This window comes from Bactrocera tryoni, chromosome 3 (assembly GCF_016617805.1).
Source record: "Bactrocera tryoni isolate S06 chromosome 3, CSIRO_BtryS06_freeze2, whole genome shotgun sequence".
Lineage (NCBI taxonomy): Eukaryota > Metazoa > Arthropoda > Insecta > Diptera > Tephritidae > Bactrocera > Bactrocera tryoni.
This window is the reverse complement of record NC_052501.1, coordinates 41901367-41969178: the sequence shown is the minus strand read 5'-3', so window position 1 is coordinate 41969178 and position 67812 is coordinate 41901367. Positions and strand designations below refer to the sequence as shown.

The following is a 67812-nucleotide window of genomic DNA, read 5'->3' as shown; positions in this document are numbered from 1 at the left end:
AATAGAGGATCTACTCATCAGGACGCCCTTTTTTAAATATGATCCAGTAGTCATTCAGGCGGGTCAGTATATAAATAGCTTTTAAGAGAAGATTTATGAACGGTACCTCTTCCTGTAAGTTTGATCAAGTAGAAATGGTAACTCTCGATCCTTGTGTGATATATGAAGGGAAATCTTCTCCAAAGTCCAGATCCAAGCCATTAAATTGCTATTTCAACACGATGTTGGAATTCGTGAAGTTTGCTGATGGGTAGCCGATTAAGTTATTTAAAGAATGTGAAGGAAATCGAGAAAGAACTTGTTCCAAAAGTTTATTCTACGAGCTGAACTACCATAAAAGAGTTCGGTTACTAAATATCGCATGAAAAGCATCAATTATTTAAGAACACTATATGTTCAACATATCTTTCTTAAATCCCAAAGACTCACCAAACCCAACATATTTTGATAAAGTCCAATATACTGCTAAGCGCTAGTGAGGCGATGTGATCCCTACTTGGTAACATAGATCCCAGGGCCTTTATCCTGCGTCTGCAGACTGCTATGCAGTCAATTAGCAGATGTTCTGGAGTTTCAGGCTCTCTGTCGTATATTGTAGTATAGATAAGCGATAGTTGCGTTGGAGGTTTATCTCTACGCACCGACTTATGGCAAAGACTTCTGCCTGAAAAAATGCTCGAAAAACTTTCCATAGGTATGAAGAGTTTGGTGCGTGGTCCTGCAACTCCTGCCTCAATTCCATCCAACTTTTTCGAGCCGTCGGTGTACCACTTGATTGTAATATCCCTAAGCAGTAGCTTGATAGTGGAATCATTCTATTCAGCCTTGCTCCTAAGAATAACCTTGAACTGCTTGGTGAAGTTGACCCTTTTGGTAATGCTGTCCCTTTGGAGAAGAAATACACCACTTAATTCTTTCACCATGACTTTGATCGACCACAAATTGCAAGACGTTAGCCAATCAATTGTCACTTCTGACCACCATTTTTTCCGGTCGATAGAGAACGCTCTTACTTGAACACGATTTACAATAGAATATGGTATAACAATTGACTTGATTCAGTTGAGCAGTGGTTTGAATAATACTGTTGTCAATGTTTTTCTTCAAGAATACAGTTGTTGACTAGAAAGGAATAGAGATCTGAGAGGGGAAAGAAAGAAATCAAATCGAGAGTGTAGAGAAATAATAATACGAATTTGGCGTTTCTGTACAATTATATTATATATGGCTGGAATAATGTGCTTCAATCATGAAAATGATATAAAGAGAGCTGGTGAGGTGACAAGCATTTGAAGTATACCTACTTATTCTTTTGCCTGATGACATTATAAATAAACACCAATCGAACAACTTGACCGCTTTTCTCTAACAAATAAAACAAAAATTTCACACTTAAGTTCTTAATCACATTTTTACCTTTAATGTATTATACATATGTATGTATGTCACAAAGGCCACTTGAGCTATAGCTATGACGAATTCAACCACGTCCAGCTCATGTGCTTCAATGATATGCTCATAGAAATACATTGTGACAAAAAAGGACCCGGAAGTTGTAATTAAATATTTCAAAAAAATGTATTTCGCTAAGTTGGAAGAACTGTTCTTAATTAATACGCCAAATATGGGCGCGATCTGTCAACCAATTTGTTTCCAGCAGCTGCTTAAGTCGGTACACCTCAGTAGTGCGTTGCTATTTTTACAATGGAATATCGAACAAAGAATTTGTCTCAAATTTTGTATTTCTAACGAGATTTCGTGTGCAAAATCGTTGCGAATGTTGGAAAAGGCCTACGCTTCTTCAGTATTATCAAAAACACAAGCCTTCAACGACGTTGTAGAAACCGGTGAAGACATACCTCGTTCTGGACGACCTTCAATCTCTTCAACCGATGAAAATATTAAAACAGTAAAGAATATGGTGCTTGAAAATTGTCAGGCAAGTGTTAGAGAGATGGCAAGAGAGTTCAACATCTCTCGCGAATCCTTTCGAATGATTTTGGTGGATATTTTGGGTATGAAACGCGATCTTGGACATGCTTGATCGTGCGAATTCCGATACCACATTCATGGATAGCATTATAACTGGCGATAAGACAAAGGTTTATTAGTTTGACAGGCAAACAAGTCAACAATCATCGGAGTTCCATACTCGTATTCATCGATCGAAGAGATAAGATTCGCTGAAGCAGCTGAAGGCCATCCCAAAAGGTTGCTTTTGAAAAGAGTTTCGAGGACTGGAAAAATCGTTGGCATAAGTGTATTACATCTGGTGGGGATCACTTTGAAGGCGACAAAATAAATATTGATGAATAATTAAATATTTTGCGTTTTATTTGCAATTTCCGGGTACTTTTTTCTCACAACATATTCACACAAATCATTCGCCTTTGTCCAACGTATACACCCAATATAAAAGAAATTATGAATTAGAAATTGTGAAAAGTGAAAAAAACATCGCGAAACCTCTTCGTGCTGCTAAACAATTCAATGTGTAGTGAAACATTGTTATAACAAAAGCATTTATGCGCTCAAGAATTCAATAACGCGACTTAGAAGCACAACAAACATACGAGGCTGCCATCATAGAGCACCGCCGGCATCGATGCTGGGCCAAATTATGGACGCGCCTCAGTTGTTCGGCTTAAGCGAAACGGCACGGTCCACACAACATACGCGGAGAACTCCAAAGAATCGGGCGGAGAATATACAACATAAACACCTGTATACATGTAATAATTACACATACACATCGGTTTTGTTGTTGCAGGTAGATTGTGCGAAACATAGCGATTTGTTATTTATGATCACTGATGGTCAATTATGACGCTTCTTCGTCCAAAGTGTTACAACAAAGCATGAAGCGCGCATGCCCGTACGTTGACAGCCGTTAGAAGAGAACAACAACACGAAACAAGATAAAAAAGCGTACACAAAGGCGGCGCGCCAAACAAAAGCATTGCGCGATCTAATAGAAAATCTAACGGTCATAAGGTTATTTGAATAGAAAAAGTGGCACAGTGAACAATAAACAGAAAACAGAAGCAGACACAAATACATGTTTGTTTTTGTGGAATATACGTCTTAAACTCATACCATTTAACATTTACATATGTCCTCCTCACATACGCTTACAAAATACATAATATGTGTGAAGTTTTAAAAAACAAAAATTGCTATTTATTGCACATCCTCTTGTTCGTCACATACTGTGGCGAGGCACGGGCAGCGAACACAGCGGATTACCCACCGAGGAGCGCGCACAGTAGTTCCACGGACGCCGACACGGAGCACATGGCTATAGCTTTGCCAAAAGGCTTCCGGCCACAGGCGCCACCATTCAAACCAATGCTTCTACCCTTTGCGACGCCGGCGCCTAGTAGTCCCTTCGGCGGCTGGAAACCAATAGTTGGTGCTGCGAACGCACCAACTCACCGCATTACAATGCCACCGCCAACACCGCTGGCGCCACCGCCACTTGCCGTCCTGCAAGAACGTATGGATGCGGCGTCACAAGAGCAAAACATCGGCGGACCACTGCTGGAGTCGATTGTTTATGGTACTTGGAAGCCAGAACGGCCATTGGGACCTAACGAAACGCCAGCGCCCACCAGACGCGTCACTACTCCTGCGAAAGCAGCTCACAACCGTAAAGGACAACGTAAGTGGCACACAACACCAATTGCTTCCAAACTACAATTATATAATTTTACAGCACCTAACGCAATAGAGGAACTGGGTGTTCAACATCCGATCGTGAACGCGCAACCAGACGCTGATGATGTAATATTGTTTCTGAAAAATGGAAGTAGACGGGTTGCGGGAACCCGCGCACCTCACACCACCACAGTGCCGACAGAATTCATCAACGTCAATATATCCGATCCGCGTCTACTGGAAATGGCGAAACAGATAAATGATTCGTTTGGTGGAATTGCAGCATACACACACAAACCCAAAAAACCTACATTACACGAACAAAGCGAAGATACCACGCAGGATGTCGGCATTGAAAATGAGAGCGCCGCCGATGTGGAAACGGAAACGGAAAATTTGCCATTCGATGTTAGCAAAGTGTGGCCAACAGATTTCATTGTTTCGGTGGAAAAGAACAGCAATCAGAACTCTACACCTACTATAAGTAATAGGCTTTCAGCTGCCAAATCAGATGAAATGACAGAGTCGTTGAATGGTTTAAACCTACCAAATGCGCTGTTACCGCAGATTTCGCTCAACATAACGAAAGTTGGTGTACCGTACGAGAAACAGAGCTCTGCCGAGAACCCCACCATTTGTGTACCGCTTACCGTACTAGAGCAGTTAAACCAAGTGGAGGTACTGGAGGTGGAACGAGTATATTGCTTCCCGCTGCCACCTACACACACACGACATACAGGGACTCCTAAGCCGAAAGTTGCAATAGCGAAAGTAGAGAATTTTACAGAATATGAAGCCATAAATGCGTCAAATATGTTGAATTGGAATTCTGTAATGATAACATGTTTGTTAATATTTAATTTTATAAAGTTGAAGTATTCTTGAAAAAGACATAACTATATATGCATGTTTTTTTATAAATGGACTAAGTTATCTTATTATCTGTTAGGTTTATACATACATACTATATCAAGGTTAGGGCTTAAGTCATTCTGTACATGTATTTGGAATTAGGGAAAGGCTACAGAAAGAAAGATTAAATAACACAAATTATAGGAGAAACAAATTACTTGCAATCTGAGGTCGGGAAGTGGAAGTGGAGCGTCGTGGCTGAATATTTAAAGCTTAAAACGGGTTTTCTCAATTTCCGGCAAAACTACGAGTCTCTTAGATTCATTACAAAGTTGTAAGTAATGGAAAGATGTACAACTTTTTTATTAACACTATTTCACATAGCCTCGAAAAATGTTTGTTTCTTATTTTTATATTTTGCAAAATTTTTTTTTCATTAAATTTAAAACTGAACTTTTTTGTCCTAAAAAAGTAATTTTTTTATTTCAAAGATTTATATTTCCACCTTATTTCAACTTAATTTTCAATCAAAAATTGTGAGGTCAAAATACATGATTTTTTAAAACATCACAGCATTTATAATATAAGAAAATTTTATGGAGTTATGTACATATGTACATATATTTATTTTATTTATAACTTATCACTTCACATCAGTCATCGGATAAAAATTTTAAAATGTTTAAATTAGTTGTATTTAGTTGTGAAATCTTATGAAGTACAAAGTACTTTTCAAAAATGTTTATTTTCCCCAGCACTAAATGCTGCACAGCAACCCTACCCGACGCAGGTGTAAAACAGCTGATTTACAGCTGAGCTGGCACAACTTTTGGCACAAAAATTAGCGCTAGTCGCTACGGATTGGAATTTTTTCTGGCCTCGCACTTGAACTTGTCACACGCACGCAAACGTTGGCTAAACTTTTACATAACAATGAAAAGATGACAAAGTAGTTTCAATTAAAATTTTAAGCAAATTTACTTTCGGTGCTACCTAAATTTACTGTACTTTAACCATTGCGTGTGGCGCGTAATTATTGCAAAATTGTAGTGTAAGATGTTGAAAACGGTATGCGTGAATACGCGTTTAAAGTGTTGGTCTGAGTGTGAACAATTGCTCCTGGCACTACAGCCACAATGCCATTCACAAGTACGATATATAAGCCCTTTGTCTATTTATGATAGACGCGTTGCCAACAAGGAATTGTTACCGGATAAGGAGCAAAAGACAACAACGGAGCGTTTGGAAGCACTTTACAACAGTGTCCAGAATTATAAACCAATTAGTCGAAGTGGGGGTGGTAGTGGTGGTTTTTTCAGCACTCTATTTAAAGGTGACAAAAACAAAAATAGCGTTGAGCTAAATGTCGGTCCCGAAGTTCCACAAGGACTATATATTTTCGGCAGTGTTGGCGGCGGAAAAACTACTCTGATGGATATGTTTTTTGATGCTTGTACAGATGTATGTTCAAATTTTCTCAATTTCATTTGTATGTTGAGACGCGCTAATACACTTTTCGTTATTTTCCACAATAGATTCAACAAAAGCAGAGAGTCCATTTCAATTCATTCATGACGGACGTACACAAACGCATACACGCAACTAAACAGCAACGGGGTCCAAGTGATAGGGCATTTAACACTGAAAATCCAACACCATATGACCCAACACGTCCAGTAGCAGACCAAATATTATCTGAATCATGGCTTATTTGTTTCGATGAATTCCAAGTAACTGATATAGCAGACGCTATGATACTAAAACGCTTATTCACGCACCTTTTCAACGACGGTCTTGTAATGGTGGCGACAAGTAATCGTCATCCCCAAGAATTGTACAAAAATGGATTGCAACGTAGTAATTTTCTCCCCTTTATCGATATATTACAACTTCGTTGTAAAGTTAGCGAACTGAATAGTGGCATTGATTACCGCCGCATTGCACAATCGGGCGATACAAATTATTTCGTGTATGTACATATAAACAGTTTGGAGAATATTATACAAAATATAAATTCACTTCGGTTGAAGCTATTTACTTAATTTTTTAATACAATTTTGCATTACAGTAAGTCAAAGACAGATGCTAACGCCGAAATGGAACGTATGTTTAAAATTCTATGTACTCAGGAGAACGATATTGTGCGTCCGCGTACCATAACACATTTTGGACGAGATCTGACTTTCCAGAAAACTTGCGGTCGTGTTTTAGACAGTACTTTTGAAGAGCTTTGTGATCGTGTAAGTTCAAAAAAGCATAAAATATTTGAACTCTATTTCATATCATCATTTGTTTATTTTAGCCACTGGCGGGTAGTGATTATCTACAAATTGCACAACTTTTCCATACAGTGCTAATACGAGACGTGCCCAAAATGAATTTATTCATTAAATCTCAAATGCGACGATATATTACACTCATCGATACGCTTTACGATAATCGCGTAAGGGTGGTTATCTCTGCCGAAACACCACTTGACAGACTTTTTGACATCACAGACAAGCCCACCGGACTGGCGGACTCTGAGCGAACGTTGATGGATGACTTAAACATTAAACATGGTTCTGTGCGTAATTATTATTATTATTTGTCAACTAAATGTTTTTAATTAAATGTTTTTCCTTCGCACACATTTTAGAATGAAGCAGCGGCTAACTATTTCACTGGGGAAGAAGAAGCATTTGCTTTCGACCGAACAATTTCCCGATTATTTGAAATGCAAAAGAAGGAATATTGGGAACAATGGGCTAAGCACCGTTAAAATGTTTTGTTTTTAGTTCGCGAAACATGCAATTTGGTTAGTGTTCATTTGTACTTAATATAAATTTAATATAGAAAATCGAATGCATGTAAAAATATGTATACAAAATTTGTCGACCAGAAATTGTACGCAAGGCTTAAAATTATTCTTACAAAAAATAATTTATTAACTTAAATTAACTTTATGTGCATAAAGCTCCATATATATTATTATGCTTTTGAAAGGTGTTATACAAACATACATGAAATACTTTGAGTATTATCAAAGCTATTTTAGAGCTTAAAATTATTGTGCAAATTTTATTATTAGTAAAATGTTTAATAACTAGTTATAAACTAGACAGCGTATACTAATCATGGAAATCGTACCAATGTTGAATGTAATAAAAGCAATACGATAAGTAGTTTACAAACATCGAGCACAAAATATGTATATTTTTTATTTTAAAATGTGAATTGAAAGTTAAAAAATCGTCTATTATATCCACTTTACACGTTTCATCAATAAAAAGCTTCTACGACTAAAATATCAACATAGACATGGTGCAGCTTTACCACTCAACTTTTTAAACAATTTGTATCAAAATTAGTTCAAACATTTAAAAAAAAAACTGTTTACAGAATATCAGATTATTGTACATTGGGCTAACGTGATTACTGAACTGAGAATCATAGTTTTATTTATGATTACAACTGCATTATGGAGATCAACAATATTTTAATCGAATTTGTATTATTGCGCACTTTTCGTACCATACCGGAATTCTCACTCCTTTTAAAAATTCAAAAATTAATGCATATGTCAACAGCTAGATGGCGCCGCTGGTTACCTATAAATGGTTTATAGGAATTGAAAACTTTGTACAATTTTTTTTTTTTGTTTTAGCAAAACCTAATCAATTGCCTTTTAGTTTAATATTAAGACTTTTAAAAAAGTTGAAGTATCAATTACATTTAAATTTACGATGTTTTCGTGATTAGTACAAAATTATAATTATTTTATTGTAATCAGCAAAGACTTTTAATATTGACACGCAAATTGATACAATAATTTGTATTGTTAATAACCATTACAAATTCTATGCTCTGAGGCTCTTTATTACCCAATGTAGCATGCACAAATGACAGCTGACTTTTCACATATTCCAATAGGAATTGTTTATCATTTGTCATCACGAGCTACTGTTATCAATTCGTGTTTATACCCGAAAAAATTGAATATGAAAGTTAACAAAATTTTACCCTTCGGTATGTACAAAGTCTAAGTGTAAACTATTTCTAAAAATAAATAATTAACTAACAACTTTAGATAACTATCTTCTGGATTGTACAATTTCAAATCGCCAGTTGGAGCAAATCGCTGTAGAAATTTCCAAACGTGGCAGTGTAACTGGTCTTAATCAGGTAGTTTGGGCATTAAAAGCATTAACTTTAACGGACTCGACAACATTGGGAGGCGATGATACGGCAGCGAACGTGCGAAGTCTTTGCCAGCGTGCAGCATTTCCCATACCAGAGCATGTTTTATTAGAACTTGGAGTTGAACCGGCACTTTTGCCTCATATACACACTGCCGCAGTATGTGTATATCCAGCTCGTGTCGCGGATGCAGCAGCCAAATTGAAGCAATTAAATAAGTACAATGAAATACCAATAGCTTCCGTGGCAACAGGTTTTCCAGCTGGGCAGTATGGCTTGGACTCACGCTTAAACGAAATTCAATTTGCTATTGAGTCGGGAGCCACCGAAATTGACATCGTAATCAATCGTCAATTAGCACTTGTGGGTGATTGGAGAAGTGTTTACAGTGAAGTGTGCGAAATGCGAAAGGCTTGCGGCGAAAAAGCGCATCTGAAAACCATACTAGCTATCGGTGAACTAGGCAACATGGAGAATGTAAACACTACTGCTACCATATTACTCTAAGTAATTAATAATTTACTTTTATTTACACAGGTTTATAAGGCGTCCATGGCCTGTATGCTAGCTGGTGCTGATTTTATAAAAACATCTACCGGAAAGGAGACTGTTAATGCCACTCTACCAGCTGGTTTGGCTATGATATATGCTATACAGGAATTCGAACGGCGAAAAGGCATTCTAGTTGGACTAAAACCAGCTGGTGGTGTACGCACTGTACCTGATGCAATTGCATGGTTAACTCTCATAAAAGAAACCTTGGGTACACGTTGGTTGCAACCCAATCTTTTTCGCTTTGGTGCATCCGGTTTATTAGATAAAATAGTAGAAACTGTTAACGGGCATATCAACAATCCGCAAATTGGAAGTACTAAAAACGCCACCGCTGCCTCTTATTGAAAATAATGTACAATATGTTTCTGGGTGATTCCAACATTCCTATTAATAAACATTTTGATATTGAGCAATTTTATATTAAAATAAAATGACCAATTTTTTTCTGTAAGTTGGTAGTACTGTTGGTGACATCTATGATAAATTTCATTTCAAACAAGAAAACACGTTAACTTCGGCGGCATCGAAGCTAATATACCCTTCACAGGTGCATTTCTTTTCGTAACTATGTGTTCAGTTTATATGCTATAGTAATCCGATCTGAACATTTTTTTCGGATATTATATTATTACCTTTAGCAGTAATCCTTATCAAATTTCGTGAAGATACCACGTCAAATGCGAAAGTTTTCCATACAAGCCCTTGATTCCGATCGTTCGTTTTGTATTTCAGCTATATGCTACAGTTAACCGATCTGAACAATTTCTTCGGAGATTACATTGTTGCCTTAGAAAATAACCTGTGCCAACTTTTGTGATTCCGATCGTTCAGTTTGTATGTCAGCTATATGTTATAGTGATCCGATATCGGCAGTTCCGACAAATGAGCCGCTTCTTGAAGAGAAAATGACGTTTGTAAAATTTCAAAACGATATCTTAAAAAACTGAAGGACTAGTTCGTATATATACAGACAGACGGACAGACAGACAGACGGACAAGGCTAAATCGACTCAGCTTAATATACTGATTATTTATACATTTACTTTATAGGGTCTCCGACGCTTTCTTCCGGGTGTTCCAAACTTCGTGGCAAACTTAATATACCCTGTTCAGGGTATAAAAACATATTGTGTGCATACAGGTGTTTTATTATTTTGTAATAGATGAAATTTATTTTTAATTTGATTTATTCTTTTTTATATGAAGGAAAAATGACCAGAGCCTGACGAGCAAATATAATATACAAATATGTTTCAGGTACTTTCAAAATAGAGTGCCTCCCTTAAAGGTTTAACTCACACGTTGCCGATTTTACAGATTTTATTTGCTATAAGATTTCACAAACACTCTTAGGTAATATTTACAGCATATTTATATATGGATGCTTACATACATATGTACATAGAAAAAAATTTAACCAATAAATTATGACTAAATATTTACACTAGACATGTGTAACGGTGTGTTCTAGCTGCCCCGCTGCGGCTGCCATCAAATCATCTTCACCCCCATCTTCGCCCTGGTTAAGAAATTCTTCTTGTTGTCTTGCACCCGCACTGTGGGTGTGGTCTTCCTTGTGAGGCTGGTTATTCGGAATTTTAACTTGCATGTCAACGCCAAAGAAAGAGTCATCAAAATTAATACGGTTACGTTCATCATTGACCAAGTACACTGCTTTTGGCAACTGGCCGTTAACATCGGTTAGGGCTTCTTTTTCGAAAGTATTTAACCATTTTAGGTTCACTTGTTTAGTGCCCGCGTTAAATTTTTTAGGTAACTTTTTCGGTTTTGCGGCGTAATAATTAATTGGATCGGCCCCCTTACTGGGTGCAGGTGGTGGAACAATGTATTCCATTTGTTTACTTCTCATATCCAATTTGCCATGTTCATACTCGAATAGTGGCATGTAGAAGTTAAACGGCTGTACTGCAGGCGATTGGATTTGTTGATAGGGTGCCGACACGCTCGCAGGCGTAACGGCAGGCTTTGTTTCATGCTGCTGATATGACGATTTTGTTGTGGTATCATCTACGAGATACGCATTCGGTCGAAAGAGTTCACCGGCACGACGTAGCAATGACTCGAAATCTTCAAGTGTGATATAATGTGGTTGCATTAATTGCAAATCCTCCGCTGGATATTTGGGTGTAATTGTAGCCACACTTTTCCCTGCTTGCGATGACCTTGCTCGGTCAATATGTTTCGAAGGCGCTGCTGCGGCGATACTAACCACCGCTAACCATGAGAACTAAATGGAAATTTAAAAATACACTTGATGCACATATAATTCTAAGAAGATCACACTCACATAAAACGCACTTCTAGCCATTACCAACGCGTTTCTACCTTTTAAAGGAAATTAAGTATTATATCGGTCGTAATTTTTTTCTCGTTAACTAGTAATGCACGTTGACGTCAAAGCGTTAAATAAACCTCCAGTTGGTGTACAACGCCATTTATATCAAAGGAAAAGCTTCACAACAGAAAAGAAAGCAATTGGGGTAGTTAGCCACATGTGTGAATTTATGAATATGTGTGCCTAATGTTAGCCACAAGACCATAAACGGAAGCTCGGAAGTCGTCTACAGCGCGAGTAACTCAATTTCGTTTCAAACCCGTCCGCAAACAAACCGGGAAATCTAGTAAATAGCGCGTTCCTGTTGCCTCATGCCGAACTACCCACGTTAAAGTAGAGCTCCGCACCGTCGTTTGATTGCATAGCTTGGTTTAAATAGTTTTCAAAGTGTAATTTGAATCACATAACTATTGTGAGACAGAAAGTGTACAAACAACTTGCAAACATAGAAAAAAAAAACCAAAAACTATTCATTTTAAAAAGGTGGTACACCAAAAACTCCCAGGCAACATCAATTAATTTTGCAAGTAATCGTAATGATGTTAATGTAACACCAGCATAATTTGCCATCAAATACGACAAAAACAAGCAACGGAAAAGCTTGCGAAAACTGGACCTTATTGTTTGGAATCAAAGCTGCAATTGTTTAACTGACGCTAGTCGTTGCAGAAAAACAAGTCATACAACATTGTGTACATGCATATGTACACACTTAATTGGATATACATGGACATGCAATGCTATGACTAGACTAAAGCGTGTACATACATATGTATGATTGTTCACACACTCAAAAGCAAAAATAAGCTCTGCAACCGATTTAACAGTTATCATTTACAACAAAATGTGGTCAGTAATTTCAGTATAAAAATTGCTATTCAAAAAATTTCCTCACACCAGTTCGCATGAGTACGTTGACATGCTCACGAAGCTGTGTTTTTCTTTTGCCATAATAAACATCAGCTGTGTGACTCCATCTCACACCTGCAATCGACAACGCTGTAGCAATATTTTTGAACTTGTTCGCGTCTCTATGCAAGTTCAAAGTTATTTCAACCATCATTACAATCAAGGCGAGTTAGCCGCGCTGAAGCAGGAAATATTTAAATTAAAAAATAAAATAACTAATATCTATATTGATATGAGTATAGTTTACACGTTGCCGTTAACAAACAATTCTGATTACGAAAGAAGCGAATAAAATTGCTAATAACATCAGAAATAATTTATAAAAAGCTTTAGAAATTTTACCACCATAACTGAATTTCATCAAGCTGCGCAGTTTTTACTTACTATTCCAACATTTTCTACCGCATAACTAGTTTTCGATTTCATTAACGGAAAATTCAACAAACATTTTCAGATTTAATTTTACTTACATCAAATATATTTAGTAAAAATCCTTTATTTTACATAATGCACTATTAAACACGTACCAACTCTGGCATACCTTCTATTATGATTTTTAATGATTTCAAGTCCTTTGTCACGGTGTCGGTCAGCACCTCCATCGCTTTCTGCTGCATGGCTAAAAATGATTTCATTTCCTCCTCACTATCTTTATCTATAGCATATTCACTTCCACCGGTGAACGCATACTGATTACGCTGCATACGCATCTGTGATAATAATTCACTGAGACGTCCCTTTAGAATTAAAATTATAAAAATTAATATTGTAATATATAAAGAGACAATCTAAAAGCAAACAACATGCCTTGAATTGTGTTGGCGCTGAAACTAAGGCTTGCATATTCTCCAACTTAGTTCGTAGCGCTTCCTCCTCTGGCGTCAATGCCAATCCGATTTTGCGTGTACACTCTTGTTTCACAATAATCTGGAAATGAGATAAAAAAAAGAACATAAAATAAGTAAAAATAATAAAATAAAATACAAAATAAATATTACTTTTAATATGTTGTGGCTTAATTCTGCCAACTTTCGTTTGTGTTCCATTATCTTTGCTGTTGCCGCAACGTGACGTTGTCTCAACTCAGCTAAGTCCTTCTCCACTTTTTTTAAATACAGTGCATGTGTTTCAGTTTCACTCTCTTGACACTTTGTGCGCCACTTCAGATCATTGAAACCAATCATTGGTACAGGTATAAATTTCGTCGTATCGGGATTATCTAATTTCGCTTGTCGCCACATACGTGGATCAACTCCCTTTGGTGGATTCTCAAGATACTCCTTAAGTTGATCCTCATCGGGTAATACCAATGCCAGTACCTCGCTAATACCTAGATTTCCTAATTGTGCTTTGACGTTCGCCTGATTCAGATAATTCGAAACATCGGTGGCAAGTATACGCTTAATATCGTTGGGCGACATTTGTGAACGTTCTTCAACATATATCACTATTTGACACTTTTTCTCTTCGTGCTCTTTACTAGATTCAATACTTATAGCAAGATTTGGTTTATTGCCAAATACACCATTTAAAGAGGAGACTATTTGCTGCTGTTGAGCCCTATAAAAATATGAATATAAAAACATACATTGATAATTCACGATGCATTTGCAGCTTATAGATTTTCTTACTTAACATCAGCCAGCGGTTTGTTAAAATTCAATGCGACTAATCCCATTTTATTATCTTTTCCAGGCAGTCGACTATAACCCATTGCTTTTAAACGACAGAGATAGTTTTGTGAAGTAATTTCCACGGGTACGGCATTTTGAGAATAAAAGGATTTCCCAGTTCCCCACATTGCTTGTAAATAATTCCATTTTGCTATAATTGTGTCACGCTCATCACCGTAAATGGATACATTAAAAATGGACTGAGCGAAAGCTTCATCTGGCGATAGTTGGGGAACTTGCTGCTGCGGCTGTCCTAACATGAAATTAGTGGCCCCACTAAAACCTCCAAATCCAGGTGTAACAGTTGTAGCAGCGGGTTTTCCGAATGCTAGAAAAAAATGTTACAAAGTCAATTTCAAATTAACTGTAATAGTGTAATATATTTTATATAATTTTACTTGAACCAAACGCACTACCACCAGTACCGAAACCTCCAAAAGCATTAGTTTGTGTACCAAATCCTCCAAAAGCTGGCGCTGTTGAAGTTGTCGATGTTGCACCGAATCCTCCGAAACCGGGAGCACTAGTGGCAGCAGTAGTTCCGAAGCCACCAAAAGAAGGTGCTGTAGATGTGGCGGCGCCAAAACCGCCAAAGCCGGTCGCATTGGTAGAAGTTGCTGTACCGCCGAAAAGCGATGGCGTAGATGAAGTAGCCGCAGTTCCAAACCCTACACTTCATATTTTTAATTTTTAATCTGTTTATTAAATTAGTGAAAATTACCGGTGGCACCAAAAGCTGATGTTCCAAAAGTTGGGGCGGCTGTTGATGTCGCAGTGCTGCCGAAAGCTGGCGCTGCTGTCGCAGAACCAGTACCAAATGTAGAAAATAAACCAGCTGTTAAGAAATAGTTGAGATTAGTAAAAGGCAAGGCATGTACAGATCAAGCTATGATTACGAAATAGAATAGAAATAGACTTCAGCTGTTATCATCAAGCTTCTTATCAGTTGAAATTACAGAGCCAGCATTTACAGCACATTTAGTACATTATTAAGCTTTGAACGAATTGTATACGACCAAGTTCATGATAATGTTCGCTGTTGTTTTACTAGTACTGCTATTGCTGGCTATTTACGTGGGTTTTATACTACACACTAAGAGGTATTATTAGTTGATTTTGCTCATAAGGTATAAGTAAAGAAGTTATTTATTTTAAGGATCGCATTAAAAGATGTGCGCATTAACAGCTTGGACGACGCGAAACGATTGCTGCAGCCCACATTAAAGAGTCAGACACTAAAGCATCTGCGAAAGGCTGCTTAACCTCAATAATAGAATTTTTATATATAATTTCACATTATTATGTTTAATACTTGGAAAACTTACGTTTAGCCGGCGTGCTTGTAGCACCCAACGAAGTGTTTCCGCTGAAGAACGACATTTCGTCACAATTTTTTAATTTTTATGTGTTTATATTTGAAATAAAAAAATCAATGCAGTATATATCAGGAATTACGAAATTATTTACGAAAATTTAGTTATAGCAAATATTCCATGCTTAATTGTTTATTTTTGTGCAAAAAAATGTTGGCGGTAGAGAAACGATAGACAAAATTTGACAACTGTCATTAATTTCGCCACAAATAACATTCAATTCCAATATCTTTTAATGGCATTGCCAACGTTGCCCTTTAATTTCTGTGGTCGTGTGGAAAACGATAACATTTTTCTCTTTGTTGAATTGGGTGGCAAAATTTCCTGAGAGTATTAAATGAAAAGCATGAAAATAATAAATTAAGTTAAAGATTTGCTGTTAATTGAGAATTTCAAGCAACGAGCTAGGCTAGTTAGCTAGCCCTAGTTGGCAATATTTCGATAAAATAACCAAAATGCAAAAGAAGCTAAGAACGAATAATTACGAATTAATGATATAATTTGTTATGTACAAATACATATCTGTATTAGTATTAGTTTTATTTGAATAAATTTCGGATTCTTATGCAAATAACATTAATTTTTATTTGTATATATTTCTATAAAATAAAAATGTGGCAACTCTATTTATAATTGACACTTGAAAGCCATCAAAATAATTTTTATAATTAAAGCGAATTCATTCTTGTTTTTGATTCGGGGTCTTAAATTTTTTTATTTATTCCACAGACGTTGTCCAGAAAGTTAATTTAAGAGTGTTTTATCTAAGTTTAATATTTTCAAAACTTAAAATATAGAGGACAACTAACAATGTCTTTCGATACAATACCAAAGGATTTACGAGGGCTGCGCGCTTGCTTAGTGTGTTCACTTGTTAAAGTAAGTTTTTGCAAGATAATTTAGTCTAGGGTATTACTTTAAATTCTATTAATTATATAAATTTATAGAGTTTCGACCAATTCGAATGTGATGGATGTGATAATTGTGACGAATTTCTTCGCATGAAGAACAACAAAGACAATGTATATGATCACACGAGCAACAACTTCGACGGCATTATTGCATTGATGAGTCCAGAAGATTCTTGGGTAGCGAAATGGCAACGAATCGGTATGTTCATATTTCAACACATTACCTAAGCAGATTTGTTTTTTGATTTTTAAATTAATAAATTGTGTAATTTACTGAATACAAATATGTTAATACATTAATTTGCAGGTCGTTTCACCCGCGGTGTTTATGCCATATCTGTATCGGGTAATCTTCCTCAAGCAACTCTGCGCGAAATGAAAAGCCGTGGCATACCCTACAGATCAAGAGATACAAGCCAACGTTAACTCCTAATTTATTCTACAATAAATTATCGACTTTTTATATTTATTAGCATTTTAATAAACAAAGTTTGGTGCAGAATCCAGCATAAAAACATATATTTGTGCAATTTATAATTTAGCTTAATAATATTAAAACCAGAAAAATAAGTTTATTTGATCCTATTCTATATTATTACATCGTTAACATCATTTTAAGTAATCGGTTTTAACTGGAAAATCATTCACAAGAACATGTTTAACCTGACAACTGACAAGATTAATTTATGCGTGGTCAAAGTTATGAAAAAACTAATCCTCCAAGTCATTAATACGTAATCCTTCGCCTCCAGCTGTAGTAGATTGCACTCCAAAACCCGCGGACTCTAATTCTTCTTTCAACTTCCAATAAACTTCATTACTCTCATAATTTTCAGGCAATAGCACAACAGCGAAACCACCCGCTCCTGCACCCGTTATCTTACTAAAGAAACCACGTTTAAAAGCGATGGCGAATATTTGCTCCAATTTTGGATGTGTCACACCGATAGCTTTAAGCAGATCATTGTTTATTTGGAATAAACGTTCAAGTTTTTCAAACTTTACACTATCATCCTTAGCATTACCAAAGCTTTCATACAATGGTATGGCATCTGCTACTATCTCTTCACAAGCGTCCCATATGGAATCGATTACCTTCGGAAATGTTTCCCACAGGTGCCGTACCTTAGCCACTATATCTGCGGTACTGCGATTAACGCGACTATCTACCAACATGATATTGAGTGGTCGCTGAATGTTAAGTGACTGAAAGCCTTGGCCCTTAACAAATCTTAGCATTCCGCCGTAGGTGACTACAGTATTATCAACACCAGATGGCGTGCCATGCATAATGCGCTCTGATTCAAAAGCCCACTGAGAGATGAGTGCTCGATTTTCCAATTTAAGGTATGATTTTTCATCGAAGTGTCCGGTAATAAGAAGAAATGCCGCTGCTAATGTGGCGCCGAATGATGCAGAACTGCCCAAACCAGATCCTATATTTAATTCGGTATCAATATGAATTTTGAACCCGGATTTTAACGTAAGTTCACTCGGGGCGGCCAGAACTGCTCCAGCCAGTAGATAGTATATAGCTAAAAATGTTTTCTGTGATTGCTGGTATTTTGGGGAATTAATGGTGCTGCCATCGAATTGCTTTGCAATAACAGCGCGTACATCCTCAAGTAGTTTTGCGGTACAATCAAGTTTATTCTCTGGGTATTTTTCGCGAATATCTTTAATGAAGTCATTAAATTGCTTTAATTGAATTTCAAAGGTGCAATTCAGCGTTTCCAAATTAAAAATAGCGACATCACTTTCGGGTTGAGGATAGAACAGTAATTTCGTTGAAAGTCCGACAGCGGCAGCTATAGCTGGTTTTTTATAGACGACTGCATGCTCACCGTGGAGAATTACTTTACCCGGCGCAATAATTTGAAACTTGTTCATGATTCGCCGGCTATTGTTTGAATCGATTTTTAATTTATGTACGCTGTTTACTTGCTCCGTCAATATAGAAAAGTCTAAATAGAAATTGAAAACGATCAGCTATCTTGTTTACGCACACGAATGCATAAGGAGTTGAACTCGCCACGTCTCGAACAAATTGAAATTGTGTTGAGTAATATTTTGTAGTCGTATTTATGCAAATGAGGTCGCTTGACTTTTGGTTTGTAGATCGGTTATCAATGCATTTCGGCTTTAAACGAACTACAGTTGCTGTCTTTTGCAGATTTTACTTTTATTTTTAAGAGTTTTAGTTGAAATTACACAACTCTCGAATTATGTGCGCATGCGCTGTCTTTTACTTTTAATTGGTATATATAGATATTTGGATGTAGTTGTTTAATATACTTTCACTTTCTGCGCAGCACAAATGAGTATAGAGGATTTCCGGTTTTTAGCTTTTTTCAATATTCGCTTTTCTTTTTCCAAAAATCTGAATTCAATAAAATTGCTTGCTTTTCACTGATATTTCTGGCGGAGTAGTTATTATAATATAATTTATTCAAAAGACAAATACAGCGCTAAAAGAATACTACATTCCTATTAACACTCCAAAGTCTATTGCACTTTTTCCCACTCTTCGGGTGTGTATGACTTTTGAGAGAATGCGTGTATTTCCTTAAGTTCCTCTGCTAGAGCACTATTCACTAAGCGATGTTTCTGTAGCAATGTCTTACCACGGAATGCCTCCGAAACAATAGTCACACTGAATTTACCACCACAGCCGTCCGATTCGTCGATCGCATTTACGTATAACGCTCCCAATTTATCCGCTAGTTTGTCTTCCAAATACTTTGACGTATATTTGCTCATTTTAATTTCTGTTCAAGCTACAAATTGGCTTCAACTTCTCGCAACTGTTATGAGTTGGATTCGGTAGTTACCTGAAAGACTAACCAAACGAGTGTATTTTATTATTTCTCATATTATTATGTTATTAAATAACAAGTTGGAGTGAACAATTACAATTGTACGGTATACAAACATGCCGTACGTCGGTATGTAAATATGGCATACATATGTACATGTATATATAAGTAATAATTAATGCAGCGGTTCCATGTGTAGAATATAAATTAGCTACACTTTTTGCTGTGGTACATATTAATGCAAGAATTTGTTCTGGTATATACGTACCAACGTTTACATTTGTCTACCATGAACAAACGAAACTAATATTTCAGGTTATTTGAGTTTTTATCACATTTACCTTCTGTTTATCGCGCGCCGTGGATAGGAACTTTTTTTGCCGACGAATTGTCAGACAGCTGTGCATCGAGACTCGAAACCGGTTAGTTTTATTGAAAATTTGAATATTAAATCATCAATCAAAAAATGGACAAAAGTTTCTTGGACGATTATGTTTTAACTTTAAAAATGTTATTTTGATTAAGATTACGTGTATAATATAGATATATTTGCTTTTGAAGAAAACTTGAAATCGCCAAACATTGAATTGTTTCAATAGTAGACATATTTTTAAACAACACCCTGTGTTATCAGCTGATTCGCAGATGTATTCATTTAACACAACAGAGCGCTATTAAATTAAGTTTATATAAATATAAATTTTTAGTTGGATTAATAATATGTCGCAACTTCGACGAGAAGTAAGTGAATATATTTTAGAAAACGATGCTAAAAGTAACAAAATTTTACGCTGTCAATAGGCGTTAAGAGCGTTTAAGAAATTACATCGCACAAGGCAATTCGTGTTCCAAGGCGACGAGCTTACATTAAAAGCCGGGCGTAAAGAAATAAATGAGCAGTTTCGGAAAAACCAAAGTGAAAAAAATGAAGACGAAATAAAAAAGGTATAAAAACGCAATTTTATTTTATCACTAAGTGTACATTTCTATACCTTAGATGATACAACTGGCCCATGACGTTGACAATGAACTGCGCACAAGCGTTATACAAGCCGTTCAGGAGGAAGAAGGAGTATATAGTAAGATTGCACATTAAGTATAAAAAAAAGTGCTAATAATCGTACATTTTTAGAATTACGTATTACGGAAGAAACGACACGATTGGACAACGTTGTTTTTAATCCAGATGCTATAATTGAGAAGCCAACATCCCGAAATCGTAAAGGAAATTCTATGGGAGGCTGTTGTGGAGGACAAAACGCTACAAAAAACTAAATCAATAAATCCCAAGTACTGAAATCTTGTCATTTTTAAAATCGATGTGAAAACAATAACACAATTTATAATAATAATAAACAACTTTATTATTTCCTATGTCTGCTTTTACTTTTGTGTGCCTTGCTCTTTGATTTCTTCTTTTTAACTATTTTATATTTTCGTGTTTGCCGTTTTCTGTCATCAGATGTGTCACTAGAAATATCGCTGCTACTTCCAGTAGTCGTACTAGATGATTCACTACTTGAGCTTTCGCTGTCGGAACTTGAGGATGTGCTATCTTTTTTTCTCCGCTCTGATTTTCCTTTTGGTTTCTGAGTTCCATTTTCATTCTTTTCATTTTGTCGCTTTCTGTCTAACTGCTTTCCGCTACTTCTGTGATCTGGATACTCTCGCAGCTTGGATTTTTCGTTATGATGTCTATAGTTATTTGATTCATTATATCTATCGCGTCGTTCTCTAACAGGAGAATATTTTTTATATCGTCCCCCACTATGGCTACGTGATCGCCTGTAACGATCGCGCGACGATCCTTGTTCACGTTCTACATTTTCATTATACCGACTTCTTCTTCGATGTGAACAATTGTCTCGCTCATATCTGTGGCTATTTTCTCGTCTTTCATCCTTTTCCCGTTGCTCACGATGGCGCTCTTCTCGAGCCAATCTTCGCTCTATTGAATTCTTTCTTTTTGAACGGTCCCGATCAACGTCTTTTCGATCACGATCATCTATTCTATGTATTTTGTTGGGTTCCCGTAAATTGTCGAATTCACCTCTTTTTAATGTACCCTCCACTCCGCGGCCCTTTCCACGCCATTTCACTTTTGCAACAGATTGTGAAAAGTCAACATGAATTCGACGGTCATCAATTAGAACATTGTCCATTTTAAAATAAGCTGCTTCACACGATTTCTGATCTTCGAACTCAACAAATGCGTATTGAAGTGAGTCGCCTGTTTTTTTATCTCGAATTACTTCACAATTTTTTACTTTACCAAAACGGCTGAAAATAATTTCTAAATCGTCGTCAGTAGTGACTGGATTTAATTTGCAAACGAAAAGCACATTCTCAGGTGGTGCCATTTCTGCATCGGGTAAATCTCCAACTATCTCAAGGATAGTTGCTCGCGCTTTTGCTTCTCGCTCCGCAAGCATCTCTTGCAACTCTTCGACAGTTTTTCCATCTGTATCGTCAATGTCTTCATCCGCAGCGATACGACCATTCTGCAAACGTTGAGGTGTGGGAGATGGAGAACGACTTGGTAATAAAAAGTTACTTGGATCGGGGAAAGGATCTTCTAATATAACTGTATGAGTTATGCGAATGTCTTGGTAAGGTCGAAAGTTATCATCGACAATGGCCTCATTTATTTTTCGAAGTGTTTCATGTCCTGAAATAGGATAAATATTGTATGTAAGTAAGGTAAATTGTTCATTCATTCATTTTATTTGCTCCTATCTTTATGTTAACAAGAAGTTATTTTATCTGCTACTTTAAACATTTTTACTATCTATTTCTTACCTTCTACCACTTCGCCAATAACACAATGAATTCCATCTAATGAAGATAAATTTGGCGCCAAAGTGAAAAAGAATTGCGATCCGATTAAATTTTTCCCTGCAGAAACAAGTGACAAGAGACCGGCTGAAGAGTGATAAATCTTTGGTATAGTTTCAGCTTCGAAAAACCTTTTATCTGATCCGTCCACTTCACCCCATATAGAATTGCCGCCATTGCCTACACCAGTAGGATCGCCGGTCTGTGCAATAAACCCACGTTCAATTGTGTGGAAAAGATTATAATTGTAGTACTTAAATTTACACAGCTTAATGAAGTTAAGACACGAAATGGGGCGCTCATCTACAAATAGATCAACAGTTATATCGCCTACTGTGGTTTCAATTACAACAGACATTTTTCACTAATTTTACGTTTTTGAGCAATCAACAATAAAATAAATTTAATATCTACGTTGATAATTTGTAAGATAGTGTGAGAAACGAAACACAAGGTGTACGAAATTTTTAAAATTTATTTATAATTTTTTGTAATTTATATTTAATTTTATTCTTGTTTATAATTAAACCATGATATATGCAGTCTAAAAATACTGCAAATACGAATATATAACGTCCAATTTTAATTTTTTGAGTATGGCTTGAGGTGACAATAAAACCATAATGAAAGAGTGTACTTTAAAAACAGGGCAATCAATAAACCAAATTTTTCATAATGAAAACAACATACATAGCTGTCATAATAACAATACATTTAAATTTCATTTGTTTATTAGAAAAATAAAAATAAGACATATAGAAGCTTCTAAATGGAAAAGGATAATACATCTGAAAATTCACCTACACATTCGGAAAAAATAAAAGTTCAAGATGATTTAGTGAATCAACTTGAAAACGATGATAATTCAATTAATGGTGAGACCTGCAATCTGTCCGTACATCCTGATGGTACTGACCATGTTGAAGAGGACTTAGCGCTTATACGTGGCGATGCTATTGGTACCACATTGTATAGTGAACGTTTTGTGCTTTCCACGTTGCTGAAGCTGACTAAATTGGAGAAGGAGCTTTCTGAAAATGAGACTTTTGAAAATGACCTATGTACAATTTGGGATATGACAATTGAAGAGGATGTTGTGCAACTGCTTCTGGAGCATAACGTACTGGAACTCTTTGCCGATTGTATAATTGCGACAAATGATAAGCGTTTAGTTGAAATATTGGTGGGAATATTAGGAAACATGTGCAATTTCAAGGAATCTCGTGATGCACTCGTTAAGGATACTTCGCTGGTTCAAACACTTCTAGATTTAACTAATTGTTCCGATTCCCCGACACTTCTTCAACTCACCCGACTATTTTCAGTTGTGCTAATACATGCAGATCGTGGAACGGCATTGCAGTGGTATCAACATATATCCTTTTGCCCCGATTTCATTAAAAATATTATATTTATATTAAGTAATTCAATAAACGAACAACTTCTTCGCCAAACAATCGAAACTCTAAATGCGATATTAGCAAAATTTGCACTTATTGAACCTAATCAAAAAGTATCTGAAAATAATACAGAGATATTGCCAACATTTGAGCAGTTATTTGTCAATGAGTCTTTAATAAAAGCCACAACGGAAGCATTCCTAGCTTTACTACCGAGAAAAGATAACCCGGAGTTACAAGAAAATCATGATGATGATAACGATGATGTTGAAAGCACGATTGTGCTTACACAGAGTACGCACAATTTAATGCAGATTTTCCTCAACATACACTGTATATTAACGCAGTATGATAACCTGTCACAAAATAGTTATTTTCCACATATTGAGTCACTGATGGATTGCTTAGGTTGTATTCTTGAACCTCTATGCAATCCTAAGTATATTGAACACTTGTCCAATCAGGAGCAAGATCTTTTGGAAAGCATCAATGACATCTTAGAGGTTTGTTTAACGCACTTACATTTAATATCCGTAAAATACCTAATATACAAAAATGTTTAGTCCCTAGGAGACCCTTTCGATGAAAGATGCCTGCTATATGCAATCAGTATTTGGAATTTGTTAAGATTGGAAAATGAGCGACTTGCCCGAAAGACACCGCCAGGAAATGATTTTGAAGATAATGTATTTAAAGAGGATGAATTTAATTTTGAAACCAGTTACCTAACAATACTCGATATGATAGTTCGTGTGATTAATGCTGCTACTGATCTACAGTTGGAAAATGCTTTGAAAGAAAATCTTGATGACAATATGAGGAATTTGCAAAATACCCTTAGCATTGGTGAAGACGATCAACCATCAAAGCGATGCTATTTAAAAATACAAAATGTACTAGAAAATTTACAGCATTAATAATTATAACATTATTCTATCCAGAATTTATTAAGCCGGTGCTATGTCCTATGTATTTAATGAACAACATAAGTTACCTAATCACAAAGATTTGAGAGTATCATCATAAAGTTACTGTTTTCTACATAATTAGTTTCTGACTATTTCTGTCCTGATTTGTCTAGTTGCCCGCGTACGGACTCCATCCAAGATAGCTTGCCAAGTTTAACTTCGCCACTACTATTTACAGTCAAATTACTTAATGCATTTGTAGATTTTGAGTTTCGAAAAAGTGTATCATTGTTAATCACACAATCCCTTAAATGCGAAAGTGAACCATCCAGCACTACGGCACGAGATGTGACCTCAATGTTGGACTGTTCTTCAATGCAATCGGAAATGTTAATTATAGCTTGTTCAATTCCGTTTGCCTTAACAACGTTTTCTCCAGCCAGTTCGGAGAGCTGCAGATTTAATTTTCCACCGTTGGTTCTCACCTTAAGATTACCGTGAACTCCAGCTTGTAAAGCAATAACTAAATATTAGAATGCGCTTCTATAAGTAAATAGCATAACTTACTCATATTAAGTTCACCACTTTTTTGTACTTCCACTTCAGTTCTTTTGTGAACATTTTTTAAATGTAGAGAACCGGTATTGGTTACAAATTTTGACTCTTCTACATAGCAGGAGTTTGTAGAGATGCTACCAGCATCTGTCTTACAGCTTAGCTGATCACCTTGCAACTTCTCTAGTGAAATATTCTAAAACAAAATAATGTATATATAAATTATTATTAATTTTTTGTTATTCGGTTCACCTACACCTAACTCCTTTGTCTCCACCGTAGTAACTTTGCCCAATAGCATACCTTTGCAAGATATATTTCCACCAGCACTGTCTAGAGTTATATTATCCGCGCGTAACTCTTTGGTTTCTATATTTTTTTGCGCTCGAATAGTAATTTCTGAACTGAAGATGTTCCGTACTGTAACGCTATCAAGAGCCTCAATGTGCAAATCCGCACGAATTGGTATTTCCAGATTGCAATGGAAATCGAGGGCGTTAGCAGTTTTATTAATTGCAATATTTACGAGTCTTTCATCTTCACTCACATCAACGAGCATGTTAACAGGACAATTACGAGCGTGTCCACCATGCAGTTCAGCGATTAGCACATTTGCATCCGGGTACTCATGTACGTCGGCAGCCTTAACTTGTAAATAAATGTCAGAGCGTATAATAATTCGCGCAAATGGATAAATGTAGCGCATAGTTTCCTGATGCACTTGTTTACTGGGTGGATTTCCTGCCAACATATTATTCATCTTATTTGGTTTTATATATTTTTTACCATACAATCGGACTTTAGGGAATCGCAATAGCGGCGACAGCCGATGAATCAACAGCATTTCCTATTCAATGGGCTAAGAAATCTATTTAAATAGTTAAAATTACTAACTTCTCATCAGCTGCTATTCAATAAAAGAAAACGTTTGTTTATCGAATAAAGCGAAAAAGAAAGTGGAAACTAGAATTTGGTTATCAAAACAAAACGATAACTTTGACAAGTGGATGCTAATCCAATAAAATTCTCATGAACCACTGTTTTTTGTTTGTATTTGCCTTAAATTAACTATTTGCTACATTTTTAAATGAGAAAATAATATTGTTTAAGTCCATAACAATTCATTCGAAAGATATAGAACTTGTGTTTTAAATTTCCATATTTTTCGAATAAAATGCGAATGGCGTAAGAACCATTCAAGTTTTACCAATTTTTGGACAAATTTAAAAATTAAATGTTTATTTCCTTCAATAATCCCGCCTACAAACACTTCTACTGCAGATATTATTTGTTTTACTACTGAAAGTATTCTTGAAAATTATATACTTAGAGGAATTAATAAAAAAAAGTATTCATTATGTAGAAAATCTCATTTTTTATTGTATATCAATCTCCATAAATCCATCAGCATTTGTTAAATGTTGATTTTCTCTCTTCGTACCCTCTTCTACTGCGTAACTTGGTCCAATTAAGCAATTTTTCAGTACGCAGCCTCGTTTAATTACAGCTCTGCTTCCAACGATGCTATTCTCAATATTACAACTACATAATAAAAAATAATAAATATGTGTTAATATACATATATAAAAGTATATGGCATTCGTTTCTTGAATTGGCATCTCACCCTTCCTCAATAATAGCGCTTGTCATTATAATAGATTTGTTTATAATATTTTTTGGATTAATTGTGCAATTAGCACCAAAAACGCTGAAATTAAGTGATGTTTTCTCTGATAATTTTGCACTATCTCCGACCGCGACTTCCTTCATTTGAGTTGAGTTTATGACGGCACTTGATGAAATAAGTAAGTGTTCCTGTTCGTTGAACAATTGTTGCCAAATATTGGAAATCTAAAAATAAATCAGAGTTTGTGGAAGTTAACAGATAAATGTGATTTTCATATTAAATTGTTTTGTTGTGCTAGTTGCAAAAACCATCTTAACATCAGATATAAATGCATATGCTCTCGAAAGAACAGTCTAATTAATATTCGAATTATCCATTATTATTTACCTTTTGATTAATTGCGAAAAAGCTTAGAGTAGTATTCACACGCACACCAATACTCTCTTTGGGTGCCACAACAGCATAGCAGCGAATTAAATCTCCATTGTATGGTTCCTTGATTCGAGAATCGTTAAAGAGGGTAGCTTTCTGTATACGTTGTTCTAGATGTGTGTTCGAAGCGTACTAAACGAAATAAAAATGCTTTTGCAATTAAAATATGCGGTTTGTAATTAAAATAGCATACTTACATGAAATATATCATTTTCTGGTTTTATCGTCACTCCCACTTCTGATTGCATATCTGGTGCGGCAGCTGAACTCCCTGTTTTTTTAGACATTTGCTTTTTAATAATATACGGTAAGAATTCCCCTTTAAGTGTTGAAAAGTTTTCTTTCTACATATATTTGAATTTAAATTTAATTTGTTTATAATAATTATATATTACCATTATGGATCTTACCTTAAGAAGAAAATCAATTGTCCATTTTTTCATTACATAGATATGAGAATCTACCAACCTAGAGAATACCGTCATTTTTCCATTCTTACGCAACAAATGAGCATTAACACTCATTACTTCTTCAAAATCGCTTGCTGAAGCAAGAAATAGTAATCGATTAGAATCGGGATGAATTCCGATTAGATCACGTTCAGGCTTATGTTTTGTTTTCGGTCCGGGCAAAGTAACATCTGACTCAAATCCGCTTTTGAATAACAAGGCTGTTAAGGCAGCATCGTGTTGACGAAATTTGTTTATTAGTGGATACAAACTTACGTTCGATACAATATCACAGGATAACACCAAAAAGTCAGATTTAATTCTGCAATAAAGTTAATATTTTATATGCGCAAGATGTCTGACGCTGTAATCAATTATTACCCATATTTTACTTACTTATCATGTATTATTCGCAAGCTATCGGCCGTGCCAAAATCGCTATCACTATCAATAGCCACAAAGTCAATTTTAATCTTTAGTGGAGTTCGTTCTAGTGCTTGTTGTATCTCCGAACGCTCATTTTCCAAAACCACAACAATTACATCTTTTTTAAAGAAAGAGTAATAATTATAATAGTTAAATAAAAGACAACATTCCCATATATTTTACCTTGAAAGTTATGCTGTTGGAGCATGTTTAATGGGTACCATAATAATGGATACGGACCGATCGGCAACAGGCATTTCGGCGAATCAGTCAATACTTCCGGCAAACGTGTACCTCGGCCAGCCCCTAGAACCACAGCTTGAAATTCTTGAGTTACCATTGCAATTTAATTCTTTTTCTTTCACTGAATTAATAACTCGATTTAATGACCGCTTTTAGAAATCCACGCAGTATGCCAAATAACCAAAATATCAAACTGTCAAAAGCATCTGTTATCAGTTGACATTTCCAATGTTGTTAGGGTGGTTTGACATTTTTGGAATATTTTAAGCATATATTATTGAAGGTAAAAAAATATTTCTCATTCAACAAGTTATTTTTATTATCCGACCCACTCTTAATAGGACAGTAAGTTGTATTTAATTAGGAAACAATTTGAAAATTAATTTTGCAAACGATTTGATAACCCCCCTTTTAATTCTTGTCAATTTTTTAGTTTTTACCTGGAAGCAGTATGGATAACTGCCGTCCGCTCAGGTAGTTCCTAGTCCACCTCTTCACAATCCTGTGTGGATTGTTCAATGACCTCAAGTAGCAATGTGTGTTTGAGTGTGGCAAAGGTGTTTTACAAGTCCAACGCTTCGAGGACCGTCCTCACATGAACTATCTAGGCCACAGCTAAGTCCTGTTGTGGTGATGTGCACTTTGAGGAAGCAATGCTGGTTCTGCTAGACTCAGGTGGTAAGCGAATGTCGAGAGTAACAAGGCTTCTTATCGGGCGATAAGACTCCTCCTTGTTGGCGGGTTTTCTAGGTTTCAGAAGTGGGACTACTCTTCCGAATGTATACACTTCAGATATTTGAAGAATGGTTGAGGATCTTGGTTAGAAAGCTTACTCCTGTCGAGCATAGATGCTTCAGCAACAGCATGTTACTCCATCTAGACCAATGGATTTGAAAGATTTTGTTTTGTTGGGGACGCTTCGAACCTTCCCATCGCTGAAAGTAAATGAAGCGGCTTGTCTTTTTGCGCAACCGTCGGGTAACATATCGTTTGGCTTTGTCTGTCGAAGGGTGCAATGTGAACTGCCTAAACAATCGCGCGCTTCTTCGTGTCCGAGGAGGCATCACCATTGAATTGAATTTTAGCTTGGTTATCATATCCCTTCGGTTTAGATAAGGCTTTGACTTGACTGTAGTCCAAAGTTTACTGCTCTATCCATTATCCGTTTATGCTGGTTTACCATTTGCCGAATTTCCAAATTGAGATCCCTTATACGGGAATCACAGGGATCGGCATTGCGTAAGGTGCGTAGGAAGCCGCGCTCAGTAGTTAAAACAGCTGCTTCAGCTGGGGAATTGGGGCGGAGTTCCTCCATTTATCCAGCCGGGATAAAGCGAGCGGTAGCAGCTGCGATCACATTGTAGAATTGACGGTCGTCAACGATTACGTCCGTAGAAATGGATAGAAGTTGCTCTCGGTAAATTCTGTGAAGCCGACATAGTTAGCTTTCTTGAAGTTAACGAAAGTACGGTTGTCGACAGAAATAAAGTCAGGAGGTTCCTCGTTCGAATCGATCGAATAATTTTGTGCTGAGGATCTGCTGCGAGGGTTAACTTAGGCCGTCAGGTTATGCTTATTATCAAATCACCATTAGCGTTGGTAATGCCAGGTGACCTATTACATGAGATCATAATTCTGGTGGGGCTTCGCCGTTCATTGTGCAGAATGTCTAATCGTCTATCTGTTCCACCAGCCCCATTCCACTACGATCGTTTAACAGGTAGGATTTCCAAATATCGGGAACCAAACGGTTTTCACCACCAAGTGGAGCACCTATGTTCCGGTGATAACCTGTTGGGCAACCTGTAACAGGGGGATTGTATTATTTCAAGCTCGACATCACCTGATCGACTAGCTAAACTCTGACATTAAAGGGTAGTATCCCTATGGTCGATGTCGCCATCGATGAGACGATATTGTACGCTGTTGTGCAGTATGTATGAAGGCTGGTACTATCTCGCTCGCAATCCTTACGTATAACTCAGGAGATCTCAACGTTTGTTTAACTTGGTTTCTTGAACCGCAGCTATCGATACGCGTTCCCGGATCTTGCATGCAACTATTTATTTATTTATTTATTTACTGCCTTTTTGGCCATTCAGTTGGAGTGGCGGCCCAGTGCGCGAACTTGGTACAGATTGCACAGCCGTAAAGGCTAATGTCGCAGTAGTGCGTTGGCAGCATAGGGTAACTTGTAAACGTCGGAGTACCTCTCAAACGTAAGCACTCAAAGGACGAAGACGGAAATTATGTTGAGTCGAGTTTTACTCATCGAAATCCATTAAGGGAGTCTTTTTGAACATCTTTGAGGATAAGGTAAGTGATGTGTTCGCAACTCAGGAGAGAAACTGCTTCTCATGCGGAGTACATTTATGCATACATACTTACATACGGAGGTGGTCCGATAGTATTTGGCCGAAGAAAACGAAAAGCGATGATTTATTTCTCAACAGACTCTCTTTAAAGTCGATATACATATTTGCTTCAAGTCCAACTTTTTAACTTGTCTGAAAAAAACATTTCACATAGAAAGCCTCCGTGGTGGCGATAAGCATTGTCAAGTAGTAGATGAATACAGATTTCAACTTGTGAACCCCAGAAAGGAGAGTTTTCATTTTCCTCCGAGCTGGTTTAACGTGTGAATCTCACTGATTCGTCTATTCCTTAGTCCATGCTGTAGAACAGTCAATAAATGGCGCAGAAACCGTTGCCCATAATTAGTGTCAAATAAATATTGTTGTGAAGTGAAGTGGTCACTCTCTTCACATCTAAAGTCTAAGTCCTAATGTCGCATACTTCACACAGGATAATGCCGACGCAGTTTTTTTCAGAAGCCTACTCTCTCAGCTAATTCGCATAATTGGCGATCTACCAACTCGCAGTTTTTACTAGAGCTTGTCAAACCAATTTTCGACAGTCGCAATCGAAGAAAAAGATAGAGAAGGTTCACCACATCCAAACCAAGATTCGAATCATTTACTAATACTTTTCCTGTTTTTTTTTTTAATCCGCGAACGTGTTCGCTAAACCCAGAATAATTACAGAAATTTAGTATTTTCACATATTTAATTTAATTTATGTTTACAAAAGTACAAATAACCATTCATATTAAGGTACACATATAATTCGATTTTTGGGACGACTTTCGAATTCGTTATACGCATGCATATACATAGATGTTATAACAGTAAATATCTAAGATAGAGTAAAAATAAAAATTGTTTACAATTCGTTAGACTTAATGTTTAAAGCTAGATTAGGATCGAAGGGTTCGATTTGCGCTTTGAATACAATTCAGATTGCAATTGCTGTACAAGATAAATACAAGATAGGGTTACCATAAGCAAGAGCGTGGAGAAACTATAGTTGAAGAGAAAGGTAGCGAGTTCGATTTTAATTGAGCAACTTTACTTTCTACGTTCGTATAGGTAATCGTCCTCATAGTACCGCGGCGTCGAGGTGGCGACGAAGAGCTGTGGGCGGCGCTGTAACAGTGAAATGTTAATCTCCTCTGGTGTACGGTAAACTTGTGGCTGTGGCACGGCATGTTGCAGGGGAGATGCAGCCGTGAAGAATCTGTAAGGGCTCGGTGTAACCAGTGGAGCGATCGTTTGAGCGATGGGCCGTTGTTGAATTGAGTGCTGTTGTATGGGTTGAACCAGTTGTTGCTGCTGTTGTGGCTGAGTCGTGGTTGCGGTGGCCACTGGTTTGCGGTAAGCGGTTGTTTGCTGTTGTTGAGGCTGTGACTGTTGATGGACGGGTTGATGGCGCACCTGCTGTACTTGTTGGCGGGGCTGTTGGTAGATGGGCTGTTGCTGTTGTTGCTGCTGCTGCTGCTGGAAGCCCACTTGAACCTAGTAATGTAAAAAATGTATTTTATTATAATCATACAATTATAACAATTTCCTTGGTTACTCACAGGTTGACGCTGATGATTCACGCGTTGACGTGGCGCCTCCTCTTCATCTTCGTAACGCTCGTTTTCATAGTAGTTCTCGGGATAGTAGCGTTCTGAGTAGCGCAAGGTCACATTTGGTTTACTTTGGTGTTCCTGAAGATTGATTGGTTTGTAGAGGTAATCGTTGACAATGTGATATTTCGACGATTGCTGACAAATATTGTCATGCGATGGTGGCATACAGATGAGGTGGATTTGATGGAAGGTGAAGCCCTCCGGACAGATCCAGGAATGGCGTTGGTTATCTTGACAGTAATGGAATACTTCGCAGTTGAGCGACTCATCGGCATAATAGCTGTGAAATAGAATAGTTATACATATAAATTAAATTATTATTAAATATTTATTTTAAAAATCTAAAAATCAACAACCAACCCTGAGTTTTTCGTGTTGCAATTGAACGATGACTTAGCCAACAATTGTGACAATCGGTCCGGCTCTTCCTCTACCTCCTCTTCGCTTTCCTCCTCGCTGGTTAGTGGTTTCTTATTCTGCTTCAGGTAATTACTCTGCTGCTTCACATTTCGACTTTGATAGATTTGTCGTGGCGCTTCCTCCTGATCCTCCTCTGACTGACTGTAGTCATACAATTGACGTTGTTGTATTTGTTGTGGCTGTTGTTGTTGTCGGTAAGCTAAATGCGTCTGCGCTTGCGATTCAAATTCATCCTCCTCATCGGTCGCTTCAATGGAGCGTGCAGCGAAGCCTTGCGGTTTAGCGGTAGTGGCTGAGGCGAGCACATCACTGCTGGCAGCCGAGTACGCGCTGCCCAATAGGCATGTCGCGGAGACTAGCAGAATAAGTCGTAAACTGAAATTGGTAAATAAAAAATAGAATAATACACATTATGTTTATGTAAATATAAAATATAGCCAACAACAAAGTAGGTCATTATTGTGTTGAATAATAATGAAAAATAAAAAATTCTAAGCTATAGTTAGCTATAAAATAATAAATGCAAGGAGTTAAGAAATTTATGGTTTTGTAATAGAATAATAATATTTTTTTTTCAAATTTGTGGTGACCATGTAAACCTTTAATGCATGTGCAATTATGTTTAAGTCATTTAATATAAAACCGTGGAGATTCGATTCGGCGCCGTTCGAAGCATCGACGTATGGAACGATGTGGCACATTTTTCATCGAGATCTTTAATTGAATGCGTGCGAAATAGAGCTTGTGCTAGCACCGAAGCCGACTTTCCCAAGCGACATCGCTTCACTCTATGGGCTCTTCAAAAGTTCTGACGTTTTCGAGCCAAATTTTGTTTAGCGATGAGGCCCATTTCTGGCTCAAGAGCTGCCATTCCATCCAGAAAAAACAACGATTTGGTGTGGTTTGTAGGCCGGTGGAATCATCGGTCCACATTTCTTCAAAAATGATGCCCGTGAGAACATAACCGCCAATGGTGACCAGTTACCAGTCGAAATGCTTGAACGAGTCAAGGAAAATTGGACTCAACGAATAAACCATCTGAGACGTTGCCGCGGCTAATTTCCAAAAAACAAATGCCAAAGAATGTTCTTTGGAATGATAATAAACATTACTCATTAAATTCAAAATTTCTGTGTTTTTTCTTTAAAAAAGTTGGGAGCCTCGAAATGGATCACTCTTTATAACAAGTGATGGCAGTAGTAAATTGTACATCAAAAATTGCGTTTGGTCAATAGTCACTTATCATGCATAATGCAAATATGATCGGTTAGCGATCACAAAACTGTCGCTGGAGTGTAAATATTGTATAATAAGTTCTTTATAATCTCAAAGTTAAAATTTTATTTTAACCCTCTGTAGATACCTGGCGCATCAGCCTTTTCGAATTATTGGTTGGCTTTTTTGTATTCATATATTTGAAATCGTCTAAGAATAACAGAGGATTAGTATTTATGAGAAGGTTTTTCTTGCTAAAAACACATTTGATGAATCGAAAATATATAGAAACATTTTTCCGAAGCCAAAATTAAACCAGCAGCGGTCACGTAACTACTTACCGAAGCAATTTTAAAATACTCACTTATTTCTGTGCACTAAGCATACCAGGACAAATGCCATGCATACAAATTTCATGCAGTGAAAGAAAGTGATGACGGCTTATGACCGTGAATATATCAGAAAAGAGAAAAGTATAATTCAAATGCTAATTTGCTTTTAGGGTGTGGACAAGTTATTTTTATGTTGAACTTGCGCAAAGTTTTTAAATATGTCTAATGGAAAATGAAATATTGATAGGTGATGGTACGGGAGCAAGACTTTCAAAAATTATTATACTGAGCTGTCAAAAATGCTATATATTTTCCGATATACTCGTTCGTAGATTTCGCAAAATTGCCTAAGAACTTTGTTCGTTCAGAAGGTGAAGAACATCGTTAGTTATCATGCAAATATACATAAGTACAACGAGATAACTGGATTTATTTAAAACATGTTGATGCAAAAATGTTTTATATAGTTTTCTTCGAGTAATGTGTTTGTTGTACGACAAACTTTTCGGAATGACTCAACTCTTATCAACCGTAACTTGGGAACAATGGGTACAACTTACGTAAAATAATTAAATACATATTAATTAAACTTATGTTGTGTTTCATCCGTAGAAAACAGAAATCTGTCTTTTCACAAGTAGGACAAAAATTTCGTAATTCAAGCGCCCTTCTTTAAGGATTAGAACTATTGTACTCTCGAGCCAGAGGGCTCACGATTTCAGACGAAAGGAGCCAGACTCATTATCTTTATGAACATGGTATCATATTTGACCGTGTTAATGAGCTTGAACTATATTTTCAATGCGACTGAGAAAAGAAGATCCATGAGAAATTAATCACAATGTTTTCATCACCGACTAATGGTTCTATGATCGACAGTTTTAAAAGCAAAATCTACATAGATGACGGATCAAATTGTGAAATAGGAACAGAAGTGGGCTTCTTCTGTAGTAATCCATACGTATATGGTAGCTTCGAGCCAAATGAATACAAATCAGTCTTTCAAGCTGAAATCGTGGGTATAGCGGAAGGTGCAAGTCCATAAACCTTCTAGCAAACAGTCAAACCGCAATTACGGCTATTTGTATTATGGAAGCAGGCAGTAAGTAGACTCTCATGGGTAATTCGGTTAATATTATCTAGGTAGCCAGTTATATAAGAATAGAAGGCAAATAAAAAGGAAGACGAGTGACTCGCTCTAAAAAGCTGCCCCTGAGGATTCAGCTCCTTTAAGGGTTGTTTAAAGCAATAGACCCTAGAAGAACATCTCACGTCTTGGAACACTAGCAACATAGGGCATAGCAAAAAATTACTTTAGGGGAGTCTTGACGGTGGACAGATCAAAAAGTTTCTACTTCTATGCAAAGGCGACTTAATAATATTGTAGGAATCATCATAGTTCCCTTCTTCAAATGCAAAAGGGAATTCGAAGACACTAGTTTTCAGTTATTTTGCAACTATGATGTTAGAGGCCGTTTCTTACGAATTTGGGTTGCTACAACCGAAAATGATAGTAAAAATTTCCTAACACGTACGATCTTTGCGTTGTAGTCAAGGGGTGAAGAGGTCAAACGACCACCAATTACTAAACTGACAAATATAGCTGTAAGTGTTGGAATATTTTTGAACTAAAATTCGTAATCAGGACACCACAAATACCCCACAGACAACTTAATTTGTTGAGTAGTGTTATCTAATCGAATGCCTAGGCTTCAGCCGGATGATACGCGATATATTCCACGGTTCCCAAACCAACTTAAAAGACATTGGGTGGCTGGGATGGAAAAAAGTTAGGGGTTTTACCTAACCAAACGAGTTAAGCTGCTGAATAAGCTGGATAAGGTCTAATTTGGTTGCTACCCGGGAGCACATTGGGTCTAATGTGGGCTTAAGCACGTCCATCTGCGGTCTGGCGCTTCTGACGCACTCTTAGTGGCACTCTATACGTTAAGTTGAAAAAAAACGGTTTGAAACGAAAATTTGCTTGCTTGTAAGTGGCAACCAATTTTTGAGAAAAATCATAGAATATAGAAGCAACCATTCGTAAGTGGTTTTCGTACAGTTCATATGAGCACCGAAAACGACTAACCAAGTGATTGTAAAAACAAAGACAGTTATGTGGGTAAACATCGAAAATCCACGAAATGGTTTTAGATGGCCGCAAAGAGAAGTTGATCTAAATAGCTGATATTATAGCAATATCAGAAGAATCAGTAAGCAATATCGAACGGTTGGACGCATAATAGAGGTATGCGACAGCACTGCGCAAAGTGTGTGCCAAGAGAGCGTACAATTTCCGTTCTCTCCATGTCAAAAATTTATGAAAACGATAACAAAACTACATGATATTGGTTTTGAGTTTTGAATTTTTTCCTTCTTCCAAGTTCTAAGTTAAGGTTTTAAGTTAAACACGTATTTTTTCACTTTAGACGATCCTGTAAGGAGTTATCGTGCCAAAGCATTTTTTCCGAGGGATCACCGGAAATGGCGTCCCAATGACCGAGCTTAAAATATTTTTTTCCAAAAATTTCAGAATTTCTTTTCTAATAGTGTATATTTGTAATAATAAAAAATTCTAATAAAACATTTAATTTTTTTGAAAAAAGGCTGTTTTACCCATAGAAACTCATGCAACTCGTTAATCTTAAATAAACGCTAAAACTTAGCATATTTTTAAACCACTTTATATACCATTTGTATATATTGTATTTTATATTTCTTGCAGCACTCGTAAACTTCATCCTGGCTTGAAGAGCATCTTCTGCTTTATTTATATTTGTAACCCATACAATACTATGCAAACAATGAAACTACTTTATGATATGGGAAAATTTCGAAAATCCCCCACAAAACAAGCTCAGTAACAATTGAATTACACAAACACACACACATGTATTAAATAAAGTTTAAGAGCATACGTGAATAAAAATAACAATATATGTACATGAATGTGTTGCATATTTATAAGCATCACTGTACATATCGTTGAGCACATACACATACGAAAAATACAAAAACAATAAGGGTAAAAAAAGTACGCGGGAAAATTTGCGCTGCGAACTTTGAAGCTGCAGCAGCCTGTTAGATCGGCAGGCGAACAAGTCGAAAAGGAATGACGAATACACAAAAGATGCGCCAAAACAAGCCAAACACATGCTTACACATCTTCAAAAAGCTGAACGCAGAAAGCCCAAATAGAAAAAGAAAGAAGTGAAGAAGAGAAAAAAATGCAAACAAACATGATAACTTCACGTTGAGTAGGATTCAAGCGGTCGTCGATATGATTATGCAATCGAAAACGATGCCGTCGGTGTTGGCGTTGCGGGGCTGCAGTGTGCAGTGTGCAGTGTCTAATGAAAAGTGGGAAGTGACACTGGCACAGCTAGACGCTCTCGCACATGTTGTGCCACATTTCAGCTTCACTGTCAATTGGGTTCATACATACGCGCACACACACACACAGCGCAGAATTGAAGATGCTACTACCGTATGAATGAGCGTACATTGAGAGTGCAAAACGGCGAAAACAGGAGTTGCAGCGAGGGCTTAACATGGCTTTCAATATCTATCAATGTGCATCACATGTGTGCATGCAAAAACAATAAATTCTGTACAAGTACCGTTACTAATTTTAGTTGCCTACATTTACATACATATATATATTTTATTGTATATAAAGGGTGTTTTTTTAGACATGTGGTTTTCAAGAAGAACCAAACATATAATTTAATATGGCTAAGCATTAAGCTTATTAATAGGGGGTTTTCAATAGGGACGATAAAAAAGTAGATCGATAGGGACAGTAAATTTATGGCTGTCATAATCGTAATGTCAGATCAACAATTGAGCGTCTAGTGGAAAAATTTGAATCCACAGGCACAGTAAAAAATGTTCCCGTGCCAGTGAGACAAAGAAGCGCCTGTAATGTCGAGAATATTGCTTCCGCTAGCGCATCAATTGAAGAAGGCCCATAAAGCGTTGGGCATCTTTGTGACGTCATTGTGGCGAATTAGGCAAACAAATCTGGGCCAACATCCTTTCAAGATCAAATTGCCGCAAAAATTGAAGCTGCTTGACCACCAGAATCGGCGTATGTTCGTGAATTGGGCTGAACAACAACTTGAAAATTATCAGGATTTTCATCCAAAAGTCATCTTCAGCGATGATGCTCTTTCCATACTGAATGGCTTCATAAATAAAAAGTATTACTAATGGCTCTGTTGTATTCCCCATTGACCGTAACATTATGGCCGACTTCATTTTTAAGGCCATACAGCATGTAAAACCCTTATTTTCTTTATGATGTTATGTGACTTGATATCGTTTGACCTGATGATAAATCAGCTATCTTATTCTATCCGAAAACCAATATTCGCGACGTTATTGCCGAGATAAGGTAGATTATGCTGGGAAAAAAATTTGCAAAATTGTACCCAAGGTTTCCAAAAGACACATTCGGGGGATCATGTGCCCGAAATTCTCTTTAAATATTGAATTGCCTGACCCTAAAAATACTCTATATACATACATATATACATAAAGATTTTATAGCACACAATAACCGCTAGACATATTTTGTTTTTACTTTTTGTCATCTTTCTAACTTTATTTCAAAGCGGAAGGTACCACATGTGACTGACTACCCAACAAATATATGTAAATGCAAGTATGAGAAGATGCTAAGACAGCCACATATGTTTATAGTTAATCACAAATATACGCGCGCTTTAGCAAAGCCTAAAGTGTGGGCTGAAGATTTTCAGCCAGTCTTTCTCGATGCTGGTGCAGCCGCATAGACGCTGCTGTATTTGTATGCATGTGTGTATGTGTATGAAATGAGCAAATTGCAATGATGATGGCAGCGCTGTTTGGTGTGAAAAATGTACGGTTCATATCGGCACATACGTTTGGCTTGGGAATGCGCGGCAATGCCGCTTATTTATACGCCAAATGTAAGCTCATCAACTGGGTTGTAAAGATGTAAAGATTTACGACAACAAGTGCGCTGTGTGAGTTCAGCGTTTCGAGATTTATGGCGGCATAAAGTTTGCTCTTTAGTTTAAAATGTGTGTACACACATACGTACTTATGCCACACATGCGTGGGAAATGTGTTGCAATATGCGTTATAATTCTAGAGTTTTGGATTTTACTAAAGACTTAAGCAGCGAACTTGTGGGCGTTTATAAATGTAGCCGTAAGCGTATTAGTGGTTGTAAATTAGAAACTGTAGAACGTGTAAAAAGTGTCGCAGCTTATAATTTATCTATGGGCCGCAAAAAAGTTGGCAGACTATTACGCATATTCGCACGTCTGTGCCAACAAACGAAAAAAAAACAATCATAAAAATGAAAAAAAATGAACGTGATATACAGGGTGCGCCATCTTTTATGAAACCCTTGATTAACCTTGAAAAGTAAAAAAACAAGCGTGTGTAATATTCGATAAAGTTATATAATTTAATCCAATACATTTTCTTTAGACTATTTTTAATGAATAAAGTAGATAGCATGGTGAGCTTTTATTCATGTGTATTTTCGACCATCTTGAGTTGTATAGCCATAAATAATTTCATTTATTTGGCTTAAAACAGGACGTCAATGTCACCATTCATCGAAACCCAACGACCTGAGCCTGCAGGAGGGTTTCGACACAAAAGGCAGGCATCGTAAGTCGTTTCATAAATCTCGAATGCTTATTCTGTTCCTATAAATGGGATAAATATACTTATATGGAGTTTTGTTTAACAATGCCGCCAAATTGTGTGAAGTGGGACTCATCCCAATTTGCTTCCTGTTTCAACAATTATTTTGAATGTAAGCAAATTATTACTAATTCGATGTTTCAGTCTAAAGCAATTCATGGTTAGAATAGTAGTGAATAGAGAATTTCTAAAACATACCTCTCGGTTAAATCACTGTATTATTGCAAAGAACGCTATCAAAGATTTCTGTCAAAGCGCCTACGAGTTTCTTAAGGCCTAATTGACAAATCGAACCAAAACTCGTGTGTATGTGCTACCGTTCATCCCTTTCTTAGACATAGGGCTTATGAGTTGCACCTTAGACTTTACTCTAATAGAGTTTCGTTAGTGACTTGGTTAAGACTGTGCTGAATAATATTTATTAAAGTGGTGGTAATATATCTTCAAAAATCTGAATCAATCTTGCTGTAGGAATTTACTTCCTAAAATAATTATGCATCATAATGCCGTCCAGGATATTTAACGAAAATTTTGCTGCGATGTTAAAAATGTCTGAAAGTTATAATGCTCTATTTAAACTTTGAATTATGTCATCAATTTTACTAGTAGAGAGTTAACTAACCGAAGCTTAAACTTTTATTATACATTCTGACAAAAAGGTACCAGGAAAAAGTACCGCAAAATATTTAATTATTGATCAATTTTTATTTTGCTGCCTTCAAAGTAATATCCACTTATGCTGACGATTTTTCCAGTCCTTGAAACACTTTTCATAAACACTTTTTGGGATGACCTTCAGTTACTGAGGGGAATTTTGTTTTTCTTCGATCGACTGAAAACGGGTTCCACGGAGCAACAATTTCAGTTTGGCGAACAAGAAAAAATCAGATGGAGGCAAATCTGGTGAATACGGAGGTTGATCGATGGTATTCACGGTCAAAATCGGGTTTCGTGCGATGGTGCATTATCATCGTGTAAAATACGTTTGAATTGTTCTTCCACTATTCCGGTCGTTTTTGACGGATAGTCTCACACAAACGGTAGTCTCCTAAATACGGCCAAATAGAACTCCTTATTGACGGCTTGCCCCTCCCGAAAAAATTCGTGATTCATTTTAGAGCGGCTTTTTCGTGGTTTTTTATTGTTTCCCTCCGTTCCATTTAATTTAAGTTTCCGGGTGCTTTTTTGTCCTGCCCTACAAATGGGCATGCCATTTTATTATTTGAAAGCAATCCATTTGAATTTGTAGTTGAATAAATTGTTGTAATAATGGTGACAATCCTCGAACTTTGTTTAGTTTTTATAAATGCTGATTTGCTGCAACTCCGATTTTGAAGCACTTTGATTGCTGCCAGAGGTATGAAATATATACTTTTAATAAATACAAACAAAATACCTTGCCAGCTTCTCTTTGGACTAAAGTCAATTCTATTATTTCGATACTCCATAAGAAATAAGCTAAAACAATATTCAGTCTACGTTCTGTCTCTGCTGTCGCTAGCCGAGGCGACGTAAACGTTTATCATATTGGGGATCTGCAAAACATTCTCGGCTTCCAACAAGTGGAGTTGTAAAGCAAGCTGGAGCTGAAACTCCGCCCGTTCCTGGCATTTAAATAGCCAATATTCGCAAATTAACTTTCTAAGTGCACCAGAAACAACACCTGCCAACGTTAGCGGCGTTATTGCTGTGCGCTCCCTTCGCACCCGCAAACTCAAGTGGCATGAAAGTAAAAGTTGCATTAACAAGTCATAAGTATCGCAGCGTTACCGCCTCTGCAAACTTTCTTTTCGCTCTCGTGTTAACGGCGGTTTTGTTACAAATTTGACTATTTTCATCCGCACGTTTGCATGTAATGGACTCAATTACGTATTACGCCGTTAAAGCATTAAAGCAGCAATAGTAAATCGTAACAATGCAGTGTTTTACGTCAACTTGCAGCTTTTTACCCGATTGGCTACCAGTTTTCGATTACAACATTCGTCAGCTCAGACATACTACTTATTGATTAACATGCTGTCTCGGTCAATGAACGTCCGCTTAATGTCGACTATTACTGGAATTTAAATACATAAATATTTTTATATGTATATATATATATATTGCAATTGTATATTCACCCAGACTTTTTGTTGCTGGTAATGATTATGTGTATTTAACTAGCGGTCAAAGACATGGATTTCCGCTGACAACTTTTGTTGTTGCTGCGATTCTTAATAATTGTACCGTTTGTTGCGGCCCCGGTATGCGTAGCTTAATAAGTTTAACATTTAACTAAATAAGCGATGAAAGTCGTAAATAAGCTTGAATTAATTTAAATTACTTTTTATTTAATTTAACTATAATTGCTTGTGATGTTGGGTGACTCCGGTTGTGAACTTGGCTGCGATTGGTTTTATAAAGCACTAACTTATTGAATAAGTTCTGATGAAAATATATACATTTTACTTTTTCAGCGGCAAAAACTTGCAATCAATTTATTGACATTGAAAATTAAATTTAACTCTTTCATGCCCGTTGTTGCCTATAAGCAACATTTACATATATGCTTCTAAGTCCCGTTACATAAATTTTTTTGACACGCGGTATTTTGCATTATGTAGTCTGGTGTATTGTGTAAGCTTACAGTGAATTGCTCTATCGTAAGCTATGCAATGGTGAGACCAAAAAAAATATATGGTATCTACATAGAGAGCTAATCCATCTATCGCTTACAAAATAACCTCTCAAAAGATTTAGAAACCTTCTGTAGACAAATATCCAAAATAAAAAAAACATTTTGAGCCCACGTTCGGTTTGTCATTGCGTCTTGACAATTATATGATAGATTTCATAAGCTAACAATTATCCTTATAGTTTGCTAATCTCTGAGTATTTTACATTCGGTTTGTCATTGGATCAAGACAAGTTATGTAATAAATTTTATAAACCAAAAACTATCCTTATAGTTTGCTAGGCTGAGTATTTTACGTAATATTCACCACAGATATGAAATATTTTCGTTTTTAAAAAATTCTACTCTGTTAGACTTTTTAATGTTAAATTCCTTTTGAAGACCCATTCGTCGTAATTTTGTACTTCTAGGTTAGTATGACTATCAGTGGCATCTGTGCCAAATGTCACATCAAAATAATCATTAGTATTTAGTATATTTCCGAAGTACATAAAATGCATTCGGCGATTTTTACGATGAGTGAAATTATTAAACAAAGAAGTTCCATTGAATTTTGTGTGCGGAATAAAATTTCTGGTACCGAAACGTCAGAATGTTGGAAAAGGCCTTCGGCGATAATTGCTTGTCTCGAGCAAGTGTTTTTGATTTGTACAAATTATTCAAAGACGAACCACATTCAAGTCGGCCATAAACATCAACTGATGATCAAGACGTCAATAAAGTAAAGGAATTGGTGCTTGAGAATCGACGGTTAACAATCAGAGATCTTACTGGCGGCGTTGAAATGTCGGAAGGATCAGTGAAAAGCATTTTGAAAGGTCATTTGGGCTTAAGAAAAGTGAAGGCACGATTGGTTCCAAATTAACTAAATTTTTCGAAAACTAGCGTCGCGATAACGTCTGTGAAACAATGTTTTCCGACTACCAAGATGTCATGAAACGTATTATTACTTGGATCTTTGTTGACAACCCGGAAACATACGATCACTCGACCGAATATCGTGGCAAAGGTGAGTCGAAGCCAAAAAAAAAAACACTAAAACACTTAAAGAATCCAAAAATTAAGGTTATATCGACAGTTTTCTTCGATTATCGAAGTGGTTCCTTCCGACCGGCCAAACTGTCAACAAGGAATACTATTTGAATGTTATACGTCATTCGTAAAAAGTGGCCTGAATTATGCGCCGACAACTCCCGCTTTTTGCACCACGATAATGCACCGTCACATACTACATCGATTCTTCGTGAGTTTTTCGCCAAACTTTCAAACAATATTGTGTCGCAACCACCGTATTCGCCTGATTGAGCTCCGTGTGACTTCTCCGGGGAAACAGTTTTGAGTCAATTGAAGAATTTACTTGTATACGCGAATCTCTATGCGCATTAAAGGCTACTCCGGAAATTGAATTTGGCAACTGTTTCGAGGATTGCAAAAAACGAGGGCACAAGTGTATTGAGGCCAAAAGGGATTACTTTGAGGAAAACGACATATATTTTGAAGAATAAATTAAGAATTTACTTTTTAATCATAGTACTTAATGGGAATCCAGAAAAATTTCAAATCAAAACCATGACAATGAGTGGATCTAACTGGCGTTGGCCAGAAAAAGAAGATATTTTAGAATACGACGCCGATGAAGTAGTTAAAAAAATTAATTTACCTCAGCCTATAAATAAGAGAGGAATATTTTCAATACCTGATATGTAATAAACTAAAATTTAATATTGAACTGATTTTATGTATATTAATGTAATTGAAATTATTTTATTTCACGTACAAGTAATTGAATGTATACAGTTTTACTAACTAAATACTTATTATTTTATGTTTATATATCGCATCAAATGCATAGCTGACAAATAATGTCAATAAAATATTTGAAGTTATTTTATTTTATCTAACTAAGTAATTTTCTATGTGATTTATGTGAATAAAAATGTTTCGTTGTGTTCCACGTATAAACTGTGTAAGTTTTACTAACAAATTGCTAGGAATAATTGAAATAAGAACCTTTTCTAATGTAGCACAGAATAAGGATCACTTTAGCACGGAATTAGGATTTTGACAAAATTTTAGCACGGAATTGGGGCCGATTGAGTTTTTCAGAAAAGCATTAATAACAAAAAAACGGTACAAAAATTCTATCATTTGAAAAGTTAATATGAAAAATAAAAGCTTTATTTACGATTTGTTTATAATTCTTCATTCCGCCTAACTTTTGATTCACTGTAATATGCGTCATCAATCTACCTTAATATGCCGTAATTAGGAGCATTTACCTTAGTACAATCATAATTTTTCCTAGTAGTATTCGGTACTTGGCGAGAATAAAAAATATTCCAAAAGCAGCTTTGATAAGGAATAAGGTCAATTATTGGGAATTAGGTACATAGATGTTCACTTTGCACAAAATTTGTATAGAAAATAAGAACGAGTTTAAATTAAGAATCGCATTTATGTCTGAGTTCTTTCGGTAAGAGGGTTAATTATGTAACTAATAAAAAAAATAAATAGAAATAAGAAGATGAACCCAAGGATTGATATTAAATAGTACATGTTTAGGGAGAATCGTGAAATGGCAAAAACTTTTACAAATCTCATCTTCCAACAAAAAGTATACTCGAATACGTGTTATTCACATTGATTTGCAGAAACCAATAAATATGATCTTTTAAGGCAATAGAGAATATGAAACTCAATTTGGTATTATATTAAAAATAATGCCTCGTTAATAATAAGAAAATATGTATTTAAAATATTATAGTTAAGTGAGAAAAAATCATTCCAAAAATCTCAAATACCAAACCTTTTGTACAACATTGTCATTGCACACTTTTTCGGAAAAGAGCTGTTCTCAATATGCCTTATTGCCACTTAAGGAGGCAAATCCCAGCTGGGTGTACTTAAAAAAATATTAAAATAAAATAAATCATCCATGTTTAGCTGCGCATTTTACACAGTTATGTTATGTATGTGTGTATGCATATATTTGTTTGAAGTTTCAAACATCTCGCATCACTCGTGAAGATGCGCCATGCTTCACCTTTGCGACGCCGACGCTCGACGCATTTGGCAGTCAAAGTAAAAGGTCAAATGTACGCGGCGCAATTGAAAAATCAAGCGCGCAAGCGCACAGCAGCAACAACGCAAATCATTAAGGAAATTGCATACATTCGAGTATAACTGCGCCGTAAGCAACAGCAATAATAACTAGCGCTTTGTATTTATGCAGGCGACTGCTTACATATTTATACATATTTATTTGTTATAAATCAATAAATGAAGCTTGATGTGCATAATTTATGGCAGACAATTTATTGTTAGTTTTGTTTGTTTCTTCTTCTTTTTTCGTTTTTGCTGGACAAAATGTTGTAATACACACAACACCATCGCACGGTTGGTTGTCTCTATGTTGTGTTTCGCTGTGCTGACGTCAATGAGTTTGTCATTACTGGGTTAATTAAAAGCAGGCATTGCGATTTCGCCAATCTGGGCAGCAAACGAGTCGCTAAGTTTAGCCGAAATCGTTGGGGAATGCATGCAGAATGGGCGCAAAAACCCGCTTGACCACAATGGCAGCGCAGCAGCAGCGTTAAATGGGCTGAACACCAAAGAAAGTGCATGTGTAATGCTTGAGAGTGTGGCATGTGAGTGTTGAGTGTGAGCTGCAACAACACAGTGAAGTGTTACCGTAATCGGAATGCTGACGTGATTTTCGCTTGCAACATTTTGCTATTTTTTTTGTTTTTCGTTTAATAAATTTTGCTGTTTGCTTTGATTTTCTTTGCCAGCCGACCGTGCCACAAGCATTTCCTAGTGAACCACATAATGTGCGTCGCCGCGACAGCGTTCGAAGCGCAGACCGGCCATCAATAATGCAGTGGCTTACATTGCTAAATAAAGCGATTTGCGCACACAAGCGCGCCAATGCACCTCTATCGGCTAGTATGTGCTCTTATGCGTTATTATGCGCTTCTATGCGTAACTAATGTATGCACACTATGCCAAACACTATCAAAAATGTATGTAAATTTGCATTAGCGGTTTTTAATAGGCGGTGCCAACGGCGGCGGTGACAATAATTGCTGCATTTTGCATTTGACTTTTCGTCGCTCTAAAATAGAAGCGTAATGGAAATGTGGGTTAAGTGAAAATTGCGACTGCAAAGCGCAGTTACATCACTCACCATTGACGCCGTTGAATGGCAAAAGCGGCGCATGCATATTCAATTCATAACATATATGTATATGTGTGTTTATTTGTTTGCATGTATGTGTGCAATGATTTGCGAAACAAGTCATCGTAGCTGCATTAATAGTGGTGTCTTAGATTCGTTTTCTATAAAAGTTGGACATTGTGTTGCTGCTGGCGTTTGCTTCAGATTTTCGGTGTGGGTTTACCACTGCGGTCTGGCAGTTTATCATATCAACTTGATACTTCCTTGTTATTTCGCAAGTTACGTGTTCGCTATCATTTCTAGCATTGCATCTACATATGTATGTGTGTACATGCGTGCGTTACTATAACTGTAATAAATACTTAGTTTGTTGTCGTCGTTGCGGTAAACTCGAGAGTTTAAGTTTGTTGTTACCCAATTGGTAAATTGAGATGAGAAAAATGACATTATTGTGGGGGGTAAATTATTGGCAACAACTTGGAGTCAACTTATGTACGCATACTATTACATAATTTTTAAATAAATGCTTCAATATTTTTGTGTCTAAGTGAAAAAATATTAAACAAATTTTGATAGATGCAGTTGATTAGGAAATAATAAATAGCAAATATAAAGTAATTTGAATGTCTAAATTTTAATAATAAAAAGCACTACGGTTGCCACAAGACTTGCTAGCCTATAAGTTTGGCGAAAATATACAATAAGTTGAAATTTGTTTAACGAGTATATATACTTTCACAAATTTCAAGAGCAGGAATTGATATTTAAGGTGAAACGGCCACCTTTAATCAATTTTTAAATTCAAACATATTGTTAAAAGCTTCATTAAAATCTGATGTCAGATCAGAACTCACTGTTGCTAATATATGAAAATTTGCGTTTGATGAGTTTTAATCAAAAAATGGAAATATGAATAATCAAAACAAACAAAAAAAAATTGCTAACTTTGGTTGCACCGACGCTATAACATATAAATACAAAATATAGATTGAAATTTCATAAATAAACGTTGCCATGCACAGAACATGTAGCCATTTTAAGTAATACATAGCATTTTATGATGCTATAATATCCTTTCCACCAATTTCTAGCTTTTGGCGTTGTTTTGTATGTTACCTTTTGTATTTCGGATTTGATAGCCCTAGTGTTGCAAACTGGCTAACTCACAACTTTATCGTAATTTTTTAGTGTTATACATACTCATGTACTTTTGGCATACGGCCACTATTTGTGGTGCTTATTGTAACTTAAAATATTCTTCTTGACCAAAAAATATAATTAAATTAATTATTTTTCACAACTTTCGACGTGGATTGATTCAGCACCAGCGCAATGATGAACTTAATTAAATTTTTGGCAATGAAGCTTAACTAAAGACCAGTGTTTAGCAATGGTATAGTGAATTCAATCGAGGTCGTAGATCACTCCAAGACGAATTTCATGAAGGTCGTCTAATCAGTTGTTATTTCGAAAACTATTACTGCTGTGCTCAAACGAATGTTGCCAGATCGTCATGTGACTTATCGTGAGATAGTGGCAACCATAGGCATTAGTGGGATCAGCACACATTCAATATTGCATGGACATTTGACCTATTTCCCGTTGGATCCCACATAATTTATTGATAGCTCAAAAAAGGCTTGTATCAATTATATGGGAGAAACGTTAAAAAATAGCGGTGCTGCGAAACACGCCTATGAAATTGTAAGAGATGATGAAACGTGTATTTACGTGTATGCGCCCGAAGGTTGAGATCATTCGACTGCATGGGTGTTTCAAGATGAGCCGAATCCAACCAAAGTTGTTCACGTACGAAGCACTTCTAAGCAAATGGTTGCCTTCTTTGGAAACAACTGCATATATCGCAATCATATCACTAGAACAAAGCAGAGCAGGGAGTTCTGAGTGATATGCAATCATTTGTTTGCCAATTGTTCTTCAAGAAATCAGGAAAACTAACCGCCGAAGACGGATCACTCTTCACTACGACAATGCAAAAGTCTTGCACATCGACTGAAACAACTGCATTTTTGAGTACTCAAAACTTCGATTTGATGAGTCATCCTCCTTATAGTTCTCACTTAGCACGGAATGATTTCTTTTTAATCCCCTCCGTAAAAAATAAACTAAGAGGTCAACGTTTTTCGGTACCTGAAGAAGCGGTAGATGTCTTCAGAAAACATGTTTTGGATATGCCTAAGTTAGAGTTACAAAAGTGTTTCGAATGCTTGCAATAGTGTAAAGATCTTAATGAAGAATATTTTGAAAACCAATAATGTGATTTTAGATGATTAACATTTGTTTTTGTTCTCTTATTTCATAATGTGAAAAACAATCTGCGTATTTAAAAAATAGTTGAAATTTTAGTAGTCTTGAACACTACCGTTATTCGGAGACGTACGTGGTTATACCTCCTCTTGTTCATTTTGGCCTTGTAGGTGGTGGTAAATAACGTGACATCAAGTTCTTTATGGAAATCTCTTTTTACTCCACAAGATATATTTACGAAATGCAGCATGGATTATTGTTCAAAGCAATGGTATAAGCTCAGGGGAAATTGTTCAGATCAGACCACTATAGCACATGTTTATTTCTGCAGAGTTCTGAAGTGTAGTTCCTATGCAGCCGCAGTTAAAGTTTTTGACAAAATTGGCATTAGATATACTTTTCTTATAGTTTACTATATAATGATTACTTTTTAAGTATCATAGTTTAAAAAATTAAATGTAGGGTAATTGCATTGGATGTGATGGTAAAAAAACTTATTTACTCGTATTATACATATGCGGTTTCTACATCACTTCAATTAAGAATTTTAATGCAATCGTTGTAATTCCTTTCTTATAAATTGCCAGCTAAAGTCTAATACGCATAATGGCTGCATATTAGTGTCAGAGAAGGGAAAGATATTTTACAACATTTTTCGTTATTTAGCTTATTTTATAATACGAGGAAAGGATTTTAAAATATTTTTAATTTTAGTTTTTAATTATAAAACGGCGTTAGCAATTAAATATTGCAATTATTTCTTTATGGGAACCTCACCTTTTTAGGTGAAGTCTAATAGTGGCATTGATGTAATTACAAAAATTGCTACTTTATTACTTAATATTTTCTAAATTAATAGTTCATAATCTGTTTTATATGTTTATGCATGTAGTATATGCAACCTCTCCCTCTTCTCAAGTTCAATTGATTCGTCACGCCAGCATGTACGCTATCTTAAATAAAGCGCGCGTAATGGGCTTGAGCTTTTGTAATATTTTCGATTTACAACTTTAATTAAATAAATTAGCTATTTAGACGTGTTAAACTGAGCTAATTGCTTACTAGTTTATGGAAATAAGTACGTATGTGGATAATCATAAAGCGTGAACAAAAGACTTAAGCAACGAACTTGAAATAATTGACTTGCTGATTACCCATTAAACTGTGTTGACGACTGCTGATACGAGACCATATATAATTTTATGGTGTAAACATGGTAAAAAGATACTTTTTCGATTGCGATTAAAAAAATTATCAGATTATTTATTTCTTAACACACACTACAGTTGCTTAAAGAGTGTAAAGCGTTTATTGTGGAGTAATAGCCTATTTCAATGAATCGTGGCAATGTTATCTTAGTACATAAATATAAATAAAATTTTTGTAATAATGATTAAATTTTCGTCATCTAATTTCCCGTACTAGACTTTGGTATATTCAAAAAATTAATTTTAAAAATCTAAACATTATAAAGTAAATTAAAAAAATATTTTTAAAATAAATATGTTCATATACAATTTCATTTGAAATTTCGCAAATATTATTATTTATATTTTGAGATTGCTCTCATGACCTTGTTGGTAAGCTATTACTTTCACTGCGTTTAATGCGCAGCTTTGTTTAACGTATACATATAAAAGTTTTCTAATAATATATATGTGTATATATACATATATATATGTATATACATTTACATACATATAGGTTTTCCCTACAGTAAACCATTTAGACAAGCATAGCACATTCTCTTGACCACCGACCCAGTTTCAAATTTAGTCAATTAGTTATCCTACTTGCGCCGGCATTCAAAAAAAGAAGATTTTAATGTTTGCAAACATTCCGCAATACTTTGCAATTTCTAAGTATTAGTATATTCTTCATAATTACATTTTGCACATTTGTCTTTGCCACTAATTACTTATGTATATCAGCAGCTGCAGCGGCAATCCTCAGATCGTAAACTAGCAAAATAATAATCATTGCTTTATATGAATTTTCTCATCAACTTTTAAAATACAAAAACATGTTGTTACCTACTTATTATAAGTGCACATATACATTTACACTCTACTGCAAGTTTAGCTATCAGCCGTGGGAATATTTGCGGATTAGCTATAAGTGCTAATTTAAAAATCAAAAGCTTTCAAGTTGTTTCGCTTAAACTTCACGTACATCATGCACTCACGTAAGTATTGTACATGGGTATTTGCGAGTACAAGTACATACATACATACATATGTGAACAATTAGTTAACAGCGCAGCAATGTATTTGAAATGTTTATTTTCATATGTTTGAGGTGCTTAACACCATTTCAGTGGCATGGTTGTGCCTAATATTTATGATTGGCAGTTGCGTTGATTATTTTATTACAGAACACAGCAGAAATAAAATACTAACAAAATCAACAATCAAAACCATACTCGACGTGGCGATTGGTTTTTCTTTTCATTCTATATGACCTTAACAAGAATTTATGCAATTTTTTTATCATTATTATAGAGAAGGAGACTTTAAACTGAAATTAAATAATATGAGTTAAAGTAAAAAGAAAACTATAACGGATTTCAAAACACTTTATGAGTTAGCCGTAGACGTTAAAAAGTGGAAAGAAATATCTGTTTGTAGGTGTAGCATTGTGCTAAACATAGAATGTAACAAGGACAGATCGTTATGAAAATGATTAAATTTTAGTTAACAACAATCATTCGAAATGGTCGCCTTTCGCTTTCACACAATTTCTACTGCTTTTGTCAGCGTTGATCGAACCAAAGATTTTTGCGACTCTTTATTTTTTCGAGGTATTTGTCAGGCTACAAGCAATAGTCTTGTGCACTACAATCTGGACTTCCAGGCGGCCTATTAGCTGCAGCTATAAAACCAGAAATATTTATTTTAATATGTTCAGTGGTTTTTGTCTTGTGTGGTGGACCAGAATCTCGTTGGTGGATCTAATACTCTCCAGCGTAAAATCGACCACGGTATTTAAAGTATCTTTCTGTTACACGTTTACCGGAGTTTTAACATCTTATTCACAGTTGTGAATAGGAGTAACAACTTTAAAGAAGACCCCCCACCACTCCATTACAGCAGCTGATTGGTGACTACGTTCAGCCCTTAAAATAATATTTTTTGCGTTTTTGGTAGTTTTTGCGTAGAGTTTGTCGTTTTGATTATTCTTAAACTGCTTCAACAGTGAAATTTTTTGAACTGTAAAATACTTTCATGGCCGTCAACCGCGTGGCTCTGTAGAAGCCGCTGACAACTGATGAGCGTAATTAATTTGTTTCAAGCGCGTTGGCAGAAAACGATCAGCTGACCGACTAGGGATTTTGATACGTCTTTATAAGTAGACTATATCGAATAAGCCTTGGCTATTGACATAATTTTATGTTTCTAAGGGATAGATAGATAAACAGACGATTGCACCGCGACCTTAGGTCCATTGTGCCCTCTCCTAAATCATAAAGACTCATTCATAACGCATATTTATTTTAATGAGAAATAAATATATAATAATAAATAGTAATTTCTCTTAACTTTCTCAGGGATGTTTTCAACGTTTTCCCCTTGCCTTCATGAGAACAAGTTGGCTCTTCAATAGAGTTTAATAAAATCAATAAAACGAGATTGCAGTAATTTTTATACCCTGAACAGGGTATATTAAGTTTGCCACGATGTTTGTAACACCGAGAAAGAAGCGTCGGAGACCCTATAGTGTATATATATAAATGATCAGTATGTTGAGCTGAGTCGATTTAACCATGTTCATCTGTCCGTCCGTCCGTCTGTATATATATGAACTAGTCCCTAGTTTTTAAGATATCCTTTTGAAATTTTGCAAACGTCATTTTCTCTTCAAGAAGCTGCTCATTTGTCGGAACGGCCGATATCGGACCGCTATAACATATTGCTGCCATACAAACTGAACGATCGGAATCAAGTTCTTATATGGAAAACTTTCGCATTTGACAATGTATCTTCACCAAATTTGGTATAGATTATTTTGTAAGGCAATAATGTAATCTCCGAAAAAATTGTTCAGATCGGATTACTATAGCATATAGCTTCCATACAAACTGAACACATAATTACTAAAAGAAATGCACCTGTGAAGGGTGTATTAGCTTCGGTGCCGCCGAAGTTAACGTTTTTTCTTGTTTTCAAACTATCTTTTGAAAAAAGTATAGCAAACTTTTATTTTTCATCCAACATCACATATTCGTGGTTGGAGTAGTTCTGAATTACAGAATATCATAACATAAGGTATACCTGGAATATAATCTTCGTCCATATATGTAAGTGCTGTATTCTTTAAATGTGTTTTTCTGCTAGGTGGTCAAACTACATCCTCGAGTCTCAAGTATTACTTTTGCCAGTTTCTTGTTTGTATGGTGTAATTTGAAACAACTTTGTATATTATGGTTTTTATACAAATAAATTCATTGCAAGTATCGCCATACCGACGAAATAATTGATAGTTTGGGTAATTTTAAATAATTAAAATCCATAAATATGAAAAAAAAGCTTTTATCCAGCAAATTACTATTATTTAAAAGCCATTTCGAATTGCACAACTGCTAATAGTTAATGCTCATTGAATATGATTTCACGCTTTGTACCTATACATATGTAAGCCACTGTTAAAATTAATAATCACACTTAAAAAATTACCTTATTTTTATGGCGCTTCCAATTATTGCTTATTATGGTACTTGAAATGGTAAAAAGGCCTTACGAGTTTCTTCATTGTAAAGACACCGCATTTTTCGGGTCAAAAAAGTTGTGGAGGCCAAAATTGCAAAGGAGTTTACTGGCACATTAACACAAATACAACAATGCATGTTTAAATGCCTTTAAGTGGCAGCACTATAAATAATTTGCACGGGAAAATACTGATTAAAATAGATTACAGAGAAAAAGACCCGAAGTGAGCGATTACAAATTAAAAGAAACACAATTGGAGCCATCCCATTTCTGCCAAATGGGGCAAGAAAATCACACCAGGCATAATAGCAGTGCAATAATTAACTATATAAATCAACTTTGTAAACTTCTCAGAAAAATAAAAACAATAAAATACAAAAATAAACTTGAAACGCCTTTCGAAAAGCTTGCAACATATTATACATGGCCGAAGAAAACAGCCGAGTGAAAAAGCAGTGAGACTGCAAAATAACAGTTAGTGCGCATAGATACATGTGTTTGTATGAAAACAAAAAGACCAAAGCCGTAATTGTTAAAAATGTTTGTTTAAAGAGGGCAAATTGCCTTTGAATTGGTTGTCTTGCCAGTTGCATGGCAACTCTTTCTCTTTTTTCGCCATATTTCTTCCAATTGCTCGGTTTTTGTTTACTTTGCGCATTGTCTTTCACATGTTCATAGCTTGTTATTTTATGCCACGCATGTGTTGCATGAAATCAAGTCACAATATTATGTTGCATTGATATTTTAGCCGCCGCAAGTGCGTGCTCAATCACTACAGCGGGCGGTGTAGGGGAGTAAGTACCTCGAACATAAATGAAAACAAAATCAAAGCAGCGCCGAATGGCAGTGTGGTACACACATACACACACATACTGCCACTCTTGACAGGTGGTGAATGGCGACTGGCACTTGCATATGAATGCGTCGTTTGAGCCAAGAGTGCGCTGAAACCACTTTAAGGGGCTGCAACAACGCCTCAGCGTTTAGGTTAAATGTGATACGGTCTCACTGCAACAAAGTAAAAAGCCAAAAAGTTGAATAGGCGGTGGCGCTGTGTTACGCATGTCTGCAAAAAAGCTGCGCAACAGTTTGTAAATAAATTACGCCGCTTAGATTTACCAGTAATGCATACCCAGCAGAGTGATGGCGACGTAGTATGAGCAATTTTAGTTTAGTTCTATTACAATGTGACGAAATTGTATCAGTTTGCATTCTAAAAATATGAAATTGTCTGTCTTTTAGTTCCAATAGATCAAAATGATTATGGAATGCATAAAGATTAATGTTCACCCATTGTAGCTGGAATACCCTTCTCAAATAAAAAAGTTTCCATAAAAGAACTGCAGTTTGATCGGTTAGTTTGTATGGCAGCTATATACCATAGTGGTCCAATTTAAGTATTGCTTAGGAGAATGTAGAGTTCTTGAAGATATTTTGTCAAATAAAATTCCACACAAGTCCTAGATTTTGATCGTTCAGTTTGTATAACAGCTATGTATTTGCTATATGTAGTGGTATAATATCGGCAAATTCTTGGGGCGGAAAAGACGGGCACAAAACCTCAGATTGATATCTTAAAAACTAAGAGACTTGTTTTCGTCAGTATGATCATTTCTACATATTTGTATACATTTTATAGGGTCTCGGACGTTTCTTTCTGTGTGTTACAAACTACAGTAATTGAAAAACTTTTATACCCTGTTCAGGGTACACAAATAGTTGATAAGAATTTTTTAAGAAAAGTTGATAAAAATAATTGATAAAATTAATTAAAGAATTTCAAGATTGAATTTAGACTTTTCTGTGCATCCTTAGACTGATTTTTGTGAGTGAGACTAGTGATCTAGATCTAGCGTAGTTGAAGCGACCATGCTTCTACTGCTCTGAAACTATGAGTGTTAATTTTGCCTCCTTACGTCCAGAAACTCATAAAGTATAATAAATATTATTATCTTATAATCTTTATATATATAAATCTTCTGACAGTGTGTTTGTAATTGTACTGCTCTTAAACGGCAGGACCGATTTTGATGAAATTTTTTGTGTGTGTTTAAGGAGATTCAAAGATGGTTTAGATTCACAATTTGGTCCACTGGAAAATGTTTTTTTAAATTAATTTTTCATTTGTAATTAATTGCTAATTTTTGAATGTTTTATAGTGGATCCAATAGATTGCGCTACCATCGCAGTATCCAATATTCAAACCTTAAATTGGCGAAAAAGTGCAAAAAAAATAAAACGATGCCAAAGTAAAAGGCGACATCTGTAGACAAGTTTTCATAATGTGGACAGAGTTGTTCGTTCTTAAGTAATAAATTAGGTTATTCAATCTATATACATATATAAAAGAAAGTTGTGTTAGTTACACTATTTATAACGGCTAAACCGATTTGGCTGAAAATTGGTGGAGAAGTTGCTTAGAACCAGGGTAAGGACATAGGATACCTTTTATCTCTTTATGTCAAAATTTAATACAACTCATAAATACTAAAATTATATTTAAATCATAAGCATTGGTTCAAAATTAATGTTTGTAGGAATCATTTGAATATATGCGTACAATTTTAAACAGATTCTCCTCAAAAATAAAACTATTGCTAAGTATTTGGAATAGTAGTAAAATAGATTATAACTGGCTCAGTAATCAGTCGTTGAGTAGGTATTATACCACGTGCATCCCAAAAGACTGATGTCATAACCTTTGCCGCCGCCTTTCTCGTTTTTCCCCGCCTGAGAACAGTGGGAAATGATGGAGCTATGTTCCTATCACTGACGAAAAATGTCGGCTTTATTCCGGCACTTAAACACTTTTCAGAATCAGTTATTCGTTGTTTTTGTTGGATTATGAACTTGCGAGGCACCTACTTTGCACAGAGCTTTCGCCTCTTTAAGCTTAGCAAATATCTTTTCTTCGGTGGATTTCCCTGAGCCCAAATTCAACAGTATTTTCCCTCAAAAAGCAATGTTTTATTAACACTCGAAATGCCTTATGATCCATTTTTTTACACAATTTTTTTTTAACACAAGTTGCTTCATAAAAATTCTATATCTCATTAACTAATAGTTATAATCCAACTAATAGAAATCATATAGATGGTAGTAGTAGCATTACATATCTATGTATCAGCGACAGTGAAGCGTGGACGGGTCCTCTAGTAATATTATAATTATAAATATCATTTAGCAATATATGAAAGGAGAGCATTTGTTTTATATAATTTCTATAGCTGTTTCTCTCCTTGGTTGTATCAATTTTGACTTTAAGCGAAAAATAGAGGATCCTTCAAATAATCGTTTGCCTCGGAATGGCTGATACATATTTTATTGCTTTCCTGTAAAAGAACTAGACCGAAAAATACTAATTTATAACTGATATTACTACCCTGAATATGAACTGGTCCGATAAAGATTAGTTAAAAAATTTGTCAACGGTATAAAACCTTTTACAATTGAGCTTTTTCAAATGTGTTCATTTCAACTTAGATTAAGACTTCAAATGCCATTTAAAAATACTAGTTTATTTTGTAAAAAGTATGCAGGCGGGGGTGCTACTCGTTGAAAGGAGTATATAACAAGTTAACTGCACTGCTGGGTATATACCCCAATATTTATAGAAATGTGTATGTACAATAATTGTGTATTGCAAACCAATACGCGCGGCACCTATCTTCAAGCATCTTGCAAACGCACACGTACCCGTCTACGAGCACATAAATATGCATGTAGCAATGCCTGTAATGTTGCAAGCGGTTTCTTATTATTGTGATACATATACGCACATGTGCAGGATTTGAAAGACAACTTTGTGGCATTAGAGCAACGAAATTGAACTCAACCGTTGCGTGAACGCAAGTGATCACTTTCAATTGAAAACTGTCAAGCTTACGCAGCGCGTCGATGCTTGCACATAGTTACCTATAATTTGCTCCTGCATCTATTCATATATGTACATACGAAGGCAGGTACGTATGATTTTCTAGATAGGCTCGACAAGCATCTGAGGCGTGACTTGGTTGCTACAACTGCTGCCTTTTATTACTATTATTCGAATAATGTGTTAGCTGCGCGCAAGCATGTCGCTTTTTATTGCCTCCAACTTCTGCCACATATTGGCTACTGCTACACAACATTTGTTATATAAACCATTTCGTTGGTTTTAGATTAAATTACCGTTCATGCTGACCTACTCGGGCCGAATACTGCGTAAAATAGTGCGCCGTTGCGAAATATGCCTTCGGAAAAATTGTATAATTAATCCAAACATAAAAAAAGTGTAGTGTAAATAGTTTTCTTTGAGAGTTATTGATGTTGCTAATGACTATGCCGGCGTGAGGATTGCGTTAATTACTACTGAAAAAGCATAACACTTGTCATACCGCCTCTTGGTGATTAGCCAGTGGTCAGCAAATATTTATTGCTCCACTTTTTCTCCGCTACTGTTATTTAATACAAATTATATGTAACACTCTGAAAAATAAGTCAAAAGTAAGAGCAAATACCAAATTGTATATTTACTTGGGTTATTCATTAGAGACAGCATCAGTAATATAGTTTTTCAGTAAATATAACAGAATTTCACATAGAAAAAAATAAAATGTTAGCCATAAGTTTGATCGTGAGATTGTTTTTGTGTTTTGTTATTATGTAAAGAGTTTGCAGTGTTTAACAGGAGAGTTTGTAGCAAAATTCGAAACAAATTTATTTTCAAACGAATATGATTTCCAAGTATTTGTCCAATTTCAACACCCCCATTGTGTAAGACAACTGGTGTATCGTTGACGGTGTAATGGCTATGACTACTATATCAATATTTTATTTTGGGTATGTCTCAGCATTTGTACAGGAATCCCTTAAATGGGTTAGAAAGAGATTTAAAGTAATGACGGCCATTGATATTCATTTACGTGTTTGTTTTTGATTACTAGAGTCATGTGCTTTAAATACATAGACAGCTGAACTTGATTTATAATAATATATATAATAGAATCTAGCAGTATATTTCTCGAAATTTTAATTATATTTCCGTCATATTAATATATGAAAGGACACTGAAAATACATACAAAAACAGCTTCTTAGCTTCTTAAATATATTTTTCAATTTGCTTTACTAGATTTAACAATACTTTAAAGAAATATGTTTGGTTTTTTAAAACGTCTTTTCTGAGAGGAGCTCTTGGAGATAAGCTGTAGTGCCTTTCCAAATAAATATTTTTACTAATACTTAGTCTTAAAATACAGTTAAAAGATACCACTTAACACTTAACCCCAAAAACATAATTACGTTTATTATCCGGCGAAAGAATAAAGCGAAAGGTTTTTCGACACGTACGCTCGCTAAAGGCCCTAATGCGCTTGACTATATTTTGACTAAAGGTTTGTGCTTGTGATTTGTAAATCAACATGCCGAAAGCAACATGAAATTGAATTCTTTAAACGCAAGCCTAACGGTTGGAATCATTGGAACCCTTGGAAAGAAAACAAACTGACATTTATACTGTTCACGCCTTCTTTAATATTCACTTAAGTAATACCATTAAAAAAATAATATATTCACTTTAGCATTACAGAATTTTATAATCGATTTTGTGGCATGTAATCTAATTTATATAAACACCTTTCAATTGGCGAGCACGATTTACCTTGACCGCGGTCGAATGGAAAATGGAAAAACTTCGTTTGGGCAACGTTATGAAATTATTGAAATTGAATGCAATAACACACACACGTCTTGGATAAAAAATTATGTTGTACGTATCTTGTTATTAATAAATAGATAACTGAGAATTGTTGTGTGGGAGGTACCTTAATGAACCTCAGGGATAATTTTTATTAATATACTTGTATGTATGAAGTAATGATTTATGTTTTTCTAACAAATCTTATGTTGAATAATTGCTTGGATTCCGATCCTTACTTCATCTTAATTTTTTGATTAGTAGATCAAACGAATATAGGAAAAAAAAGCAAATTTTAACAAGTAAGGAAGGCCTAAGTTTGGTGCACCGAACAATTTATACTCTTGCAATTTGCAAGAAGCAAAGCCAGGGAAATTCTTTAAATTGCAAAACCAATCATGTAGACTAAAGTCAGCCCGATTCGAAAATAATGATAGAGGCTAGGCCAAGTTTTCGCTTAAATTTATCTATTTTAGGCACGCCACACTTTTTCAAAAAAAATTGTTCGTAGATGCTCCATGCTACTGCGATCCACTGTACCAAGTTACACCTTTATATCTTAATTTGGTGCTTAGTTATGACCCTTTATGTGATTTCGATTAATTACGATTTGAGGGCATGGCGCTGGTCCGATTACGCATATCTACGAACTCGAACTTTTTTTTATACTAAGAACCTGCATACCATTTTTCATCAAGATATCTCGATTTCTACTCAAGTTACAGCTTGCACGGACGGACGGACGGACGGACTGACAGACGGACAGACGACATACAACTTTCTCGTCATCCTGATCACTTATATATGTATATATATGTAACCCTATGTCTATCTCGATAACTTTTAGGTGATACGTACAACCGTTAGCTGAACAGAACTATTATACTCTGTAGCAACTGGTAGCAAGAGTATAAAAATATTCAAAAATTAAAAAAAAATACAAAAACCAACCAATATTTTGCTCAAAAATGTAAAAACAAAAAGTGGCATTAAAATATATTACAAATATTGCGCAATATAAAAAACTATTGCATATTATGGCTCCATAAGCGTAAACACTTTACAACAATTTATTTTCCGTTATAATCGCCAAAGTGTCTATCATTGTTTGTGTAAGCGCCATTAGACGTGCACAAATGTTTAACCCAATTTCCAATGCAATAACAAATAAAAACAAACAGTTATGACCCAACACTTTTTGCACGCATATTTGGCATCAAATTGAAGGTCGTTTATGAACTGGTATCAACACAAACACACAGGCGTACACATACCAACAATTACATTTTTGCTTTTCTTTTATCGGGTGCAGGCACATTTTAGTTGCCAACCAAAATAAGTGCGCAATAATAGGTAACCGATTACCTGGACCTCAGTACGTTTAATGGTACGGTTATGTACTCGCAATATTGTGCTTATTGTTGGTGCGCTTTCAGTGTATTTCAATATTTTTTCATTAAATCTGAAGTATTAAGTAAATTAAAGATTTGCGGTTTTAATGAATGGCGAACGAATGGGCAGGAATATTGAATTTGAAAATCACTATTCATTGAAAAGGTGTATTAATTTTAACAATAGAGGTGGAACAAAAGTTATTCAGACAAATACTATTTAAGAATGAGTTTCGTTAAATTGGCGTAGTCTCTTCATTGGTATAATTATTGCCTTTGTATGGAGTAGCATTTTAAACTAATCAAGTTGAAAGCAGTCAATCAAATGTTGTAGAAACAAAGAGGCAATTTTAACTTAATCATAATAGATTAAGGATGTGGTCAGCTCGTGCGCATTCGAAATTTAAGAGTACTTTATTAAACTTATTATCACCGTGAAGGTTTGAAATGACAAAATACATTAGACTAGTTAGGAGTGTGTACCATGCACACTTCTCCAACATTGTCTAACTGTATGAGAATTTGTTATATGAGATCTCTATGCGAAGTTGAGATTTGTATCATCTGTTGTTTTGTAAATATGAGGGAGCCATGTGTAGAAGGTCATGCAAGTGAGGAAAGTTCTCTAGCGCCATTCACTTGGAAGTGGCCACAAACGATTCTTTTGCATATGGCTCCAGCAGCTCACTACTACCGATCTTACACCAAGTATCCTCTGGGTAGCCGAAAAACATCAGTTTGAAGGCGAGCTAAAGTGAGAGGCGAATTATCCCTCCCCAGGGTTTTGCGCTGAGTTTGGGACCCCAATAAAAGGATCAAAAGAATATGATTTTGTCATTAATTATATATCAATAATTATATAGGGCTTAGACTCCTCCGTCCAGTTATTAAATGAAGACACCGTCGAAAGACATTTAATGCAAATAAAGATCGTTATTATTTGTTTTGTATTAAAAGTATTTTAAAAAGCAGTACTGAAAAACAAAATTCGTGCATTATTGGAAGTTTTAATAGATAGTACAAGGTTAATTCCAAAGTAAATAAGACTTTTTGAATCTAGCGCCCCTGGTGACGAAATCTATATGTCGACTAGTGCGTTAGAATCTGCTATCTTTATCGATTGTTCGGTGAGAATTTCATGACATTTCATCTATTGGAAGTGAAGTTATTGCGTTTTAAGTGTCAGTATGTTTGTGTTATAGGTGCGAAAATGAGCTTCGAACAAAGAGCCAACATTAAATTTTGTTTTAAAATTGGTAAAACTTTTACCGAAACGTTTCAATTAATGAAACAAGTTTATGGCGATGATTGTCTATTTCGTAGCAGATTGCACGAGGGGTTTCAACGTTTTCAAAATGGTCTTGAGGACATAAATGACGATCAACATGCCAATCAAAATCCGTGATCATCGGAAATTCCATCAAAACTGTGAGTGAATTCATAAAAAATCAGCCGAAATCATCATTGAAATTCATGGAAATGGAATTGAACAGAAAATGAGACTATTTTGAATAAAATAAATTGATTTGTTAAAGTCCGGTTTACTTTGGAACACACCTTGTACTTCTAAATATCGTGACAAAGTTTATTTGAGGAAAATGGACGTAGTTACAACTATACCTTGGATAGTGTATATTAAGTTTACCACAATTTATACACAAAAGGTAACCTCAGAGACCCCCTAAATTATATAGAGTGTAGACGATAGACTTAGATTAGTCGATATAGCCATGGCCTTCCGTCTGTATATAAACGAATTAGTCCCTCAATATTTGAGATATCGATCTGAAATTTTGCACCCATCCATTTGTCACCAAGAAGCTGTGCATTTGTCCACACGGTCGCACAGTTTTGTTCACCAAAGCATATGGTATATAGCCATACAAACTGAACGATAGAAATAAACTGATTGTATGGCAATTCATTTAATTTGACGAGATATTTTCATCAAACCTGAGTTATTGTCCACGACAATGGTGCAACTCATGAATAAATTGTTCAGATCGAGTCATTATAGAACCTAGCTGCATTCGAACTGACCTATCGAAACCGATGTAAGGAATGTTTTGTATTTGTGAACCGCAGTTAACGTTTTTTCTTGTTATAGCTGTCTTATGGACGCTTTAAGTCAGTTTGAAGCGTTTTTCCCACAATTTACGTTTTTAAAATCGGTGCGTAACATAAATCCTCACATGCTGATAAATTTAAAACTACACCGATCCTTTTGCAATTCTGATAATTTGTCAAAATAATGAGTTTTATTTTACAAAAAGAAAGTATTTATAAATTATTTTTCATAAAAAAACGCGTTTTTCCATAACTGACCACGATAACTGGAAAAAGCTATTGTCTAACGAATAAGCCTTGATCTTTTGACTTTGGATGGGATTCCAAGGGATGTTCGGATAATTCTCTCCCAAATTTGTTTAACACATACTGACTGACCATTAGAGCATTGTTTATAAAATTTGTAGACTAATTTGAAATTTCCTTATAATTTTGGGAATCTGGGAATTTTGGGAATGAGAAATCTGTCGATACCTCAAAATGTCATGCCGAAGTTCTAATATGTCGTGTTTTTAGGTTTTTGGAGAAGTGACATTCCGTTGATGCAAAGCAATAAATATTTCTCAGTATATTCAATGGTCAAATAAATACTGGTTTGTTAAATTTCATTATAACTATAACAGCTGTCCTTTCAGGATAACCCCAAAAGGCAGTGACGCCAGAAAATGTGGCGAAAGCTCGTAGAATTGGATTAGCTGACCGTATAATACAATTAAGCGCCTGAAAGGATTGCATAGGTCATATCATTAAGGAATTTTTCCAAATGTTCGACTTATGATATGGATAAAAATCATCCAAATGGATGATTTGATATGGATCAAACGCAATAAGAATAAGTTTATGCGTCTCTCGATGATGGATGAAGCATGCACACATCATTACATCCGCTAAATGGTTGTTGCATGATGAAGCTCGTCCAAAGCGGCCGAAAACGATGAGAATTATATATGTTTTGGTCATTTCCAGAAATAATCTTTATCGACTACCTCAAACATCATACAAAAATCAGTACTAATTAATTAATTATAATATTGGATCGATTAGACTTAGATATCCAAACCTTGAATGGATGTCTACAAAAAGCATATCGGACATAAGTAGCTTCATCGAAACCTCAAAATGGTTTGAAAGAGAAGGTGAAACGTGATAGCAAATATAAAAGGTCTACGAATAGTGCATCAAAATGGCAAAGCCAGTGCTAATTGATCCCGAAAGACAACAGGGCTGCACTCCTACCTACCTACGTAGATATCTAAAGTTTGAGTTTTTAAGCCTTGATATCCTACAATTTTTATACATTTTCAAAAATATAAGTTTTTACACTTAATTTTGTTATTTAATATTTTCCGAAAATCTGCCAAGCGAAATTTAAAAGAATAATTAATCGTAGTCATAACCTCACCCAATAAAATTTAAATGAATGCAATATTTCTTGGGGCCAATATTAGAACAGCATTGTGAAAATACAATGACGCCCTGCAGTCAATAAAATGCAAATATGCTCAAAATAATCATCTAAGCAAATTGACGGAGCTAATCACTTGAATTAAATCCAAAAAACCTACATTGCCTCCAAAAAGCGAACAATTAGACAGAATGCAATTTGTGACTAATGTAAGTTGTCTGTCTGACTGAGAGATTGATTGCCAGATATATGTGTATATGTATGTATGAGTTTATAGCCAATTAAATAAGTAGGCGGGCAGTGCAGGTCATAGGCAGGCATGCCAGCTGCCACCGGTGCTAACAGCATCGTCATCGACGCAACGACTGCCACTAATAGTAACAAAAACAACAACAACAACACTAGCCATAAGAACAGCATCAATGTGTATGGCTGAACAAAAGTGCAAACTCAACAGGGCACAGCAGCCATGAAAAGCAGACAATAACCGACAATTAGTAACTGCTCTTGGGTCTGTCATGACTCACAAAAATCAGCGGCAACAATTGACTTTGCAACAACCTCAGACACAATCAAAGTCGCAAGTCGCGCTTCGAAGGCGTAATCACAATAGCGATTTTGCCACCACGCCAAACAAACGCCACAGTTGTAGTTTTGCCACACAAACATACACACATACAAAAGCTCTAACAACTTGTATGTGTGTGTGTGTTTTGCAGAAAAATCACAAAGGAGTTTTCTTAACTTTATTTGGGAGACGCTGCACTGTTGTATTTTTTTAGTTCATTCATTTGTTGTATTTGTTATTTTTCGCTGGCGGTTTGTTAACTGCATAAATAATTCACACTTACTGCATTGTTGTTCGTGATTTATTCCAAAATTTCGGGCTAACAAAGGCTGCGTATCCACTAAGGCGAACTAAAGCGCTGGCCTTTTCCGTTCCTTGGAGCGCTCTTGGGTCTTTAAAGAACCGGAAAACGTATTGTTTTTGGATGTATTGTATTGTTAGGCACGTTTATTCAACTGTTTTTTAATTTTTATTTTTAAATTCTTGTAACTTTTCAACAACGAAATTCTCACTTTTGTTGTTGCTTTGATTGCTTTATGCTATTTGTATGCAAGTAACACTGCGATTGCTTCGTTTCTTGTGGTACACTAAACCGTTAATGCTTGTGCCGTGGTCCGTTAGCTTTGCACTTTTGTTTTCAACGCGCGAGCTCAAATACTTAAATGACTTACTTTCTTTGAAAAACTTATATTTTATACCGTAAAATTGCGGAGCGTGTGGAATAAGCGCAAAAGACAGCTTAGCGCTTGCGCTCTTGAGCGGAATTTTGAGTGGAAGTTTCGGTTTTGCAGCATGTCACATACAATTTTATGTTGCCGGGTCAGCGTTCGGCGCTCGCGAAGGTGTTTGAATTTCGTGCTGGATTTTGTACAAATTATTCAAAAGTTGCACTCAAATATTTGAGTGATTTATGTCTGCTTCGCTCACATCTCATGGAGCATATTTTATAAATGAGTTTTAATTGTAGTTGCGTTCATAGGCGGGTGTTAGAAGTGAATTATGTGTGAAAAAATTATATCATATTTTGTATTTATGAGTCTTAGGTAATATATTAGTGTGGATATGCTTCCTATTTCCGATTCTATTTTGTAATACTTGGTTCCGGTTCTTTTGTATTAAGTGTTAATGTTCTTCTTAATTTTGGATAAGTTAAGTAGTTTCCAAGAAATTCTAATTATTGCATGTCAAATTCAATGCCTTGAACTAACTTGGTTTTTCAAAATATTTTGGTAAAAAACTTAGTGTAGCAAATAAATTAAAATAATTAATGTTGATACATATTAATATGTATACAAAATAAAGTCTAGTTATTATTAAATTAGAATCACAACCATATCATAATTTTAGTTTGGATTAAGTAATTTTGTAGTGAAGAGACTAATACAAGTGAGATTTACATAGTTTGACATTTGAAGAATAGTTTGTTGAATTTTCACGGAGAGTTTTGGAAAAAAATTGAATTGCTGTGCTCTCGTAACTCGGTGCTGGTTCATCTCGAAATAATAAATAAAACCCGTATTAGTAAATGAGCCCTTGATTTTGAAAGTGGTATAAGTCAAAAATTTTGAAAATCTATTTTATCAGCAATTACTTATCAAATGAAGAGATTAGCAGCACGCCATGCAAATTAACTCTTTAAACTGTGTTTATTTTTTAGTTGTTAAATGAAATACAGATATTGTTCGTTTTGATAGTGGTATAAGTCGGTGTGTTCACAAAGTAATTTTGTCATGTCTTCAGATAGTGGTTCAGGTATGATGAAGTAAAACTTTTAATATAAAAACCTACATACTATTTAAAGTTAATTGTAGACATTTTATGGCGAATAAATATAAGTAATGCTCCCAAGAAATGGAAACGAATAAGAATGATATCGTCTTCTGATGAATTAGCTCATAGTTTAAAAGTGAATTCGGAACCCTTGCAAATGGAAAAAAGCAAAATGAAATCAAGAAAGAGGACACGCAATCAACAGAATGATGCACAAGATATCGTGCAGAGGAATATGAAACAAAAAACTGTAAGCCCGTGAGTGCTAAACTTTTCGAAAATATAGATTGTCTTTGTTCCAAAAAGTGATTAAATGGAATCGGATATGAAGACAGAAAAGCTAATTTTGATTATTTTTGGAATTTAGCAAGTTTCGAAAAACAGAATATGTTTCTGTATCGTTTGATTAGAGAACAATCAATAAAACAAAAACGCTCCAGAAATCACAAAGGATATATGAGAAAATAGAGTCTTAAGTTTCATCTATATGTATGTATGAGTTCGGAAGTTTCTGTTTGCAAAACTTTTTTTTGGATACTTTCAAAATATCTAACGGAAGATTAAGCCGTGCCTTAAATTCTGAAACACCTAGAATGGATGGTCGTGGCAAAATGGCTAGTTCATCTAGAAAAACAGATGAAGAAAAAATTAAAGTAGTACGAGATCATATTCCGAGTTTTTCAGCATGTGAGAGCCATTACACGCGATCACATCACACTTCAGGTCGAAAGTATCTAAGTGCTGACTTAGATATTCGAAAAATGTATGGGGTATATGTGGAAAAATGTGACGAAAATAATACATCATCTGTAAAGGAGTGGACTTATGGAAAAAATATTTAATACTGAGTTCAACCTAAATTTTCATACTCGTAAAGACACGTGACAAAAGTGTGATTCGTTAAAACTAAAAATTGAAGCATCCAGTAATGAAGAAGAGAAGTTGCATCTCATGGAAATTCATGATTCACATCTTAAAAGTACCGAACGGGCTAGAAAAAGTTGAACAGATCACATACAAAAAAACAAAAGATAACCCGAGTGAAAATTACGGATTCATATTTGAGCTATAGAAAGCGCTTCCTTATCCAATACTTTCTGTTTCGGTAGCTTACTATAAGCGCAACATGTATGTATACAATTTAGGGTTTCATTATTTCAACAATGGAAATGCTAAAATGTATGCATGGGATGAAACAATCGCCTCAAGAGGATCACAAGAAGTTGCGTCCTGCATCTTAAAGCACATTCGGGGCATTACCATTCAAAAGCATATAATAGCTTACAGTGATGCCTGCTCAGGACAAAATCG

General features: G+C 35.7%; 14 protein-coding genes across 15 annotated transcripts; 6 read left to right on the top strand and 8 right to left on the bottom strand.

Annotated features, from left to right (window-relative positions):
- Positions 1–3294: 3294 nt before the first annotated feature.
- Positions 3295–4553, top strand: LOC120770602. The gene is made up of 3 exons (XM_040098206.1): positions 3295–3661; positions 3716–4488; positions 4548–4553. The coding sequence occupies exons 1-3, from the start codon at positions 3295–3297 to the stop codon at positions 4551–4553; spliced, it is 1146 nt and encodes a 381-aa protein (XP_039954140.1).
- Positions 4554–5344: 791 nt separating this feature from the next.
- On the top strand, positions 5345–7696 carry LOC120772206 (putative ATPase N2B). The gene is made up of 5 exons (XM_040100672.1): positions 5345–5970; positions 6045–6478; positions 6578–6749; positions 6812–7075; positions 7148–7696. Exons 1-5 carry the CDS (start codon positions 5566–5568, stop codon positions 7268–7270), a joined length of 1398 nt encoding a protein of 465 aa, XP_039956606.1. The 5' UTR covers positions 5345–5565; the 3' UTR covers positions 7271–7696.
- Positions 7697–8427: 731 nt separating this feature from the next.
- Positions 8428–9674, top strand: LOC120771088 (deoxyribose-phosphate aldolase). The gene is made up of 3 exons (XM_040098914.1): positions 8428–8517; positions 8579–9165; positions 9226–9674. The coding sequence occupies exons 1-3, from the start codon at positions 8490–8492 to the stop codon at positions 9586–9588; spliced, it is 978 nt and encodes a 325-aa protein (XP_039954848.1). The 5' UTR covers positions 8428–8489; the 3' UTR covers positions 9589–9674.
- An 879-nt stretch (positions 9675–10553) lies between these two features.
- Positions 10554–11965, bottom strand: LOC120771846. The gene is made up of 2 exons (XM_040100089.1): positions 11552–11965; positions 10554–11491 (listed from the first exon to the last, which is right to left on the bottom strand). The coding sequence occupies exons 1-2, from the start codon at positions 11570–11572 to the stop codon at positions 10688–10690; spliced, it is 825 nt and encodes a 274-aa protein (XP_039956023.1). The 5' UTR covers positions 11573–11965; the 3' UTR covers positions 10554–10687.
- Positions 11966–12963: 998 nt separating this feature from the next.
- LOC120772111 (probable nucleoporin Nup54) lies at positions 12964–15724 on the bottom strand. The gene is made up of 7 exons (XM_040100521.1): positions 15507–15724; positions 14903–15016; positions 14580–14849; positions 14140–14509; positions 13507–14068; positions 13316–13435; positions 12964–13245 (listed from the first exon to the last, which is right to left on the bottom strand). Exons 1-7 carry the CDS (start codon positions 15559–15561, stop codon positions 13024–13026), a joined length of 1713 nt encoding a protein of 570 aa, XP_039956455.1. The 5' UTR covers positions 15562–15724; the 3' UTR covers positions 12964–13023.
- Positions 15725–16226: 502 nt separating this feature from the next.
- On the top strand, positions 16227–16984 carry LOC120770376 (transcription elongation factor SPT4). Its single transcript, XM_040097793.1, has 3 exons — positions 16227–16433; positions 16502–16664; positions 16773–16984. Exons 1-3 carry the CDS (start codon positions 16365–16367, stop codon positions 16889–16891), a joined length of 351 nt encoding a protein of 116 aa, XP_039953727.1. The 5' UTR covers positions 16227–16364; the 3' UTR covers positions 16892–16984.
- A 15-nt stretch (positions 16985–16999) lies between these two features.
- On the bottom strand, positions 17000–18785 carry LOC120770374 (mevalonate kinase). The gene has a single exon (XM_040097791.1). The coding sequence runs from the start codon at positions 18353–18355 to the stop codon at positions 17177–17179; it is 1179 nt and encodes a 392-aa protein (XP_039953725.1). The 5' UTR covers positions 18356–18785; the 3' UTR covers positions 17000–17176.
- A 107-nt stretch (positions 18786–18892) lies between these two features.
- LOC120770377 (protein BOLA2) lies at positions 18893–19717 on the bottom strand. 2 transcript variants are annotated; one of them, XM_040097795.1, is made up of 2 exons: positions 19623–19717; positions 18893–19304 (listed from the first exon to the last, which is right to left on the bottom strand). In XM_040097795.1, exon 2 carries the CDS (start codon positions 19223–19225, stop codon positions 18971–18973), a length of 255 nt encoding a protein of 84 aa, XP_039953729.1. In that variant the 5' UTR covers positions 19226–19304; positions 19623–19717; the 3' UTR covers positions 18893–18970. The 2 variants fall into 2 exon arrangements, with proteins under 2 accessions (XP_039953729.1, XP_039953728.1); XM_040097794.1 differs by having other exon boundaries at positions 19550–19642.
- A 190-nt stretch (positions 19718–19907) lies between these two features.
- Positions 19908–20655, top strand: LOC120770375 (complex III assembly factor LYRM7). The gene is made up of 4 exons (XM_040097792.1): positions 19908–20022; positions 20083–20226; positions 20279–20360; positions 20414–20655. The coding sequence occupies exons 1-4, from the start codon at positions 20002–20004 to the stop codon at positions 20554–20556; spliced, it is 390 nt and encodes a 129-aa protein (XP_039953726.1). The 5' UTR covers positions 19908–20001; the 3' UTR covers positions 20557–20655.
- On the bottom strand, positions 20621–22494 carry LOC120770373 (peptidyl-prolyl cis-trans isomerase sig-7). The gene is made up of 2 exons (XM_040097790.1): positions 22081–22494; positions 20621–21949 (listed from the first exon to the last, which is right to left on the bottom strand). The coding sequence occupies exons 1-2, from the start codon at positions 22472–22474 to the stop codon at positions 20646–20648; spliced, it is 1698 nt and encodes a 565-aa protein (XP_039953724.1). The 5' UTR covers positions 22475–22494; the 3' UTR covers positions 20621–20645.
- Positions 22495–22799: 305 nt separating this feature from the next.
- LOC120771790 (protein saal1) lies at positions 22800–24463 on the top strand. The gene is made up of 2 exons (XM_040099987.1): positions 22800–24019; positions 24080–24463. The coding sequence occupies exons 1-2, from the start codon at positions 22886–22888 to the stop codon at positions 24431–24433; spliced, it is 1488 nt and encodes a 495-aa protein (XP_039955921.1). The 5' UTR covers positions 22800–22885; the 3' UTR covers positions 24434–24463.
- On the bottom strand, positions 24437–25925 carry LOC120771791 (protein FAM185A). Its single transcript, XM_040099988.1, has 3 exons — positions 25236–25925; positions 24992–25175; positions 24437–24932 (listed from the first exon to the last, which is right to left on the bottom strand). The coding sequence occupies exons 1-3, from the start codon at positions 25821–25823 to the stop codon at positions 24574–24576; spliced, it is 1131 nt and encodes a 376-aa protein (XP_039955922.1). The 5' UTR covers positions 25824–25925; the 3' UTR covers positions 24437–24573.
- Positions 25926–26330: 405 nt separating this feature from the next.
- On the bottom strand, positions 26331–28341 carry LOC120771895 (translation initiation factor eIF-2B subunit gamma). The gene is made up of 7 exons (XM_040100166.1): positions 28097–28341; positions 27884–28031; positions 27449–27809; positions 27236–27382; positions 26994–27170; positions 26604–26830; positions 26331–26521 (listed from the first exon to the last, which is right to left on the bottom strand). The coding sequence occupies exons 1-7, from the start codon at positions 28251–28253 to the stop codon at positions 26356–26358; spliced, it is 1383 nt and encodes a 460-aa protein (XP_039956100.1). The 5' UTR covers positions 28254–28341; the 3' UTR covers positions 26331–26355.
- A 2881-nt stretch (positions 28342–31222) lies between these two features.
- On the bottom strand, positions 31223–65370 carry LOC120771896 (transcription factor SPT20 homolog). The gene is made up of 4 exons (XM_040100167.1): positions 65015–65370; positions 32490–32924; positions 32076–32409; positions 31223–32010 (listed from the first exon to the last, which is right to left on the bottom strand). The coding sequence occupies exons 1-4, from the start codon at positions 65017–65019 to the stop codon at positions 31564–31566; spliced, it is 1221 nt and encodes a 406-aa protein (XP_039956101.1). The 5' UTR covers positions 65020–65370; the 3' UTR covers positions 31223–31563.
- Between the last annotated feature and the right edge of the window lie 2442 nt (positions 65371–67812).

What these genes read in the sequence shown, in the direction of transcription:
- LOC120772111 (XM_040100521.1), bottom strand. Translation starts at nt 15,561, where the DNA reads ATGTCGTTCTTCAGCGGAAACACTTCGTTGGGTGCTACAAGCACGCCG. An exon ending in ATCAGCTTTTGGTGCCACCG is followed by an intron (nt 14,850 to 14,902) that starts GTAATTTTCACT and finishes TATGAAGTGTAG; the next exon opens with GGTTTGGAACTGCGGCTACT. An exon ending in TAAGCCACAACATATTAAAA is followed by an intron (nt 13,436 to 13,506) that starts GTAATATTTATT and finishes TCTCATTTCCAG; the next exon opens with ATTATTGTGAAACAAGAGTG.
- LOC120771088 (XM_040098914.1), top strand. Translation starts at nt 8,490, where the DNA reads ATGAAAGTTAACAAAATTTTACCCTTCG. An exon ending in TAACAAAATTTTACCCTTCG is followed by an intron (nt 8,518 to 8,578) that starts GTATGTACAAAG and finishes TAACAACTTTAG; the next exon opens with ATAACTATCTTCTGGATTGT. An exon ending in AACTAGGCAACATGGAGAAT is followed by an intron (nt 9,166 to 9,225) that starts GTAAACACTACT and finishes TTATTTACACAG; the next exon opens with GTTTATAAGGCGTCCATGGC.
- LOC120772206 (XM_040100672.1), top strand. Translation starts at nt 5,566, where the DNA reads ATGTTGAAAACGGTATGCGTGAATACGCGTTTAAAGTGTTGGTCTGAG. An exon ending in TTGAAGAGCTTTGTGATCGT is followed by an intron (nt 6,750 to 6,811) that starts GTAAGTTCAAAA and finishes TGTTTATTTTAG; the next exon opens with CCACTGGCGGGTAGTGATTA. An exon ending in TAAACATTAAACATGGTTCT is followed by an intron (nt 7,076 to 7,147) that starts GTGCGTAATTAT and finishes CACACATTTTAG; the next exon opens with AATGAAGCAGCGGCTAACTA.
- LOC120771896 (XM_040100167.1), bottom strand. An exon ending in TGCAACACGAAAAACTCAGG is followed by an intron (nt 32,410 to 32,489) that starts GTTGGTTGTTGA and finishes TCTATTTCACAG; the next exon opens with CTATTATGCCGATGAGTCGC. An exon ending in TGAATCATCAGCGTCAACCT is followed by an intron (nt 32,011 to 32,075) that starts GTGAGTAACCAA and finishes TTACATTACTAG; the next exon opens with GTTCAAGTGGGCTTCCAGCA.
- LOC120770373 (XM_040097790.1), bottom strand. Translation starts at nt 22,474, where the DNA reads ATGTCTGTTGTAATTGAAACCACAGTAGGCGATATAACTGTTGATCTA. An exon ending in TATTGGCGAAGTGGTAGAAG is followed by an intron (nt 21,950 to 22,080) that starts GTAAGAAATAGA and finishes ATCCTATTTCAG; the next exon opens with GACATGAAACACTTCGAAAA.
- LOC120771895 (XM_040100166.1), bottom strand. Translation starts at nt 28,253, where the DNA reads ATGGTAACTCAAGAATTTCAAGCTGTGGTTCTAGGGGCTGGCCGAGGT. An exon ending in TTGCGAATAATACATGATAA is followed by an intron (nt 27,810 to 27,883) that starts GTAAGTAAAATA and finishes ACTTTATTGCAG; the next exon opens with AATTAAATCTGACTTTTTGG. An exon ending in TTTTCGCAATTAATCAAAAG is followed by an intron (nt 26,831 to 26,993) that starts GTAAATAATAAT and finishes ATTTATTTTTAG; the next exon opens with ATTTCCAATATTTGGCAACA.
- LOC120770602 (XM_040098206.1), top strand. Translation starts at nt 3,295, where the DNA reads ATGGCTATAGCTTTGCCAAAAGGCTTCCGGCCACAGGCGCCACCATTC. An exon ending in TCACAACCGTAAAGGACAAC is followed by an intron (nt 3,662 to 3,715) that starts GTAAGTGGCACA and finishes ATAATTTTACAG; the next exon opens with CACCTAACGCAATAGAGGAA.
- LOC120771790 (XM_040099987.1), top strand. Translation starts at nt 22,886, where the DNA reads ATGGAAAAGGATAATACATCTGAAAATTCACCTACACATTCGGAAAAA. An exon ending in GCATCAATGACATCTTAGAG is followed by an intron (nt 24,020 to 24,079) that starts GTTTGTTTAACG and finishes AAAAATGTTTAG; the next exon opens with TCCCTAGGAGACCCTTTCGA.
- LOC120770375 (XM_040097792.1), top strand. Translation starts at nt 20,002, where the DNA reads ATGTCGCAACTTCGACGAGAA. An exon ending in ATGAAGACGAAATAAAAAAG is followed by an intron (nt 20,227 to 20,278) that starts GTATAAAAACGC and finishes TCTATACCTTAG; the next exon opens with ATGATACAACTGGCCCATGA. An exon ending in GGAGGAAGAAGGAGTATATA is followed by an intron (nt 20,361 to 20,413) that starts GTAAGATTGCAC and finishes GTACATTTTTAG; the next exon opens with AATTACGTATTACGGAAGAA.
- LOC120771846 (XM_040100089.1), bottom strand. Translation starts at nt 11,572, where the DNA reads ATGGCTAGAAGTGCGTTTTAT. An exon ending in TGGCTAGAAGTGCGTTTTAT is followed by an intron (nt 11,492 to 11,551) that starts GTGAGTGTGATC and finishes ATTTCCATTTAG; the next exon opens with TTCTCATGGTTAGCGGTGGT.
- LOC120770374 (XM_040097791.1), bottom strand. Translation starts at nt 18,355, where the DNA reads ATGAACAAGTTTCAAATTATTGCGCCGGGTAAAGTAATTCTCCACGGT.
- LOC120770377 (XM_040097795.1), bottom strand. Translation starts at nt 19,225, where the DNA reads ATGAGCAAATATACGTCAAAGTATTTGGAAGACAAACTAGCGGATAAA.
- LOC120770376 (XM_040097793.1), top strand. Translation starts at nt 16,365, where the DNA reads ATGTCTTTCGATACAATACCAAAGGATTTACGAGGGCTGCGCGCTTGC. An exon ending in TAGTGTGTTCACTTGTTAAA is followed by an intron (nt 16,434 to 16,501) that starts GTAAGTTTTTGC and finishes ATAAATTTATAG; the next exon opens with AGTTTCGACCAATTCGAATG. An exon ending in AGCGAAATGGCAACGAATCG is followed by an intron (nt 16,665 to 16,772) that starts GTATGTTCATAT and finishes ATTAATTTGCAG; the next exon opens with GTCGTTTCACCCGCGGTGTT.
- LOC120771791 (XM_040099988.1), bottom strand. Translation starts at nt 25,823, where the DNA reads ATGCTGTTGATTCATCGGCTGTCGCCGCTATTGCGATTCCCTAAAGTC. An exon ending in TGGAGACAAAGGAGTTAGGT is followed by an intron (nt 25,176 to 25,235) that starts GTAGGTGAACCG and finishes ATTTTGTTTTAG; the next exon opens with AATATTTCACTAGAGAAGTT. An exon ending in AAGTGGTGAACTTAATATGA is followed by an intron (nt 24,933 to 24,991) that starts GTAAGTTATGCT and finishes TTGCTTTACAAG; the next exon opens with CTGGAGTTCACGGTAATCTT.